General features: G+C 45.1%; 1 long non-coding RNA gene across 1 annotated transcript; it reads right to left on the bottom strand.

Moving 5' to 3' along the window:
- Window positions 1–22,622: 22,622 nt before the first annotated feature.
- Window positions 22,623–44,754, bottom strand: LOC141088946 (uncharacterized). The gene is made up of 2 exons (XR_012232105.1): window positions 44,697–44,754; window positions 22,623–25,642 (listed from the first exon to the last, which is right to left on the bottom strand). It is a non-coding gene; the product is annotated as an uncharacterized lncRNA (long non-coding RNA).
- Window positions 44,755–72,089: the final 27,335 nt, after the last annotated feature.

The following is a 72,089-nucleotide window of genomic DNA, read 5'->3' as shown; positions in this document are numbered from 1 at the left end:
GGTGGATTTATTTAAGCTATTAACCAGTAAGATGCTGATCATCAGTCTTAACCTCTCCAAGGAGGTGTGCATAGGATTGTCACAGCAGAAGTGATGTCTGGGACAAACCATGAGTTAGGAGGACCAGGAGTGAATCCATAGGTACCGTAATAATTGTTCTAGTAACTTCAGCACTTCTTTGGTGCCTGTTAGAAGTATATCAAAATCCATACTATGTCAATAGCTAGAATCCAGAGAACTCCAGAATATGTCAATGCAAAAAAGATTATTTTAATTTATTATCTCAGAAATAATTTAATAGTTATTTCTGTATTAACAAGATAGGTAATCAATTGCTTTTACTGTGGGTCCCACGGCTTTGATGTGCTCCATTTGAATGAAGCGTTGATGGCAATGTTCAGCTATCTCCCTGTTTTCAGGGTTGGTGGGGGTTAGAACTTGCCTAGCTGGGAATAACAAGGCAATACTTAACAAAAGTGGATGTTCTGGTCTTGGACCGCCTTGGCTGCTACATTGTAATCAGGATCTGCATCCTTAAGATGCCCACACTGTTAGCAGTTATGATGTAACAAGGTGGCACGGGGTGGTAGTCATGACCGAGTCTATTAAAACAACAGACCATAAGCACCCCGGCCCCTTGCACGTGAAAAAGACAGATGCGGTCGAAATCCAACAGCACAATCAGTTACCTTCTTTGCACGCTCACTGTAGCCTCTGGTGGAGATTTCCTGGATCCTCATCCCAGGCACAGTTCTGATCCAACAGGGAAAACTTTACTGTAAATGCTTTACTGTAAATGCTTCCTGCTTTGTCCCTGCTGCTACTTGAGGCCAGTCAGTATCAGTAGCTCCCTTCTGAACTTTAGGGCCACAACAGTCTTTCTGAAGACGGTCCCATGGTCCGTCTACAGTGCCCGGCAGACTGTGGCAGCAGTCTGCGGCAGCTTAATCCCTTCAGCTGGGACACCTTCTGCTCCTGGCTGTGGGGAGCGTCCTGCCACAGGCAAGCCTGCCAGGGCACTGACTGGGAGACAGGAACTTCCTGACTCTTTGAGGCTGCTGATCCAGCCCCCTTAGCTAACCTCTTACTATCCCTAATCTAACATATGCATGTTGTATATTACAATGCACAATAGTAAAACATTAAATCAATATCAGACATACAAGCACAGCACATGAATAACAGTAATACATCATATTAACAGAGTAGTTTATAGCCAAACCGTCAAGGCACCGCATGGGGCACACATGCCTGGCATACAGGAGAGAGGGAGCAACTGAGGGTCCCCACCACCTTCTTACACTGAAACAGCACAAAGTCCCTGGCTTCATCACCTATCTCAGCATTCCACGGGCATCCTTTTTTCTGCGACCTGCCAAAGCCAGTACCAATGGTAACATGAAAAACTGTAAATGTTGCACCATGAATTACCAAGAATGATTACTCTAGAACATTGAAACTGCATTACTGCTATAGAAAATAGGAAAAAAGGAAAAAAAGTGATATATACTTTAGTTTATATATGAAATATTCATCTGCAAAATTGCTATAAAAATACAGTAAAGAAGTTACTTAGCGCATAGATTGGCCAATATATGTGAGCCCAACTGCAATGTCAAGGCGTCCTTCAAAGTTGGGTCCCTGTCCTGATATGTCACCTGGGCAAAAAAGCAAAATCTCTAATGGGGTCCCCAATTATTGCAAGTCTTAAATAGCAATAGTCTTTTTTTTTGGCCAAAAGGACTTTGGGGGTCCCTAGGTTCCAGGGCCTGGGTGCGATTGCAACCCTTGCAACTATTGTAGTTTCGCCCTGATCATTTTACCGCAAGTGTGCGATTTACAGAAATTCGGTCACATGCTGACTAAATATGCATGGCCTCGCTCAGTAAAAATCAAATTAGCAAAGAAATGACGGTCCACTCCCAATGCCAGCACGGAGATTCCTCACAGTGTGCTATGAGGATTCAGAAGTAGAAGTCAGTCTGAAATTACATACATTTTAACCTCAACCCCTTTAAAGGGAATCTGTCACTCCATTTTTGTTATATGAGCTGCAGCCACTGCCATCAGGGGCTTACCTACAGAAATCTGTAAGCCCCCGATGTAACCTGAAAGATAAGAAAAACAAGTTGGATTATACTCACCCGGGGGTCCGGTCCGGTCCGATGGGTGTCGCGGTCCAGTCCAGCGCCTCCCATCTTCATACAATGACGTCCTCCTTCTTACTTCTGCCTCGGCTCCTGCGCAGGCGTACTTTGTCTGCCCTATTGAAGGCAGAGTAAAGTACTGCAGTGTGCAGGCGCCATGATAGGTCAGAGAGGTCCGGCGCCTGCGCACTGCAGTACTTTACTCTGCCCTCAAAGTACGCCTGCGCAGGAGCCGCGGCAGAAGTAGGAAGGAGGATATCATTGTAGGAATATGGGAGGTTCCGGACCGGACCGCAACACCCACTGGACCGGACCGGACACGACACCCAGGCGAGTATAATCTAACTCGTTTTTCTTCTCTTTCAGGTTACATCTGGGGTTTATCTACAGCATTGCAGAATGCTGTACATAAACCCCTGATGGCGGTGGCCGCAGCTCATACAGCAAAAATGGGGTGACAGATTCCCTTTAGCGATCAGTATGGTGATATTATTAACACTGTATATGAAGGTAATATTTGGTTATGGTTTGTTGGTATTTATCTGTAATATTGCAATATTATAATTTTGATATTATACTTATTTAATCTTATATAGCAATATTATTGAGATTATTAGAAATATTGGTCTTGTAATAAATCTTGATTTCCTCCAGGCAGGGTAATATTAGTAATATTTCCCCATCTGGCGTTTTGGGGGCAAGGACAGCATAGGCCTCTGTGATTTCAAATGCCAAGGCTGAATTTCAGTCCTAGTCTGTCCCTGGTTTTGGGCCATCCGGGGTCTTGGCCACCTGTATCATCGAGGCAGTGACAAATATGGCCAGTGCTTCAAGGCCCTATGATGCCAGCCGACAAAGAATAAATCAATTAGAGGAGTTGTCCACTACATACTATCATGCTAAAAAGGAGCATATAGGAGTCTTGAATCAAAATAAAATCAAAACCCTGTGTATCTGATTAGTCTCCTGGATTCCTCTTACAGTTGTGAAAGGTGAAAGTCACGTGGCTACTAATTGGCTGCGGTCTTGATGTTTTGTCTTCGGGGGTAAGAGTCTCCAGTTCACATTTAATGTGACCATGTTACCACTGCAGCGGATCGGTGGCTGCTTATTGACTGCAGCCGAGTCACTAGTCATCCTCTAGTGAAAGGAGAAGCAAGGAGACTGACGAGCGACAAGGTAAGGGGTTCAAGGGAGTGGTGGACGTCTGGTAAATGAGCATCTGCTCTTTTTTGATCTAAGATCCATATGGGCCCATTTTAATTAGTAGACCCTGGGACGTGCCTTGTGCTGCTACATAAGGACTTCGGTCAGAGGTGCCCAGGATGCTGGCAGGTTGGACGTTCACAGTCCTCTGGTCCAGCTGCCACAGAGTACTAACATGGCCGCTGGACTAGGGTCCTACAAATCATTTTTCTCTATTCTCTAGTAACAACGCAAAACGTTGCTGTCTCCACATTATGTGGGATACAATGTAATGGGCGTTTGTTCAGACTGACAGCTGATTAGATTGCAGTATTACACACTGCCAGCGTGTCTGCATCCTATTAGGTGTGTCAGGCTCTTAAGATTGTTCAGGGAGCATCAAGTTCACACCCAGATTTTCCTTTTCATTCCATAAAACCAAGCATCAATCACACTTATCCTCGGGGCTCCACCTAAAGACAAGCACTAGGCATAAACCCTCAAAGGAATTCCCCAAACGGTAATGCAAAAAATGTGACCTAGTCCGCTCTCCGAGCAGCTGGCACTATAGGAGGCTTTCATACAGCTGCCTGGTATATATAGCATCAATGTGTGGGACTTTCTTACAGACCATCCCTGCGCCATCTGCCAGCGAGGCTTCATGACGTCCCAAATGGAACTATGATAGATACACGTGCAAGGATCTGTCTGTTCACTTCTATGCTTGTAAAATGGAGTAGAATCTCCATCTGTCACACACCTATATGTCTATGTTTGCCTGAAGGAGACTGAAGGCCCCTTGACTTAATAAGACAAAATCAGTATTACAACAGTACCTGGAAGAATAGAACGCAGCTTACTTCCCTCACCCTATTGAGAACACATGCACCCTAAGCGTACACGTGTATGGTGAGCAAGTAGGAATCGCTGTCCATACGAGAACAGATCAGTGTTTATATTGGACATATGTTTGGGGGTAAGGTTGTCACCTTCTACCATCTTCATCTTCTAGGTAAAGATTCATACTCGACAATGCAAATTCTTATCAGACCCTATAACTCCTATAGATGTCGACTTTAAACTGCAGAACACACTTAGAAGTCCCGGGCATTAATGAGATGATTTTCCCATAAAGTAAAAGGACACTGCTGACCACTGAGAATAAGACATTCATTCACAGTTTAATTCAACAGCAAAGCAAATAAATGGTAAAGTGCCCACTCTATTTCTGACGTTCAGCATTTTACATGGAACTTGAGCAGGGATATACAGCTCTGGCAAAAATTAAGAGAGCACTTCCAAATGTTCAGTTTGTCTGATTTTTCTCTTTATAGGTATATTTTTGAGTAAAATGTAAATTGTTCTTTTAGTCTGCAAACTTCTGACAACATGTCTCCAAATTTCCAAGCAATAAATGTTGTATTTTTTTTTCTGAAAAGGAGAAATAGTCAAAATTAAAAAACCAACAAACAAACAAACAGTGCTTTCAGACCTCAAATAATCCAAATAAAACAAGTTCATAATCATTTAGAAACAACAATACTAATGTTTTAACTCAGGAAGAGTTCAGAAATCAATATTTTGTGGAATAACCATGATTTTTAAAACAGCTTTCATGCGCCTTGGCATGCTTTCCACCAGTCTTTCACACTGTTTCTGATGCAAAGATTTAAGCAGTTCTTCTTTGTTTGATGGCTTGTGACTATGCATCATCCTCTTGATTACATTCCAGAGGTTTTCAATAGGGTTCAGGTCTGGAGAATGGGCTGCCCATGACAGGGTTTTTGATGTGGTGGTCTCTTAATTTTTGCCAGAGCTGTATATTGTAAGTATTCACATTTAAATGGAACCTGACACATGAAAAAAATGCTTTTAACCTGAAGATATGGGGATAAACTGCAGGGCAACAGCGTCCTAAAGCTGTGTGGCCGAGATATTGGGTCAATATGCCGGTTAACAGCGTTCTAAAGCCATGCGGCCACCACACTGAAAGTCTGGCTGTCAGGAGAAAGTGAACTTTACTGCACCCGGCAGGCTCAGGCTTTCAGTCAAAGAGGCATGGCTTCAATCACCGCCCTGCACATAGTGAGAGGCAGCTGTAACTGTGTATCTGGCACTGACTGACAGCCGGCTAGTCACGATTGCCCTGCTAGAATGCAGATACGGGATTAATCTGCAGGATAATAGCAGTGCAGCAGTGCCGATTGTCAGTCAGTGTCGGGGTGCGGTTACAGCCGTCGCTCACTATGTGCTGAGCAGTGACTGAAGCCACACTGGCCGCGCCTCTATGACTGAAAACCAGAGGCTACCGGGAGGAAAATAATTCATTTTCCCCTGTTAGCTATGCTTTCAGAGCAGTGGCCGTATGGCTTCAGAATCCTGTTAACCTGCAGATTAATCGGCATTGCCACAGGTTGTTATTTTGGAGGCGATAGACTAACTTTAAGGAGAGGGACCTACTAAGAGATCCACTGTGACGCGGTAGTGGGCTTCATACAGTCTGATCAGATTGTTAACAAAGATCCCTGTGTTCAGTTGTGCGATTGGTGTCTCCAGTTATGTTGTATAAAAATAACGATGCTAGGAATCAACCTAAGCATGAAGAAAGATGATCCGGTAATAAATGTGATCTTTCCACCATATGTCATCTGGTTACAATACAGTTGTGGTCAAAAGTATTGACACCCCTGCAATTTTGTCAGATAATACTCAGTTTCTTCCTGCAAATTATTGCAAACACAAATTCTTTGGTATTATCTTCATTTAATTTGTCTGAAATGAAAAAACAAAAAGAATTGTCCTAAAGCCAAATTGGATATAATTCCACACCAAACATAAAAAAGAGGGTGGACAAAAGTATTGGCACTGTTCGAAAAATCATGTGATGCTTCTCTAATTTGTGTAGTTAACAGCACCTGTAACTTACCTATGGCACCTAACAGGTGTTGGCAATAACTAAATCACACTTGCAGCCAGTTGACATGGATTAAAGTTGACTCAACCTCTGTCCTGTGTCCTTGTGTGTACCACATTGAGCATGGAGAAAAGAAAGAAGACCAAAGAACTGTCTGAGGACTTGAGAAACCAAATTGTGAGGAAGCATGAGCAATCTCAAGGCTACAAGTCCATCTCCAAAGACCTGAATGTTCCTGTGTCTACCATGCGCAGTGTCATCAAGAAGTTTAAAGCCCATGGCACTGTGGCTAACCTCCCTAGATGTGGACGGAAAAGAAAAATTGACAAGAGATTTCAACGCAAGATTGTGCGGATGTTGGATAAAGAACCTCGACTAACATCCAAACAAGTTCAAGCTGCCCTGCAGTCCGAGGGTACAACAGTGTCAACCCGTACTATCCGTCAGTGTCTGAATGAAGTGGGATTGTATGGTAGGAGACCCAGGAAGACCCCACTTCTTACCCCGAGACATAAAAAAGCCAGGCTGGAGTTTCCCAAAACTTACCTGAAAAAGCCTAAAATGTTTAGGAAGAATGTTCTCTGGTCAGATGAGACAAAAGTACAGCTTTTTGGGCACAAGCATCAACATAGAGTTTACAGGAGAAAAAAAGAGGCATTCAAAGAAAAAACACAGCCCCTACAGTCAAACATGGCGGAGGTTCCCTAGTGTTTCGGGGTTGCTTTGCTGCCTCTGGCACTGGACTGCTTGACTGTGTGCATGGCATTATGAAGTCTGAAGACTACCTACAAATTTTGCAGCATAATGTAGGGCCCACTGTAAAAAAGCTGGGTCTCCCTCAGAGGTCATAGGTCTTCCAGCAGGACAATGACCCAAAACACACTTCAAAATGCACTAGAAAATGGTTTCAGAGAAAGCACTGGAGACTTCTAAGGTGGCCAGCAATGAGTCCAGACCTGAATCCCATAGAACACCTGTGGAGAGATCTAAAAATGGCAGTTTGGAGAAGGCACCCTTCTAATATTAGGGACCTGGAGCAGTTTGCCAAAGAAGAATGGTCTAAAATTCCAGCAGAGCATTGTAAGAAACTCATTGATGGTTACCGGAAGCGGTTGGTCGCAGTTATTTTGGCTAAAGATTGTGCAACCAAGTATTAGGCTGAGGGTGCCAATACTTTTGTCTGGCCCATTTTTGGAGTTTTGTGTGAAGTGATCAATGTTTTGCTTTTTGCTTCATTCTCTTTTGTGTTTTTTCATTTGAGACAAATTAAATGAAGATAATAATACCAAAGAATTTGTGTTTGCAATCATTTTCAGGAAGAAAGTGCAGGGGTGTCAATACTTTTGGCCACAACTGTAGATGCCAGCTTACGTTATGTTCCATAATAACATTTATGTGTGTAAGAAGTCATGGGACTGAGGCCTTCTACTAGGGGCAGGTATGTGGGTGGATAAACAAAAAAATGGCATTGTTTTTAGATTGTTTTTCCATGTTACATCAACAGAGGGCGCCCGAGGAACCGGTTTCAACAGCTGAGTTGAGTTTGTAGTAAGTAGGGAGGAGCGACCACTGTAACCTCTTAACAATGACTCAACCAGGAAGCCTCTCCTCTTTCTAACTTGGAAATTACATCTCCTTTCCCTTCCCTGATGAATCAATGGCAATACAATTAACCCTTCCTCCTCCCCAATCTGTCTTCTGCATTATGCATCTTGTATGCAGGGAAATCAAAACATGACTTAACAAAACGAGACTGGCTTTATTTCTCTCTGGCCATATAGGAAGAGCTTTTTTTTTTTACTTTTAGCTATATGAAACTTGAAATGCCATTAGGCCCATTACCAATATCTATATTTAATTGCTTTATTTATCCAGAGTCTTAGTTTTCTAATATAAACCGTCGTCAAGAAGGTCCGAAATGTGTAATTTTAATATGATTAAATTGATGTTAATTGATATAATATTAAAACTGTCATTATAATATATATATACTAGCTGAAGAGCCCGGCGCTGCCCGGGCATAGTAACTAACTGTGGTTAGTTATAGCAAATTATAATTATCCTACATCCCATAGTCCCGTGCCTATATACCCATCATAGATATCCTCCATCCCATAGTCGAGTGCCCATATACCCATCATACATATCCACGATCCCATAGTCCAGTGCCCATACTCATCATACATATCCTCCATCCCATAGTCCTGTGCCCATATACCCATCATACATATCCACGATCCCATAGTCCAGTGCCCATACTCATCATACATATCCTCCATCCCATAGTCGAGTGCCCATATACCCATCACACATCCTCCATCCCATAGTCCCGTGCCCATATACCCATCATACATATCCTCCATCCCAAAGTCCCATGCCCATATACCCGTCATACATATCCTCCATCCCATAGTCCCATGCCCATATACCCGTCATACATATCCTCCATCCCATAGGCCCGTGCCCATATACCCAACATACATATCCTCCATTCCATAGTCCCATGCCCATATACCCGTCATACATATCCTCCATCCCATAGTCCCGTGCCCATATACCCATAACACATCCTCCATCCCATAGTCCCGTGCCCATATACCCGTCATACATATCCGCCATCTCATAGTCCCATGCCCATATACCCATCATACATATCCTCCATCCCATAGTCCAGAGCCCATATACCCATAACACATCCTCCATCCCATAGTCCCGTGCCCATATACCATCATACATATCCGCCATCTCATAGTCCCGTGCCCATATACCCATCATACATATCCTCCATCCCATAGACCAGAGCCCATATACCCATAACACATCCTCCATCCCATAGTCCCGTGCCCATATACCCATCATACATATCTGCCATCCCATAGTCTCGTGCCCATATACCTGTCATACACATCCTCCATCCCATAGTCCAGTGCCCATATACCCATCACACATCCTTCATCCCATAGTCAACCATTATGACATCACGAGCGGCGGGGCTTGCAACCTATGATGACATCAGCGTCGCCATAGCAACCATTATGACATCATAATGAGGGGAGGGGCTTGATACACATACACTTTTTCCCCATTATGTAGATAGGGGCAAAATTGTTTGGTGAATTGGAACGCGCAGGGTTAAAATTTCGCCTCACAGCATAGCCTAGGACACTCTCGGGGTCCAGACGTGTGACTGTGCCAAATTTTGTGGCTGTAGCTGCGACGGTGCGGATGCCAATCCCGGACATACATACATACATACATACATACATACATACACACACTTGAGCTTTATATATATATTTTATATAGCAAAACATCACATAGACCAGCTAACCTCCGAACTCTGGATGGTAAATACCTGTTTCCTCTGTGTTGCACGGACCAAGACTGGGAACAAGTTCACAATGTAGAAATCAAGGCAGAAAAGTCCAGCAAGCAGAAACTTCAGGTGGTATAATAAAATCCAAGAATTTTTATTGCAGATAATTTAAAAAATCCAGAGTTCAGTAACAAGATGCAGACATAATGCTGAACAGACTACGCATTTCAGCGGTAACAACTGCCGCCTTCTTCACGGTCTCAAACTGCTTCTGGAATACTCCAACATTCTTAAGTAGAAAAAACATTTCTTAACCTCATAATCAAGAAGTATAACAGGTGTGGATAACATCCTTCAATGTTAACTCTACAGCTTCCAGAAACAAGTAGAGAAAAAAAGCATCAGTGCGAACAGTGCCTGCGCTAACAAAGTTATCTGACCAGGATATAATGTATTGCTAGATCCATTCTATTATTGAATCCATGCGGTAACCTTGTATCTAAAAGAAACATCCATTTGCTCTAGGGACACATAAGGCAGCAGAGGCTCAGTACTGGGGTATCAGGTTCAGTAATAAGGACACATACGGCAGCAGCGGCTCAGCATTGGGATATCAGGTGCAGTAATAGGGACAGATTATCTCACCCATTTTCTTGTCCACTTTGGTCTTCTGGCACACGGTTACTTTGGTTTTATAACTCAATCTCGATGACACTCTCTATACTGTATGGAGATTTATATTGATAACAGATATCGACTATTTGATATACGTTTATCACCTTATGTTTTGTATTTGTCATGAGGACCTGTTATGACTTTATGCTTTTGTTTCATGTTTATTGTGGCAGACTGACGAAGGCCAATTGTAGGCCGAAACGTCTTTTGTAGGACTGCACATAAATAAAAACTTCGCTTAAAAAGGACTATTCAGTTTAGTGCCAAGTTACTTTATTATTTTACTTGGGTCTGGGTAACCTACTTGTGCACCTTGTGGTAGTGCCACGCTATACTTGACACAGTTTATTCCTTTTCGTGAGCACACTGCACGTAATGTCCTCCAATACATTTTCATATAACAATGATGAAACATCTAACATTTTGTCCAAGTTAAATCTCCCCAGCGATTTCCTCAAACTGCCACCGAAGGAGACCAGAGGGAGAGATCTTGAACGTGAACTACGCCGCCAGATCGATTATGAGTTACATTGCGCCACTTTAAGCGAATATCTACGTGTACAGAGGATCCCTAGGGGCTTGAGAGTCCCTTTACGTCCAACCTTGTTTCGGGTATCTACGGAATTTTGTCAAAAAATTGAGTATATACTTAACAAGTGCTCATTTGATTTAATGACTTTGACCATTGAACATTTACAACGGGCTATAACAACATCTAAGGAATCCATCAATAATATTGAGTCCCAATTGAATACTATAGGTACTGCTGAAGAGCTTTCTGAACTAATAACCCGTATAAAAACAGTGACTGATTAACATAGGAGATATACAGAGAGCAGAAAGAGGGTTAAATTCCAGTGTGATATGGACGATTACGAACAGGGCCGAGTATACCGGTGGCAATTCAGCTGTAATCCTCGTCCCTTTCGTAACAGGTTTGTATTTAGGTCTTCAACTGATCAATCATGATCCGGCTCAGAGATAATAATAATAATAATAATCTTTATTTATATAGCGCCAACATATTCCGCAGCGCTTTACAGTTTAACAGTTTCAAAACACAAGCCATAAGTAACAATGTTAACAATACAATAATTAAAGCAAAATAAGACGAAATAAGATGACCCTGCTCGTGAGAGCTTACAATCTACAATGAGGTGAGGGAGATACAAAGTACAGGTGTTTATTTACAATTGTATATTTACAATCAAGGTCCAGCCATCTTGAGGGAGTGAATGATGGATGGATATAGTGAATGGGCTACACACGCACACTTACACATAGAATGACTTTGATTAGTGAACGTGATAAGCCACTCTGAACAAATGTGTTTTGAGGGAGCGCCTAAAATTATGCAAATTGTGGTTAGTCCTAATTTCTTGGGGTAGAGCATTCCAGAGGATAGGAGCAGCACGGGAGAAGTCTTGGAGTCGGGAGTGGGAGGTACGGATTAGTGCAGAGGTTAGTCGAAAGTCGTTTGCAGAGCGCAGCGATCAGCTAGGCCGATAGACAAAAATGAGGGAGGAGATGTAGGGGGGTGCCGCACCATGGAGAGCTTTGTGGGTGAGAACAAGTACTTTGAATTGGATCCTATAATGAATGGGCAGCCAGTGTAATGACTGACGAAGAGAGGACACGTCCGAGTACCGATTAGCCAGATGGACAACCCTGGCTGCTGCATTAAGTATGGACTGGAGAGTGGATAGTCGAGTGACGGGGAGGCCAATTAATAGAGCGTTGCAGTAATCCAAGCGGGAGTGGATCAATGCTACAGTGAGGGTTTTTGTTGTTTCCATGGTGAGAAAAGTGCGGATTCTAGAGATGTTCTTTAGGTGTAAGCGGCAAGAGTGGGCAAGAGATTGTATATGGGATGTGAAGGAGAGATTGGTGTCAAACATAACGCCTAGACAGCGCGCCTGCTGCCAGGGTGTTATTGTGGTACCACCTACGGAGAGGGAAATGTCCGATTTAGGGAGGTTAGTAGATGGCGGGAGCAGAAGAAGTTCAGTTTTGGAGAGGTTGAGTTTCAGATAGAGAGTGGACATGATATTGGAGACTGCGAACAGACAGTCACTGGGGTTCTGTAGTACAGAGGGGGTAAGGTCAGAGAATGATGGGTATAGTTGTGTGTCATCAGCATAAAGATGGTACTGAAAGCCAAATCTGCTGATGGTCTGTCCAATTGGGGCTGTGTAGAGAGAGAAGAGAAGGGGGCCAAGGACTGAGCCCTATGGTACCCCGACAGCAAGAGGAAGAGGAGATGAAGTGGAGCCAGAGAACAAAACACTGAAGGAGCGGTCAGAGAGATAGGAAGAGAACCAGGAGGGAGCAGTGTCCTTAATGCCTAGTGACTGGAGCCTAGAGAGTAGGAGATGGTGGTCAACAGTATCGAAAGCTGCAGATAGGTCAAGAAGGAGCAGAGAGTGGTCACCATTACGTTTTGCTGTCAGAAGGTCATTGGTCACTTTGCTGAGTGCAGTTTCAGTCGAATGTAGGGGGCGGAAGCCGGACTGTGAAGGGTCTAGAAGGGAGTGAGTGGAGAGGTAACGGGTAAGGCGGGAGTAAACTAGGCGCTCCAAAAGTTTAGAAATGAAGGGGAGATTGGAGACTGGTCTGTAGTTGTTTGTGCAGGATGGGTCGAGAGCGGGTTTCTTTAGTAATGGAGTAATGATGGCGTGTTTGAAGGTGGATGGGAAAATGCCCGAGGAGAGGGAGAGATTAAAGATTGTAATTAGGTGTGTTGTGACGACAGGAGAGAGAGACTGGAGGAGATGTGAGGGAATGGGGTCGGTAGAGCATGTAGTCGGACGAGAAGAAGAGAGGAGTCTGGAGACTTCTTCTGTGATGGGATCAAATGTGGAAAGTGAGCCAGGGGAGATGCAGGAAGTGATGGGAGTCACAGCACTTGGTGGTTGGGAGCAGATTTCCTGACAGATATTATCTATTTTTTCTGTAAAGTGGGAGGCCAGGTGATCAGCACAAATGTCTGTGATAGGGGCTTGTGCTTTTGGCCTGAGGAGGGAGTGAAAAGTGTCAAAAAGTTTCTTGGGGTTGTTGGCTAGAGAGGAGATCAGGGTGGTGAAGTAGGTCTGTTTGGCGAGGTGAAGGGCAGCGTTATAGGTTCTTAACATAAATTTGAAGTGGATGAAGTCTTCTGGTGTGTGGGTTTTTCTCCATAGGTGTTCAGCACTCCTAGAGCATCGCTAGAGAAGTTGAGTTTGCGATGTGAGCCAGGGCTGTTTAACTCTGTGCTTGGAGGTTCTGAGGGTGAGGGGAGCTACTTGGTCAAGTGTGCTTCTAAGAGTGTCATTGTAGTGATGAACAGCCAGATTAGGTCAGGAAAAAGAGGAGATTGGGGACAGTGATGAGTGTAGGGAGTCTGAAAGTGTCTGAGGGTTAATGGCTTGTAGATTTCTGACTCTGTGGTAGGTAGGAGTGAGCTGGGGTGGGCGAGGATTTGTGAGTGTGAAGGACAGAATCTTGTGGTCAGAGAGTGGAAGCGGTGAGTTATTTAGGTGGGAGATTGAGCAGAGCCGGACAAAGACCAGATCAAGGGTGTTACCGTACTTGTGTGTCTCAGAGGTTGAAAGCTGCAAGAGGCCTAGAGAGGTGGTTAGTGATAGAAGCTGGGATGCAGATGTGGAAATAGGGCTGTTAATGGGGATGTTGAAGTCTCCCAGGATAAGGGTTGGAAGTTCTGAGGACATGAAGTGCGGCAGCCAGGATGAAAAGTGGTCAAGGAAGTGGGTGGGTGAGCCTGGGGGCCGGTATATGACCGCTACTCTGAGGGAAAGGGGACGAAAGAGCCTGATGGTGTGGACCTCAAAAGAAGGGAATAAGAGTCATGGAACTGGGGGGATGACCTGGAAAGTGCATTGTGGGGACAGGAGTATGCCGACTCCACCACTATGTCTGTTTGTGGGTCTCAGGGAGTGGGAGAATTGTAAGCCACCATAGGAAATGGCAGCAGGAAAGGCAGTGTCAGAATCCTGAATCCAGGTTTCAGTGACTGAACAACAGGAATATCCCAACAACCAAAGTAGTTTTTTAGGACAGAGACGACGAAGACCACGCGGAAGAGGAGCCACAGGGGCAGAGGAAAGAAGAGATCCCGACTCCAACAGAATAACCCGATCACAGGTACTGACCCGCTGGTGATAAACACAAATCAGATTAGCTAAAGCTGAAAATGAATTGAGGCTTGCAAGAGATGTCAAAAGCAATAATAAAGGATTTTGGGGATATGTCAAAAGTAAAAGAAAAGTCAAAGATGCTATAGGATTTTTACAGGATGAAAATGATGAAATGGTAAGACAGGATGTTGAGAAGGCTGAACTTTTAAATTCCTATTTTGCATCTGTTTTCTCTCAGAAAGGAAATGTAACATCAACTGTTATTCACTGTCCTATTAAGGGAATAGAAGAATCCAGGATATCTATAAACAGAAAGATAGTGAGGAAACACTTAGCTAACCTAAATGAATTCAAGTCTCCAGGTCCAGATGAATTACACCCCAGAGTACTGAAGGAGATAGCAGAAGAAATTTTTGAACCCCTCTCCATAATCTTTGAAAATTCTTGGAGAACAGGAGAAGTGCCAGAAGACTGGAGAAGAGCAAATGTAGTTCCTATCTTCAAAAAGGGGAAGAAGGTGGACCCAGGCAACTATAGGCCGGTGAGTCTGACTTCTATACCAGGAAAGATCTTTGAACAAATTATTAAACAACATGTATGTCAATACCTGGATAAGAATGAAGTGATCAAACAGAGTCAGCATGGGTTTGTAACTAATAAGTCATGTCAGACTAACTTAATTTCCTTCTATGATGGTATCACTGATTGGGTGGATCAAGGAAATGCTGTCGATATAGTATATCTTGACTTCAGCAAAGCATTTGACAAAGTCTCTCATACAATCCTTATTGAAAAAATGACTAAGTATGGAATGGACAAGGCAACTGTTAGGTGGATTCATAACTGGCTTAGTGATCGGACCCAAAGAGTGGTCGTAAATGGCTGCACATCCAGTTGGAAGAATGTCTCAAGTGGGGTACCACAGGGCTCTGTCCTGGGCCCTGTATTGTTCAACATCTTTATTAACGATTTAGATGAAGGAATTGAGGGTAAACTGATTAAATTTGCTGATGACACAAAGCTAGGAGGGATAGCTAATACTAGAGAAGAGAGAGAGAGGATTCAAAAAGATTTAAATAAACTGGAGAAGTGGGCAGCAACTAACAGAATGGTTTTTAACAGGGAGAAATGCAAAGTACTACATCTGGGCAATAAAAATGAAAAAAGCATATATAGAATGGGAGGAATAGGGCTAAGTGACAGCACATGTGAAAAAGACTTGGGTATACTAATAGATCACAGACTGAATATGAGTCAACAGTGTGATGCAGCAGCAAAAAAGGCAAATGCAATTCTAGGATGTATTAACAGAAGCATACAGTCTAGATCACGTGAAGTCATTATTTCCCTCTACTCCTCTTTGGTCAGACCTCATCTGGAATATTGTGTCCAGTTTTGGGCACCACATTTTAAAAAAGACATCAACAAACTGGAGCAAGTTCAGAAAAGAGCGACCAGAATGGTGACCGGTCTGCAAACCCTGTCTTATGAGGAAGGTTGCAGGATTTGGGATTGTTTAGTTTGCAAAAGAGAAGACTGAGAGGAGACTTAATAGCTGTCTACAAATATCTAAAGGGCTGTCACATTGTAGAAGGATCAACTTTATTCTCATTTGCACAAGGAAAGACTAGAAGCAATGGGATGAAACTGAATGGGAGGAGACACAGATTAGATATTAGAAAAAACTTTTTGACAGTTAGAGTGATCAATGAGTGGAACAGGCTGCCACGAGAAGTGGTGAGTTCTCCTTCAATGGAAGTCTTCAAACAGAGGCTGGACAGACATCTGACTGGGATGATTTAGCGAATCCTGCTTTGAGCAGGGGGTTGGACCAGATGGCCCAGGAGGTCCCTTCCAACTCTACGATTCTATGATTCTATGATTCTATAAACATTCCCTCCAGAGTTCTAAGTATAGCTGAACATTCTTTATTGCAGAAGGGTCTATCGTTCTGTCCATCATACAAACTTGACACGTTCAAGATGGACATGGAGCTACAAAGATTTTATCGCTCACTCAGATCAAAAGTGCATTTCTCTAAGGGTGACTCATTAAGACCTCCACCCTTACCATCTCGTATAGACCAATGTTTTATATCTGCTGCCAGTTTAGGTTTACGACTGAAGAGCTCATATATCCCCCACATGGGTCGCATGCCTTAGGGTACATTTACACCTAGCGATGCACCAGCGATCCCGACCAGCGATATGATGCGGTCAGGATCGCTGGTGCATCGCTAGGTGGTCGCTAGTGAGCTGCCACACAGGCAGATCTCACCAGCGACATTGCTGGGGACGGGGGTCGCTACTTACCTGTCACACTAGGCGATCCTGCGTCCTCCCGCCCGCGTCCACGCGTCGCTCGTCGGCGCCACAGGAAGCCCAGCAGGAAGTGACCGACGAGGAATGGTCCAGGAGCTTCTCGCGTGATCAGCGATAACCAGAGGGGGAGCCGGTCGGAGGTAAGTATCACATGCAGCGATATCGCTAGCAATATCACTGCAACGTCACAAAATCGGTGACTTTACAGCGATATTGCTAGCGATATCGCAGTGTGTAACGGGGGCTTTAGAGACCTTCATCGATTTTGTTAATAAATCTTTCAACAAATTAAGACAGGACATTACTAACAATAGACTCCATTATCCTTCTAACCTAGACTCCACTGATTTTCAGGCCCTACAGAGCCTATAATCAGATAGGAACATAATAATCAAATCAGCAGATAAAGGTGGGGCTATTGTGGTCATGAATAGATCTGATTACATGAGGGAGGTTTACCGCCAACTTAATGACCCCACAATTTACACAAAACTAGAAAACGATCCCTTACAGGACACAAAGGATTTAATTGGGGAGGTCCTAACTGAATTTTGCCACCGTAAAATTATCGACATAAAAACTGTTGAATTTATCACAAATTCACACCCTATAACCCCTGTGTTCTATGTCCTACCAAAGGTTCACAAAAGTCTGGATAACCCCCCTGGGCGCCCTATATTGCATCCACTGATTCCGTCCTGTCTCCCCTATCTGTTTTCATCGAGAAAATACATACTCCTCTAATTAAGGATACATCCTCCTTCCTTTTAGATACGGGTGATTTCCTTAAAAAGATCAATGAATTGGGCCCCATACCAACTGGAGCAATATTGGCCTCCTTTGACGTCAAGGACTTATACACCTCTATTTCACATGACAAGGGCATGCACTGTGTTTACAGTTTACACACATGGGCCAACGATACACAAAGATGTAATCGATTTAACTTTGCGTCTCCTCAAGATAGTTCTGACACGCAACTATTTTATGTTTGAGAATTTCTTCCTTCAAACCAGGGGTACTGCCATGGGATCGAACATGGCGCCTCCGTACGCCAATAGCTACATGGCCATATTTGAGGAGGAGGTGGTATACACGAACGTTCTTTTCCAAACCCACTGCTCTGTGTGGAAACGCTACATAGATGACGTGTTTTGCGTCTGGACGGGTTCTCCTGAATCCTTAGAGATGTTCTTTAATAGTCTGAACACTGCCTGGACAGGCCTCTCTTTTACCATCACTAGTAATGAGTCACAGGTCAGCTTCCTGGATACCATGATTATAAAAGACGAACAGAGCAACTTGAGCTCTGATCTCTACACAAAACCAACGGATAGGAATAGCCTCCTTCATTATTCTAGTTTACATCCTCCTGCAGTGAAAAAGGCAATTCCCAAATCTCAGTTTAAGAGAGTGCAGAGGATAGTTTCAGATCCTGAGACACATGAAACGCATCTACAACAAATGAATTCCAATTTTATGGAGCGGGGCTATCCCCAGAACGTCTTAACAGAAGCCTTAGACTCAAACATGACCACTCGTACGGAAATAACCTCCCGGTTACCGTTTGTCCACACCTACCATCCATATGTCAACATCCTACACAAAACCATAAGGAAGCATTGGAACCTCTTGTCTACCGCTCACCCAGATGTTCCAGAATTTCATAACCCCTTTCTCCCATGTTATAAAAGACCTAATAACATTCGTGATTCGCTTATCAGGGCAGACATTGGCCCCAGACAAAGAATCTCGACACAAAGATTTATACAAAATCCCCGCACTGGCACGTACCCTTGCTTACATTGTCATCAATGCAACAACGTACAAAAAGGAGATGCAGTTTTTCATCCATACTCAGGCAAGAAATATCCCATCAAGGATTTTTGAACCTTTGACACCAATTATGTAATTTATCTCATTATATGCCCTTATGGGCTCCTCTACGTAGGCGAGACAACTCAGGCCATAAGAGACAGGATTAGCAAAAACACAAATCTACTATCAGGTGTAAGAACTTGCTTCTCCCTTTGCCCCACCATTTTCACACAAAAGGACATAGTGTTGCACAATTGAAGTTCCAGGTCATCGAACATGTCCCAAACCCCAGACGTGGGGGTGACAGGATTAGGATATTGAAACGAAGGGAATTCTACTGGATTCATGAATTACAAACTTTGACCCCCAAGGGACTAAACAGGGATTATGATTTACTAGATTATGGCCCGATGCTATCGCATCGAGAGGATGCGATATCATCACACCTCTTGCCATGTTAACCCTCAGCACACACACTCCTCTCACCTTTCACCATCTCCACTCACTCTTTCACTCCACATACGACCCCTTCTCTCACTCCGTCTCTCATACTCACGCCGTCATCGCCGCTGCTCCACGATCCCCGACATCTTCCGCCGGCGCCATCCTGGATCCAGACGTTGTCCACGCCGGCGACATGTTCTTGCGGCGACGCCATCTTGAGTATCTTGAAATCCCGCGATAGTCAAGATGGCGTCGCCAGAAGAACATGTCGCCGGCGTGGACGACGTTGGGATCCAAAATGGCGTCGGCGAAATCTTGCGAGTTTTCACCGACGCCATTTTGGATCCCGACGTCGTCCTCGCCGGCGACATGTTTTTGCGGCGACGCCAACTTGAGTATCGCGGGATTTCGAGGATCCAAAATAGCGTCGCCGCAGGAACATGTCGCCGACGTGGATGCCGTTTGGATCCAAAATGGCGTCGGCGAAATAGCGCGAGATTTCGCCGACGCCATTTTGGATCCCGACGTCCTCCACACCGGCGACATGTTCTTGCGGCGACGCCATCTTGACTATCGCGGGATTTCGCCGATCCAAAATGGCGTCACCGCAAGAACATGTCGCCGGCATGGAGGACGTCTGCATCCAGGATGGCGCCGGTGGAAGAAGATGTCGGGGATCGTGGATCAGCGGCGATGACGGCGTGAGTATGAGAGACGGAGTGAGAGAAAGGGTCGTATGTGGAGTGAAAGAGTGACTGGAGATGGTGAAAGGTGAGAGGAGTGTGTGTGTTGAGGGTTAACATGGAAAGAGGTGTGCGGTGACGTCACCGGTTACAACTGGACGGAAGTTGTTACAACCGGAAGTTGCTTAGGGCATTTATTATTATAGATTATCCATTATGTGATACTACTATATAATGATGATTATGATGCCCTATAACACTATTCCACTTCCTTTTTTCTAGAGGGCTATAAGTTGGAGTATATCGAGATATAGAAACATTATGTTTCCTGTCATTATATGGCAGACATTTTACATTTTGTATATTAATACTGTTTCGCTTTTCATTTTAGAGTCGTCTCTACTGATATCAAATCGGCTTACTTCACGTACCACGTCCGTCTGGACCTCACTGTATCACTGTTTTCACCCGACTGCAAAAATTAGTATTGGTATTGAGATTTGGATTCACTTTTATATACACAATTATGCATTTTCTTTTGGACATTGATATCACATATTCTTTAGAGACAATATTCCTCACTCCACCATCTGTAAGCTCCTCTTTCACAATAATTCCATATTCCTGGTAAATCAATAATTAATAAAAAATGAAAAATAATATGAACATTTTTCATGTTTCTCTTGTAGCAGAAACATAATATATAGAGTGAAATCCAAGGATGGCATTATTAGGACTCTTTTTGGAGCGTATAAGTTTCTATGTTTTGGGCACGAATTACAGCACAAGAGCCCTATAAGCGTTTCTGGTAATGCTGCGTTTTCCTTTTGCTCATTTAATGGTTAACAGCCAGCTCTGCCATGTAACCCATTAGCTCCTCCCATTCACACATATGACACTTATCCATGCACTCCATTGGAGCAGTGCAAATCCTATTGGCCTCTATAATATAGAGCAGAGCGCAGGTTGATTGACACTTCTGACCGGGCACGTCCGGTTTTCCATTTCCGGTTGGCACGGAAATTGACACTATTTAGATCTGTCAGTGACAGCACACAGGGCTTACAAACGGCGGCGGATACCGCGTTCAGTCCCATACACCTGCAACCTACTTCTATATGTTAAGTGCTCTCACTTCAGCTCGCTCTGTATTACCGGGCACCGCCACCACTACTCCATGGCTCACAAGATTTTCTTCATTTACAGCCTCATATGAGCCTTAGGCTGCCGGTCTCAATACAGATATCTGCACACTTGCAATCTACTTGTATATGGTAAGCGTTCTCAGTACAGCCCGCTCTGTGTTACCGGGCATCGCCACCATTACTTTAGGACTTATGGGATTATTTTCTTCATTTACAGCCCCATATGGGCCTTTGGCTACCGGTCTCAGTACAGACATTTCCTGCAGGTATATTTTCACACAACATACTATATATACCCTGCTTACAGCAGTCAATTGATCCCTCCCTTTTTTTAAATATAACGTTTCAGGTATACTGCTTTAGCAATCCAGTGTGAACCTCTTCTTATTTTCCCATAGAATATATTGTCTCCAATTCAATTACCAGGTATATGATCAATACCTTCTGATTTTTCTTGTTTCTTTTTTGCTCTTTATGCTGCACTATTCATGATCTCATGTCCCTTGTTCCACTGTAGCACAGCACACCTCAAGGGTAGCTGAAAGCCCGCTACATACCTGCACGATATTTTGAAGCAGGTATAATTATGGCACTACTCCTCCTAAATATAATAATAAAAATATCACTATTATATGATACAATATTCTGATATTACTCCACTTACTTTGTTATAGGAATTCACAAAAAATACTTTGCTCGTGGTCATACGTTTGTTCATTGTATTGTGACAGCAGTCGGGTATGTCCTTTTTTTCACAGATTATCTCACCCATTTTCTCGTCCACTTTGGTCTTCTGGCACACGGTTACTTTGGTTTTATAACTCAATCTCGATGACACTGTCTATACTGTATGGAGATTTATATTGATAACAGATATCGACTATTTGATATAAGTTTGTCACCTTATGTTTTGTATTTGTCATGAGGACCTGTTATGACTTTATGCTTTTGTTTCATGTTTATTTTGGCAGACTGACGAAGGCCAATTGTAGGCCGAAACGTCTTTTGCAGGACTGCACATGAATAAAAACTTCGCTTAAAAGGACTATTCAGTTGAGTGCCAAGTTACTTTATTATTCTTCTGTTGTATTTGTCCCTAGTACTGCACCTGATACCCCAATGCTGAGCCGCTGCTGCCGTATGTGTCCCTATTACTACACCTGATTCCCCAATACTGAGCCACTGCTGCTGTATGTGTCCCTATTACTACACCTGATACCCCAATACTGAGCCTCTGCCATATGTGTCCTTATTACTGCACCTGATACCCCAATGCTGAGCCGCTGCTGCCGTATGTGTCCCTATTACTGCACCTGACACCCCAATACTGAACCGCTGCTGCCGTATGTGTCCCTATTACTGCACCTGATACCCCAATACTGAGCCGCTGCTTCCGTATGTGTCCCTATTACTGCACCTGCGGGTGACAGGAAGCCAAAGCCCGCTGCTAAAGAGAAATGAATATTCACGCTTCCTCACGCTCCCATGGGTGTGGAGAGGAGTGAATATTAAGCGGGCAGTGTTTGCCGAAGGCTGCGGCTAACACTGCCCATTATAAGGGCCCGCAGACCAGGGCCCCCGCACCCCCCAGGGGCCCCCAGCCCATGGGGCTGAAAGACAGGGCGACGCAGCATCAGCGCGGTCCCCCAGTGCGCGACGCAATAATGGAAGAGAGAGCGTCACATGACGCTCCCTCTCCCATTATTACCCTCTTTCTCTGACACACAGCGGGTGCGCGATGACGTCACTTCATCGCGTCCCCGCTGTGTGCAGGTCTGACTGCAGCGCAGCTCCTGACATAGGAGCAGAACCGTCGCCAAAATCAGCGTGGGAGCAAGGAGGAGAGGTAAGTATAGTTTTTTTTATTATTATTTATACAGTGAGTCCTGGTTGCATGATTATGATACCCCATATGGGGGGAGGCGGCACCATGATACCCATATGAGGTGGGGCAACAAGATACCCATATGAGGGGGGTAGTATGATACCCCACATGAGGGGGGCAGCATGATACTCCATGAGGGGGGCAGCATGAAACCATATGAGGGGGGGCCACATTATATTCTGAAGGGGCTACATTATATTCTTTGGGGGGCTGTATTATACCTTTTGAAGGGGGCTACATTGGAGAAAGAAAGAAAGAAAGATACTATAGCAGCCTGGCTCCCATTGTAGTGCTCACCTGAGCCTCGCGGTGCAGGACATATCATGATCCGCTCACATGGTCGACATCCCCAAGTCCAAAGTGATCCCCCGCTGGCTCCGCTCCATACACCTCGTAAACAAACGGCTCTGCTCCGTACACCTCGTACACATGCGGCTCTGCTCCGTACACATCTCCGCTCTGTACACCTCAAACACATGTGGCTCTGCTCCGTACACCTCGTACACATGCGCTCTGCTCCGTACACATCTCCGCTCCGTACACCTCGTACATGTGCGGCTCTGCTCCGTACACATCTCCGGTCCGTACACCTCGTACACCCACGGCTCCGCTCCGTACATCTCGTACACCCACGGCTCCACTCCATACACCAAGTACACACGCGGCTCCGCTCCGTACACCTGGCTCCTCTCCGTACACACGGCTCTGCTCCGTACATCAAGTACACACGCGGCTTCGCTCGGAACACACGGCTCTGCTCCGTACACATGTGGCTCTGCTCCGTACACATCCCCACTCCGTACACCTCATACACACGCGGCTCCGCTCCGTACACCTTGTACACACGAGGCTCTGTACACCTTGTACACATACATCTCCGCTCTATACACTCTATACACCTTTTACACACACAGCTCTGCTACATCCACCCTGTAAACCCCTCCTGAGTCCTGACCCCACACATATGAAAATGAAAAGGTAGGGCGCACTGCTTATATTTAGACACATATAAGATGGCGGGGGTGCAAATCTATGGTCACAGAGAAAAAGCAGGACCAGAAGGAGAAATGCACACCACCAATATATGTAATACAAGGAAAAAAGCTTTTATTAACAACAATGTCAATTTAAAAACAAGTAAAAACAAGAACAATCATATTCCACACTGTTAACCCTGATCCGTGCAAAAATATTGGTGGTGTGCATTTCTCCTTCTGGTCCTGCTTTTTCTCTTCAGTCTGACCCCACACATAAACTTCCCATCATTCAGCAACATGACAACCAGCACAGACAGCAACGAACCGACATGGATGGGATCGCTGGGACTGGGTCGCCCTTGCCAGGGCCGTGGAGTACTCGGAGCCGGGCCCGGTGGATTTCAATGGGAGATGTCACGGTAGCTGCGGTCCGTGGCCCTGGGCGTCCATTGTAAATCCATTGGGGTTTAAAGGTGATGGAATAAAGTTTATGAGTGAATGATTCGTGACGCCACCTGTGGTGTTCGGCAATGAAGATGTTAAGCCGACGCTGCAGACAGATCCTCTGGGACAGATGGTGTGGTGCAGCGATGATGGTGTAGCCCTCCACAGGCAGGGCTGTAGTCCCAGGGCAGTGTAGATGAAGAAGATAGATGTTAAGGGAGAGAGCGTAATGTCCAGCACCGAGATGTAGCAGTGCTGAGTGGGTTGGCGCAGTAATTAGCGGAGGACACCAGGGCATGTAGTTTCAAAGCTTTACTCACAGTCTGTTGAGCATACAGGTGCCCGCCTCGGTACCGTGTCCTCCAGGTCAGGGGCTCAGTCAACTTCCAGGCAAGATGAAGTACTCCCTTCCAACACTCCACCAACATATGTGCCGTTTCTGAACGTCTCCCATTTGCGCCTATAGTGAAGTACTCACAGTACTGAGTTACACTGGAGTTCCTCCTGTCAGATGTTCTTATGAACTCTACTTGTACGGCAGACAGCTGTAGCCTACTTCAGGGACTCCTTGCTACCTTGTCCCGGCTCACTCTGTTGTGCCCCCAAGTCTTGTGTGGGAATAAAGTGGTGACAACTTCAATTCCTCCGGTGTCTCCTGCAGGACCATTAGTATCCATACAACCTCGGGGACCGGACCCCGGCCTTGCGCTGTGAACTTGGGAAGGGTTCTGCTCTAACCCTAATCCTTAGTCCTCCTCTCCTTACATTCTGTACTAATCCTTCCTTCTTATGGAGAGAGTCAGGCTTTCTATCAATGTCTCTTTCCTGTGCCATCGGACCCAGGTCACTGAGGTCGGCTGCAGCACGTCCTTCATCCATCCCACTCAGGGGATCTTCACTCTTCCACTGACTCTGTCAGACTCCCCCAAATCCTAAACTCTTCCCGCTCTTTTAGTGCCAACTAACTCCACCCACCTCCCAGCACGCTTCGTGTTCCAAGCAGGGAGCCACCAAAGGGTGCTTTGCTACACTACTATGTTGTGTGAGATGCAGGTGTTGGAGCGTGGTCAGGTGTCTCCACCTTACCTGGATGGTGGGGTATCACACCTCAGGAGGAGGTGCAGTACCTCTGTGGCGACTCCCCCTTCAGCGATGAGGACCAGCGAGCACGCTGGTTTCTAATGTAAAACATCGGGTATCTAAGAGCCGCGCGGCTCCTGGATACCCGCTGTTTACTGTTAGGTACTCCTGGGGTGGACCCGCTAGACCGTGGCATTGAACCTCCCGGGGGCGAGCTGACCAGGTGGACCACCCCCTATACAGGGAGTGTTTGGGGCAGGCCCGTGGGTAACTATTACCACGGCAGCTGGTACCCAGGGAGTGTATAGAGGGGCCGGCCACAGGCCGGGGATGCTGGTGGGAACCTCCTCCGGAGCAGGAAGACGGATGGCGGTCAGGTCAGGGACACATGCGAGATGGGGACAGCAGGCACGATCAGAGCGGTCTCAGGTGCGGGAACAGGACAGGACGGAACACGACCACGGACCTCCCGATCCTAGGAGAGAGGACAGTGGAGAAGGCAGGTGAGCTACAAACAGACTGGACACAGGAGCGTACATAGACGAACGGGCCAGAATCACAATCAAAGCAAAAGTGATAATCAGGCGCCGCTAGCAGGGAGAGGCGGCCTGATATAGGAGTAGTATCAGGGGTTTCCGGGTCGTTACCTCTCCAGTGCAAGAGAGGAAGGCGCGCGACCTCAGGAGGAACAGGAGGCACTCCACCCCCCCTGCCCCCCGAGGCTAGCGTCATAGCTGCATCTGGGGCTTTGTAATAAAGTTCAGGTTCCATTACAAAACTAAATTTGCTTTGAACATACGTCTCAATGTGGCACAACAATTTAGCATCCTTTGGTGGTTTCAATGGGCAAAGCTTGGACAGACGAGCCATGGCGAAGCCCTAACTGGAGTAACATTCCCACTGGAGTCACTTTACTCGTGGAAGCTCACGTAATGACTGGGTGTGCACCTATTTATGAATTAGGCGAATCTTACTCCAGCAGTCCCCCCAGAGATGAAAGCTTGCGTCTTTGGCCAAACTATCCACCAATACCTCATGCATTTTATACATAATTCTTCATCCTTTTATTGCACGTTTTATTCATTTTCATGCAGGATGTAGTCAGGCACTTTGGTGATGGTTAGGTGAATTGAGGTATTTGCCCTGTGGGGTGCACTCATATATTGCTGGACAGCTCGCCTGATCTAATAGTATGGGCGTCATCAATAGGCTGTAAGCCAGACGCTGTGTGTCACATGTACTTGTGTGACTGGTGCCCTAATCAAGCCTCATCTGTGTGCATTTTTAATACGAGGCAGCTACCTCCTACATGAATTGGTAGGTTGTGAGTGGTGGCTTCATCAGTACTTTGCACCTGTGCCGCCCCTGCATTTATCATGGGGGTCTACTGCATCCTGCTAGCGGATTGGTAATCTGACCTGGTGTTGGTAAGGCTGGTTCTTTTTTGTGTTTTCCCAATTAGGTTACTAATAAATGTGGTTTTGGACTAAACCTGAGAGTAAAGTCTAAGGGTGTGTGCAGACGCTGCGGAATCCGCTGCAGATTAAGCCGCACGGATTTTGCAAAAACCGCAGATAATCCGCAGGTCAAAAGACCTGCGGATTATCTGCGGTTTTGCCTGCGGTTTGGTCCTGCGGATTCACCATCTCCACAACGGTGGAGATAGGAAACCGCTGCGGATTCCGCAGAAAGAATTGACATGTCAATTCTTTCTGCGGTTTCAAAACCGCAGCAAATCCGCGCAGATTTTTCCGCAACGTCTACACAGCATTTTTTTTGTACCATTCATTTGAATGGTACTGTACACTGCAGCTAAAACTGCTGCGGGTCCGCAGCGGCCAAAACCGCTGCGGAACTGCAGCAGAATCCGCAGCGTGTGCACACACCCTTAGGCTAAATGCACACTAGGTGTTTTTGCAACTTTTTTTATGCTTTTTTATGCTAATTTTCAGCTGCATTTTACAGAACCAGTTATATCTATGAGATTTCAGAAATCTCATGTATACAGCTTGCTTTTTTGTCATCAGGATTTTGTGCTTTGCTTCATGGACGTACCCGGGCTCAAAACTGGGGGGAGGGGGGCAAGCCATGGTCGTTCAAGTTGTAAAATTTTAGAACGGAAAAGGTGAATGAAACTGCTCCATACAGTATAATGAGCCCCATACCTGTATATACATCATCACCAGCCCCAGCCCACTAAGGCCAGCACCTGTATATACATCATCACCAGCCCCAGCCCACTAAGCCCAGCACCTGTATATACTTCTTCACCAGCCCACTGAGCCCAGCACCACCTGTGTGTATATATATATATATATATATATATATATATATATCTCACCAGGTCCAGCCCACTGAGCCCAGCACCACCTGTATATACATCATCACCAGGTCCAGCCTCAGCCTACTGAGCCCAGCACCACCTGTATATATCATCACCAGGGCCAGCCCACTAAGCCCAGCACCACCTGTGTATACATCATCACCAGGTCCAGCCCCAGCCCACTGAGCCCAGCACCACCTGTATATACATCAGCCCAGCCACAGCCAGCCCTCAGCCCCTGTATATACATCAGCCCAGCCAGCCCCTGTATATACATCAGCCCAGCCAGCCCCAGTATATACATCAGTCCAGCCAGCCCCCCGCCACTGTATATACATCAGCCCAGCCACAGCCAGGCCCAGTATATACATCAGCCCAGCCACAGCCAGCCCCAGTATATACATCAGCCCAGCCACAGCCAGCCCCAGTATATACATCAGCCCAGCCACAGCCAGCCCCAGTATATACATCAGCCCAGCCACAGCCAGCCCCTGTATATACATCAGCCCAGTCACAGCCAGCCCCAGTATATACATCAGCCCAGCCACAGCCAGACCCTGTATATACATCAGCCCCCAGCCCCTGTATATACATCAGCCCAGCCACAACCAGCCCCAGCCCCTGGATATACACATCAGCCACAGCCAGGCCCTGTATATACATCAGCCCAGCCAGGCCCTGTGTATACATCAGCCCAGCCAGCCCCTGCATATACACATCAGCCACAGCCAGCCCCCTGCCCCTGTATATACATCATAACAGCCAGCACTCAATCACCCAGACCCAGCATGACGTCATTGACTGAATAGAATAACAGCGATTACCTCAGGAGCGCGCGAGTACTACGAACTCCTCCGGATGCCTGACCTGATACGTTCATCGGCGCGCTGCAGCCAGGGGCGGGAGATGGGGAGAGCAGAGCCCTCTCTCTCCGCCCACAAAGAACATCCTGACGTTCAACGTCAGGCGTTCTTAACCCCTATGTGCAGGGCACCTGGCACTGACTCACTGATGCTTGCTTGCTGTAAAGCCGCTGTACCCGAAGATTTAAAGGGCCGGCTGCTGGAAAAACAGGTGACCTCTTCATGATAGGTGCGCGCCTCTGCTTCTGGGGGGGCAGCTGCCCCCCCCCCGCCCCACGGTGGGTACGCCCATGCTTTGCTTGTTTTTTTTGCACAATGGCGCATATCACTTCTGTCAGCGCTTTTGGTACTTTTTGTCAGCGTTTCTTACCTATTGAAATGAATAGGTGGTAGGAAAATGCTGAAAATCCACACGAAAAATGCAGGTATCAGGTTTTACTGTGGTTTTTTTTGTGCCAAACCTGTGATTCTATGGAATAGGATGTTGTTTTTTCGACATTAAACTTTATCAGCATGCACAAGAGACAAATCTAGCGTGCCAAAACCGCACAAAAAAGGCATAAAAACCTCAAGCAAAACATGCTTTTTTCTGCAGCTTTTTTACAGCCAAGATATCAGGTTTTGCTGCAGAAAAAAAAAACCGCTGAAAAAACGCCTAGTGTGAACTCACTCTAAGGGATTATCATTTCGTAACACTTTCCCACAGGGAGTCCCCAAGTTGCTACCCTACCAATAGTCTTTGTTTCCAATAACTGATTTGTAGCTGAGAAGATACCAGCAAGTCACAGTACAAAGTGGGCTGTTCAGATAGAGCAAAAGTCCTGGCAATGGTGGACCTGCAGTGGTGGACAGGCGGAGGACAGGGAGCAGACAAGAGGATGTGGTCAAGTGTACAAGCTGAGAGAATAACAAAATGATACCTTGTCAAACTACTATTTGTACATGGTCCTTGTTGCCTAGAATAATAGGTGAGTCACTTACAAACCCTGATAACTGATTTATGGCTGCCATTGTTAGCACCTGCTGTTTTGAAGAATAGGAAATCTGTGCATGGAAGTGACCCCAGATACCATGGCGAAATCCTGGAGCGCAACCACAAGCAGTAAAAGGATGTCAAACCTCAGAGAAAGAAAACTACACCAGACCCATAGCAAGGAAACTTGCATAAAGAAAGAAGGGGGTAATGTGAATTCAGCTAGGGGGTTTGCTAGATTACTATATGCAGGAATGCCCAATAAGACCTGAATACATCGAGAAAAAACTTCCCAAAATTGTAATCAATGTCTTAAATAATTTGCAATTCGTATATGAAAGTTACCTTAAATCTGGATGTGCCAATATGAATTTTCTACTATTTTCCACATTAGACATGGAAGTTTCTAGTACAGATAAAGTTCCTGTCCACCTGTAAGGCTATGTTCACATGTTGCGTTTTTACAGCGGGTTTTTTTTTGCTTCTTTTTTTAATGCAAATTTTAAGCTACGTTTTACAGTACCGGCAAAGTCTGAGATTTGAGAAATCTCATGCACACACATTGGTTTATTTTCTGGACTGATTTGGAAAACTGCTGCATTTTTGCAAACTACAGCATGTCACTTCTTTCAGTGTTTTTTCACCGGTAGGAAACCATGGGTAAATGCAAAAACTCAGCAAAAAAAAATGCAGGTATCAGATTTGCTGCATTTTTGGTGCAAACCAAAACCTTTTATGGGCCACTAAACTTTATCAACATGCACAAGAGACAACAAGAATGCAGCAAAAACTCAGCAATACCTGCTTTTTGTAAGCAGCGCCTTTACTGCCAGGTTAACAGGTTGTGCATGCAGAAAAATAATGCAGAAAAAATGCAACGTGAGAACATGGTCTAAGAGATCATGTTAATAAATGATGTTTACAGAGAGGTATTTTTCAGCTAGAGGATCTACTTGAAAGCCAGCAGATGTGAACTTTAGGCATTCTATAGCTGAGATGCTCAGATTTTGAAGTACTGAATTGTTGGTTACATTGATGTACACTACCGTTCAAAAGTTTGGGGTCACCCAGACAATTTCGTGTTTTCCATGGAAACTCATACTTTTATTAATCAAATGAGTTGCCAAATGAATTGAGAAGTATAGATTTTTAATGGTAGTGATCTGAGTAAGTACAGTATTTTTGGAAATATATATGATTTTACTACCATGATTCTTCCCCACCAAGAGAGTCCCCCCCGTCTCCAGAAATGAGGAATTTATTAATGATTGTTTTAAGACCCTGGAATTTATATCAATGTATTGTAGCAGTAAAATTAGTTTACGAAGGTCCTAAAAACTGTCTTAGGACGCTTGGCATTTATTTAACAAACAGATGAGTAATTTTCTGAACCAGTTACTGACATTTAAGACTCTTTTGTATTGTGACTTCCAGAAGGAACGCAACTTGTTAGTCACAGCGGTGAATGCCTGAAGACAAAATTCTGTTTTATATAAGTGGAAAACATGTATTACAGGTCAGTGCAGGCCTACAGCTTCTTTTATAGTCTATAGTGTTAAAGACATTCATCATGAGTCATAATTCAGAAGAATTTCAGTATACATAATACCAAATCAATCTAAGGGCCATTTTTGATATGAGTTCTCCAATATCTAATACTATATTGTAACAAAGGGGACAATTCTAAGTTGACTCTGAGACTGTAGTGTGTAGGTGGACACACAATCCCACCCAAATTGCATTTCATTACTTCCCTTCCTGTTGGATCTACTCCTATTTTCCTCTAATAAAGAAATTGGAATTAGTTCCCAACACAACAATCTGAAAGCTTAGGGCCACATTCAGACGTTCAGTATTTGGTCAGTATTTTCCATGAGTATTTATTTGTAAGCCAAAACCAGGAGTGGAGCAATAAGAGGAAAAGTCTAATAGAAACATGTCACCGCTTCTGCATTTATCACCCACTCCTGGTTTTGGCTTACAAATACTGATGTAAAATACTGACCAAATACTGAATGTGTGAATGTAGCGTAAAGAGTAACCATTCATAAATCCATAGTACACATCAAAATAAGCAACTTTGTAATATACCTCATTAGAGAAATCTGCCTCTCTTATCCTGGACAGATCATTAATATTAAAAATTCTCAGTTCATGAGTAATATTATTATTATTATCAATATTATTTATTTATATAGCACCATTGATTCCATGGTGCTGTACATGAGAAGGGGTTACATACAAGTTACAGATATCACTTACAGTAAACAAACTAACAATGAAAGACTGGTACAGAGGGGAGAGGACCCTGCCCTTTCGGGCTTACATTCTACAGGATGGTGGGGAAGGAGACAGTAGGTCGGGGGTTGCAGTAGCTCCGATGATGTTGAGTTGGCCGCGTGGTCATTACAGGTTGAAAGCTTTTTTGAAGAGATGGGTTTTCAGGTTTCGTCTGGGCCAGAGAAGTAGATCTGAGTGTCATCAGCATATAGATGGTACTGGAAGCCATAGGACTTTATGAGTTGTCCCAGGCCAAAGGTATAGATTGAGAAGAGAAGGGGTCTTAGGACAGAGCCTTGAGGGACACCAACAGAGAGAGGGCGAGATGAGGAGGTAGTGTGGGAGTAGGAAACGCTAAACATGCAGTTAGAAAGGTATGAGGAGATCCAGGATAACGCAAGGTCATTGACAACAAATGAGTAAAATCTGTATTCGGTGAAGACAGATTATTACAGTAACAAGATAGGAGAGGCCCCTCTATATAGAATCTTATCAGTAGCAAAAATTTGGTGACAGTTTCCCCTTAAATCCACACCTTCTGCTCACCATGTCCTAGTCAATGTAGAAACGATTACAAGTGAGCTGCAGAAAAACTAGAATTGTCATCCTTTTGTATATGCTCAGGATAGCTGTGAAAACTGGAATATTTTTTTTTGTGAATAGTGAAAATAAAACAGCAGTTTTTATGTTGTAATAAAAGCTGATTTAAAACAAACCAGTTAGCAGTTTGGGGTTGATTTAAGATATTAGTATTATGCCCAACTTGCTTTCTCAGGCCTAGAACAGTCTAGTTTGGTTCAGAATATCAATATGTGGAGTCGGGAAGGAATTTTTTTCCCAAATGTGAAGCTTACTTTTTGCCACATGGGTTTTTTTTTTTGCCTTCCTCTGGATCAACATGTTAGGGCAGGTTAGGATAGGATATGGGTTGAACTAGATGGACTTAAAGTCTTCCTTCAACCTTAATAACTATGTTAATATTAAGACTAGGCATAGCACTCAGAGATTGACGATACAGTGTAAACTCTAATATGGACAATTTTGAAGAGAATTACGACCTAAAATGAATGAAAAAAAAAAAATATATATATATATATATATATATATATGAATGTAAGAAAATTGGGATCCAGCAAAAAGATGAAAGTTCACCAGAATTATAAAATCTTCTTCTTTATTTATCCATCAAATCATATAAAAAATATGTGAGGAACTCAACATTCCAGCAAGGGACTACATGTTTCAGCCATTATGGTTTCACCTTTATGGTGAGCTGGCTATATGTTTTTTACATTGTTTATATATATATATATATATATATATATATATATATATATATATATATATATATACACACACACACACACACAAGTGCTTCTCACAAAATTAGATCATCAAAATGTTAATTTATTTCAGTTATACAATACAAAAAGTGAAACTCATATATTATATAGAGCCATTACAGAGTAATTTATTTCAAGTGTTTATTGATGATTGGCCATGCCACTGGACCGAACCGACAATTTTAAGGAGCAAGATGCCCCTAGTCAAAGTCCTGACCTTAATCCAATTGAGATGCTGTGGCATGACCTCACAAAGGCTGTCCATGCTCGGAAATACTGCATTGGGGCTGAATTACAACAATTCTGTAAAGAAGAGTAGGCCAAAATTCGTCCAGAGCGTTGTAAAAGACTCATTGCCAGATATCACAAATGATTCATTGTTAAGTGTGGCCCAATCAGTTATTAGGTTTAGGGGGTAATCACTTTTTCACACAGGGCCCTGTAGGTTTGGATTTCTTTTTCCATTAATAAAGACTTTCATGTAAAAACTGCATTTTCTAATTACTTGTGTTATCTTTAGCTAATATATAAATTTGTTTCGTGCTCTGAAACAACTAAGAGACAGAAACATGGAAAAGTATAGAAAATCAGAAAGGGTGCTAACAGATTCCTTTTAATAAAGATAAGACAGACAATTTAAAAAAAAACACTAGAAAAAACAAGTTTTATATTCCAAAATTGTTACAAGATGAAAGAAACCTTATGAAAAAATTGTGATCATGAAGCCATTCTAAATTTGCACTGTTTTTTTGAGCCGAACACAAGAAAAAGCAAAACAAAGGAAGGCAAACTATTTCTTACACTTCTCCTTGGATACATTCATTTAGAGGAGGAAAAAAAGCAGCAAAACTGCTCATGTGAATTACTCCTACATGTCAACTATGTAATTAAGAAAAGTGCTGAATAGAATTGTTAACAACCTGTTAGTAGAGGACAACCCAATTACCTACATACACCGATGTTTGGTGGTGGCGCTATTTACGTACACCGTCTTTAATGAAATTACATTTTTAATTCAAGATTACAAATTCCTAAAGCATCTCAAATCTTTGGATACAAGAAAATATAATTGAGAGTCTGCTGCTGTACGACTGCCAAGAACTGAGTGAAAGACTCGCTGACATGGCACATCAATGAAAAGCTTCCAATAAGTTCCTACAGCTGCCTGCTTCTCGAGCCATCTTGCCTTGTCACCTTACACTCCCTTCACTCCCATACATCTGCACATCTCATATGTTACCATAAAGCTCATTGATGCTATTAATGTCCAGCCGTTAACTCATCTGATGTAAGTAATTGAGCCCACTCCTGCTTCCTTGGCATTGGAAATGCTTTCAAGTTCAGCCTCCCGTCCTCCCACACTAACATGCTATCGGTATGTGTCCACCCACTCATCCAAGCCAGTGCATATATGTCCAATGAAGATGGAGACTCTCAGAATAGATGTCTTGGAAGAATGCCCAAGTGCACCTATATTACATTATATTAATCTTGATCCAAAAAAAAAGAATATTAATGATTCTTTTGATACTCATTCTAGCTCTCCTGCTGCCTTAGGCAAAATTTTAAATGGCACCCCTTACCACAATGCAATATGATGCTGATTGAAGAAATGGAATTTCCACCTCTTTTTATATTTTGGAGGGGGTTTGATTTTACGCTTGTGTGATAAACAGGACCTATCAACATGATTTCCCAGATCAGAGTGATTATGATGATACTAAACTTGCACAGTTTAGCGCTGAAAAACAAAACAGAATTTTCTTGAAAAACAAAACAGAATTTTCTTAAAAAACATTTGTTTTGTGTCGCCATTTTCTGAGACTTGTAATATTATATCTTTTTCCCATCAACAGAGCTGGGTGATGACTTGTTTTTGTGTAACCAAAATTTGGAGTACTTACAACATTTTGATTACATTTTATTGAATTTTTTTTTTTTTGGGAGGGGGCAATAAAAAAATTAAATTTAGTCATTTTGATTTTTATTTCTCTTAGGTATTTACCATGCGAGTTAAATAATTTTACATTTTGATAACATGATAGAGAGACTTTTACTGATCCGGCAATACTAAATATGTTTATTTTTTAATTTCTTTATTTTTAATGAGAAAAGGGAGGTAATTTGAATTTTTGCATATATTTTTATAACTTTTTGTTATTTTGTTCCTTTTTTTTTTAGTTCCCCTAGAATGGATTTCTTATACTACATACTACAATACAGCAGCATTTCAGCATATAGGATAAATCATGATCACCAATGATGCTAAGCCAATGGGAGTCTGTTATGAATGGGAAACCGAGGAGGAAAAGCAAGACAACAAGCTAAGTCTCAGAAAACCAGAGAAGTTGGTAACTATGCAGATTGCAGATCCCTGATCTTAACCGCACAACTAGCAGCAGTCGTGGATCGTTCCTACGTTGGTCCTAGACGCCTCGTCACAACCGGAGAACTACATAAGCCTAAAGCAGGAAAAGAGGAAAGCTAACTGCCCCTGAGCAGACCCCAAAGGAAAGACAGCCCCCCACATGTATTGACGGTGAAACAAGATAAAAATACAAACAAAGGCAGGAAAATAGGCTGAGCAAACGATGGGGCCCAGCTAACTAAAAAGGACAGAAAAGGAAAGACACTGTCTGCAATCTGCCTAAAACAAACTACAAAAATATTGTCCAGCACTTCTGATAGCAAAATTAACCCTGAAGTCACTAGACTTCTAAACCTATATCAGCACTCTGAAATATTCTGAGACAGAGCAAAAAAGAGGCCAATCTAATAAGGGACAAAAAGCAGATTGGCAAATACTGATTAATAGGAGTGGAATTTCAGCATAACCCCAGCAGGGGCAGGCTGATTACACAACAAACTGAATTGACCAACAAGCACAAGTGTGAACATTAGCAAAAAACAAACTTAACTTGAGAAGACTGGAAGAGAGCTGAAGTCCAGGACCTGAGAAGCAGACTGAATCACCAGCACCCGGATAGGGTGTCGGCCGTCTTATATCCAGTCTGATACTCCAGAGATCCAATCGTTATCTTCCTCATCAGGTGGCAGATCACTACCACTTAAACCAACCGCACTACCTCCTGTCACCACCAGAGGGAGAATGGAAGGGGAACTCTCAACTGGTGGAGCAGAAAATGAGTTCATGACAGGAGTCAATATGGTAGCAAGAGGTGCCTTCTGTAGGCCTCTGACTGCCATGATAACTTACTGGTACCTAGCGATTTTGTCACGGGTACTGATGGGATCCAGTGTTCACAAGCACAGGAGGCCTCTTCATTTAAATGATGCTGTCAAAGTGACATCTAAATGTTTAGCAGCAGTAATAGGTGCTTAGCTCTGGTTGCTGATTTTAGAGAAAGATACTAGGTATGTAATATAGCCACCAACTACCCTATGTGGAGCTCCTGGGCCAGCTCTATACACAATAAACCACTTTAAGGAGGAGGTTTTAAGAGGAAAGAAGCTCATCTCATCTCATGGCACAAGATGCCCTGATCATATCACTTTATGATTAAGAAAATGGCTTAAAATCTTATAGTAGATTACTCTATCTAAAAGGTTATCAACTGATCATATCTTTTCCTCTTGCTACTTTACAGAAACATGTCTTAAGGAACTGTCGCACTTAGCGATGCACCAGCGATCCCGACCAGCGATATGATGCGGTCAGGATTGCTGGTGCATCGCTAAGTGGTCGCTAGTGAGCTGCCACACAGGCAGATCTCACCAGCGACATCGCAGGGGTTGGGGGTCGCTACTTACCTGTCAGACGAGGCGATCCTGACATCCTCCCACCCGCGTCCACGCGTTGCTCGTCTCCACAGCAGGAAGCCGACGACGAGAAACGGTCCAGTACGTTCTCGCGCGATCAGCGATAACCAGCGGGGAGCGGTAGGAGGTAAGTATCAAACATAGCGATATCGCTAGCAATATTGCTAAAACGTCACAAAAACCAGTGACGCTATAGCGATATTGCTAGTGATATCTCTTAGTGTGACAGGCCCTTAACATGAAAAATCAGCACTGTCAATGTCTACAGAATAAAGTTATAAAGGTGAATTAATGATTCAATTAGTGTTACGAAGACCACTTACACACGTGGTCAAAATTGTTGGTACCCTTCGTTTAATGACAGAAAAACCTACAATGGTGACAGACATAACTTGAATCTGACAAAAGTAGTAATAAATCAAATATCTATAAAAATGAACAAATGAAAGTCAGACATTGCTTTTCAACCATGCTTCCACAGAACTTAAAAAAATAAATAAAACTCATGAAATAGGCCTGGACAGAAATGATGGTACCCTTAACTTAATATTTTGCACAACCTTTTGAGGCAATTACTGCAATCAAACGATTCCTGTAACTGTCAATGAGACTTCTGCACCTCTCGACAGGTATTTTTCGCCCACTCCTCAAGAGCAAACTGCTCCAGTTATCTCGTGTTCGAAGGTCGCCTTTTCCAGACAGCATGTTTCAGCTCTTTCCAAAGATGATCAATAGGAGTTAGGTCAGGGTTCATAGAAGGCCACTTCAGAATAGACCACTGTTTTCCTCTTAGCCATTTTGGGTGTTTTTAGCTGTGTGTTTTGGGTCATTATCCTGTTGCAAGAGCCATGACCTGCAACTGAGACCAAGTTTTCTGACACTGGGCAGCACATTTCTCTCTAGAATCACTTGATAGTTTTGAGATTTTATTTACTTTGCATAGATTATATACACCCTGTGCCAGATGCAGCAAAGCAGCCCCAGAACATAACAGAGCCTCCTCCATGTTTCACAGTAGGGACAGTGTGCTTTTCTTGATATGCTTCATTTTTCCATCTGTGAACATAGAGCTGATGTGCCTTGCCAAAAGGTTCCATTCTTGTCTGTAGTTCATGATCAAGTTTGTACAGACTGCAGCTGGGATATTGGCCCACTCCTTCGTACAAGGCTTGAAAAAGATTCTCAGTTGAACCGAAATGCCGCTAAGCCCTAATGTGCTATTAATTCACATTTTTACAAAATAGTTGGCTGCCTTCATTTATTTGCAATATGTGTTGGCATCCTTGAAATTGTTCCAGAAAATAAAGTATTTCTCCCAGAAAATTACTGCAGTTACACATATTTTTATACATGTTTATTTCCTTTGTGTGTATTGGAACAACACAAAAAAACAGAGGAAAAAAAAAGGTGAATTGGACATAATTTCACACAAATCCCCCAAATGGTCAGAGAAAATTGTAGGCACACTGAACTGAATATTTGGTTGCACACCCTTTAGAATAAATAACTGCAATTAATTGCTTCCTATAATCATCAACAAGCTTCTTACACCTCTCAATTGGAATTCTGGACCACTCTTCTTTTGCAAACTGCTCCAGGTCTCTCATGTTTGAAGGGTGCCTTCTCCCAACAACAATTTTAAGATTTCTCCACAGGTTTTCAATATGATTTAGACCTGGACTCATTGCTGGCCACTTCAGAACTCTCCAGCGCTTTGTTTTCATCCATGTCTGGGTGCTTCTTGAAGTATTATTATTATTATTATTATTTATTGTTATAGCGCCATTTATTCCATGGCGCTTTACATGTGAGGGGGGTATACATAAAAACAAGTACAATAATCTTAAATAATACAAGTCATAACTGGTACAGGAGGAGAGAGGACCCTGCCCGCGAGGGCTCACAATCTTCAAGGGATGGGTGATAATACAGTAGGCGAGGGTAGAGCTGGTCGTGCAGCGGTTTGGTCGATCGGTGGTTACTGCAGGTTATAGGCTTGTCGGCAGAGGTGGGTCTTCAGGCTCTTTTTGAAGGTTTCGATGGTAGGTGAGAGTCTGATATGTTGTGGTAGAGAGTTCCAGAGTAGGGGTGATGCGCGAGAGAAATCTTGTATGCGATTGTGGGAAGAGGAGATAAGAGGGGAGTAGAGAAGGAGATCTTGTGAGGATCGGAGGTTGCGTGCAGGAAAGTACCGGGAGACGAGGTCACAGATGTATGGAGGAGACAAGTTGTGGATGGCTTTGTATGTCATGGTTAGGGTTTTGTAATGGAGTCTCTGGGCAATTGGGAGCCAGTGAAGGGATTGACAGAGGGGAGAAGCTGGGGAATAGCGGGGGGACAGGTGGATTAGTCGGGCAGCAGAGTTTAGAATAGATTGGAGGGGTGCGAGAGTGTTTGAGGGGAGGCCGCAGAGCATGAGGTTGCAGTAGTCAAGGCGAGAGATGATGAGGGCATGGACTAGGGTTTTTGCAGATTCTTGGGTGAGGAATGAACGGATGCGTGAAATATTTTTGAGTTGAAGTCGGCAGGAAGTGGAAAGGGTTTGGATATGTGGTTTGAAGGAGAGATCAGCATCAAGGATTACTCCGAGACAGCGAGCTTGTGGGACTGGGGAGAGTGGGCAGTCATTTACTGTAATTGATAGGTTCGTAGGGGGGGTCACATGAGATGGGGGAAAGATGATGAATTCTGTTTTGTCCATGTTGAGTTTCAGATATCTAGTGGAGAAGAAGGATGAAATAGTGGACAGACATTGAGGGATTCTGGTTAGTAGGGAGGTGATATCTGGTCCAGAGATGTAGATCTGTGTGTCATCAGCATAAAGATGATACTGAAAGCCATGAGATTCTATGAGCTGTCCCAGGCCAAAGGTGTAAATAGAGAACAGCAGGGGCCCTAGGACTGAACCTTGTGGGACTCCGACAGATAGGGGGCGAGGTGAGGAGGTGGTGTGTGAGTGGGAGACGCTGAATATCCGGTCTGTTAGGTATGATGAGATCCAGGAGAGGGCCAAGTCTGTGATGCCGAGGGATGAGAGGGTCTGTAATAATAGGGAATGGTCCACTGTGTCAAAGGCAGCCGACAGGTCCAGGAGGAGGAGGACAGAGTAGTGTCGCTTGCTCTTGGCAGTTAAGAGGTCATTGGTGACCTTAGTAAGGGCAGTTTCAGTGGAGTGGTGTGACCGGAAGCCAGATTGTAAGCGGTCGAAGAGGGAGCAAGAAGAGAGATGGGAGGACAGTTCAAGGTAGACGTGTTGTTCCAGTAGCTTGGAGGCGTATGGGAGAAGTGATATAGGGCGATAGCTAGATACAGAGGATGGGTCAAGAGAGGGCTTTTTGAGGATAGGTGTGATGGAGGCATGTTTAAAGCTTGAGGGGAAAACACCAGTTGTTAGTGATAGGTTGAAGAGATGGGTTAGGGTTGGGATGAAGACTGTGGTGAGGTTTGGGATGAAGTGGGATGGGATCGGGTCGAGTGCACAGGTGGTGAGATGTGATCTTGAGAGTAGAGTGGAGAGTCGATCTTCTGTAATGGTGGAGAAGTTGGTTTTGAAGGTGGAGGGCTGGGAAGTCGGGAGGAAGGGCTCTGGGGGTTGTTGACCAAAACTGTCCCTGATGTTATCAATTTTCTGCTTGAAAAATGAGGCAAAGTCTTCAGCTGAGATGAGTGGGGAGGGAGGAGGTGCTGGGGGGCGGAGGAGAGAATTGAAGGTGTTGAATAACTGTTTAGGGTTGTGAGACAGGGAGGATATGAGAGATGAGAAGTAGGTTTGTTTAGCTGTGGCGAGTGTGGTCTTGAAAGTAGTGAGGGACTGTTTGAATGCGATGAAATGCTCGTTGGAGTGGGATCTTTTCCATCTGCGCTCAGCAGCCCTGGAAGCTCGCCTCAGCTCTTTGGTCAGGCTGGTGTGCCAGGGCTGTCTGTTGATTTTGCGAGTTTTGGTATGTGTAAGTGGGGCAGCGGATTCCAAAGCTACAGCTATTGTGGTGTTATATAGAGCGGCAGCGTCATCCGCATTGTGTAAGGAACTTATATCTGTAAGAGGGAGGAGGGATTCGGAGAATGAGTGTAGGTCAAGGTGTTTAAGATTCCTGTGAGGGTGTGAAAGTTTGTGGGGTGGGGATTGTAGACATGGAGTGAAGAGGGAAGAGAATGTGAGCAGGTTGTGGTCAGAGAGAGGAAGAGGTGAGTTAGAGAGGTTAGATAGGGAGCAGAGGCGGGTGAAGATGAGGTCCAGTGTGTGGCCATCTTTGTGGGTGGCTGTAGAAGACCATTGAGTGAGGCCGAAGGATGAAGTGAGAGATAGAAGTTTAGTGGCAGCTGAGAGGGAAGTGTCAATGGGGATGTTGAAGTCGCCCATGATGATAGTAGGGATGTCCGCGGAAAGGAAATGAAGTAACCAGGTGGTGAAGTGGTCAAAGAAGGTGGTGGCTGGCCCTGGGGGGCGGTAGATGACAGCCAGTTGGAGGTTGGAGGGGGAGTAGATGCGCACAGAGTGCACCTCAAAGGAAGGGAGGGTAACAGAGGGTGGCAGTGGGATTGGGGTGAAGGAGCAGGTATCTGACAGGAGAAAACCAACTCCTCCACCATGTTTGCTGCTGGGGCGGGGGGTGTGAGAAAGGTGGAAGCCGCCATACGAAAGTGCAGCAGGAGAGGCTGTGTCAGAAGGGGTGAGCCAGGTTTCGGTGATGGCGAGGAAGGAGAGTTTGGTAGTAACAAAAAGATCATGGATGTAGGAAAGCTTGTTGCAGACAGAGCGAGCGTTCCACAGAGCTCCTGTTAGTGGGACTGGGGAAGCGGGGGCTGGGTGAATGGGTATAAGGTTGGAGAGGTTACGGAAGGTTGTGATAGAGCGTGGATGGGAGGTAGAAATGACTGTGGGAATGTGGTGAGGAGGACCAGGATTTGGAGAGATATCACCAGCAGTGAGAAGGAGCAGAGAAAGTGTTAGCAGGTGGGAGCAGGAGAGGGCATGAGGGGGCTGTCTGTGTTTGGAGACAGAGGATTGTATGTTAAGGAACAGTTTTGAGGCGGAGGTGAGGTGGATGGGGAGGATTGAAGAAGAGATGAACAGTTCCTTAAGTATGTTTGGGGTCATTGTCTTGCTGGTAGACCCATGACCTAGGATGCAAACTCAGCTTTCTAGGCACTGCAATACAACCCAAAATCTTCAGATTTACTGATGCCTTGCAGTAAGGCATGGCCCCCAGAGCCAGAGGCAGCAAGACAACGCCAAAACAGCTTTGAACCTCTACCATATTTGACTGTATATTCTGTGTTCTTTTCATTGTAGGTTTCATTCCATTTTCGGTAAACAGTAGAATAATGTGATTTATCAAAAATATTTTATATTTGTCTCACCTATCCACAATATGCTTTCCCAGAAGGATTTTGGCTTACTCAAGTACATTTTGCAGTCTAGCTTTTTTTATGTCTGTGTCAGCGGTGAGGTCCTCCTGAGTCTCCTGCCATAGCATTTTGTTTCAGTCAGATGTCAATGGATAATTCGCTCTGACACTGATGCACGCTGAGCCTGCAGAACAGCTTGAATTTCTTTGGAACTTTTTGGAACTTAATTGAGGCTGTTTATCTGTAAGGCAGAGGACCGGGCTGTGGGTTACCTCTGAGACACCGGGTCCGGAACTGCCTGGGCCACGTCCAATGTTGCAGGGGGAAGGAAAGAGGAGATGGAAAGAACCGATGACCTGAAAGGAGGGGGCATGGTAAGTAAGGGGAGAAGGCAGGGTTTAGCGCTGGAAAAGGCAGAAAGTTCCTGCCGAAGGACAGAGAGAGCAGGGACCCTCTTCATGCTGCAGAGCAAGTTGAAGTGCAGAGCAGAGACCCAGGACATGGTCAGTGAGGACTCCTGGGTACCGTTGGGCACAGAGAGATGGGCGCCGAGTGAAGCAGCGCGGTGCAGGTGTTCAGGTACCGGCGGGTGTACCGAGGGACAAGCACCAAGTGAGACATCGTGGTGCATGCATCCAGTTGTTGGTGGGGCGCAGGGGTGCACACGCTGAGGAGAGACTTGTGCTCAGCGGGCAAAACCGGAGACGGCCCGCTGCCGCCAGAAGCATGACCGTGTGTTGGGTGGGAAAGCCTGAAGACGCAATGTTGGCCTCTGCTGGCATTACATCATCTATTGGACTACAGGCAACTAAAAGACAGTGGAGTCACAATAACCTAAAGTTGATAGACTGTTGCGTTTATACTGTTTAACCTGTCTTCCCCTTCCTGTTATCTCTCTGCGAGGAGTTCATTATTGTTAATTAAACCGCACTCCTGTTAACCCTTGCTCTGCACCTTTATGTTACTGCATCCGTTTACCTGCTTTACATATCCACTATCCGGACTATCCTGCATTGCAATCTTTCATCAATTTTTCTCTGTCATCCACATCCAGGGAGATTAGCTACAGTGCCATGGGTTGTAAACTTCTTGATTATGTTGTGCACCATGGACAAAGATTTCTGGCGATGGACTTGTAACCTTGAGATTATTGATATTTTTCTTCAGACAGTTTTCTCATCTAACTTTCTGTTCTCCAAGCTTAATGTGGCATAGACACACACAATTCAAAGATTGAATCAACTTCTCACCTCTTATCTTGTTTCAGGTGTGATTTTCATATTGCCCACAACTGTTACTTGCTATAGGTGAGTTTGAACAAACATCACAGGCTTGAAATAAAATTGTTTACCCACAATTTTGGAAGGTGCCAACAATTTTGTCTTACCCATTTTGAATGTTGGTGTGGAATTTGCCTTTTTTCCTGTTGTGTTGTTCCAATACATACAAAGGAAATAAACAAACATACAGGTGCATCTCACAAAATTAGAATATCATCAAAAAGTTAATTTATTTTAGTTCTTCAGTACAAAAAGTGAAACTCATATTATATAGAGTCATTACAAATAGAGTGATCTATTTCAAGTGTTTATTTCTGTTAATGTCGATGATTATGGCTTACAGCCAATAAAAACTCAAAGGTCATTATCTCAGTAAATGAGAATACTTTATAACACCAGCTTGAAAAAATGATTTTAAAATCCGAAATGTTGGCCTACTGAAATGTATGTTCAGTAAATGGACTCAATACTTGGTCAGGGCTCCTTTGGCACCAATTACTGCATCAGTGCGGCATGGCACAGAGGAGATTAGCCTGTGGCACTGCTGAGGTGTTATGGAAGTGCAGGTTGCTTTGATAGCAGCCTTCAGCTCATCTGCATTGTTGGGTCTGGTGTCTCTCATCTTCCTCTTGACAATACCCCATAGATTCTCTATGGGGCTAAGGTCAGGTGAGTTTGCTGGCCAATCAAGCACAGTGATACTGTTGTTTTGTAAACCAGACATTGCTACTTTTGGCAGTGTGGACAGGTGCCAAGTTCTGATGGAGAATTAAATTTCCATGTCCAAAAAGCTTGTCGGCAGAGGTAAGCATGAAATGCTCTAACATTTCCTGGTAAATGGCTGTGCTTACTTTGATCTTGATAAAACACAGTGGACCTACACCAGCAGATCACATGGCTCCCCAAACCATCATGGCTTCCATAAAACCTCAGAAGTGCCACATATATAATATACGATTTTCACTTTTTGTACTGAAGAACTGAAATAAATTAACTTTTTGATCATATTCTAATTTTGTGAGAAGCACCTGTATGTACAACAAAACTTGTGTAATTGAAATAATTTTCAAGGAAAAATACTTCATTTTCTGGAACAATTTCAAGGGTGCCAACACTTTTGTCCATGACTGTATGTATAATATATATATTGCTATTTGCTTTTCACGTTAAAATGTAAGAAGCCTTTGTCATTACATGAAATTCATTGCGCGACACTAGTAAAAGAAGCATTCTGCAGGGTTACGCTGAGTGTAGTGAAGTACAGGTTTGTATCAAGCACATAAGCTTACAAAGGTTCCTATTAGCCTATACACTGAAGGAATTAATTCCCAAGCTTACATAGTCCACGATTCATCGCATCGTTCACAAGCTTCCTGCTCATTCATCATAGCACGCCTTGCTGTTTGCACGCCTTGGGTGTGACTTAATGAAATGCTTCTCACGTGTGTCACGTGGCGTAGGTACATGTGCATACTTTCAAAATTCATTGGCACAGATTTCCCTAACGTTAATTTTAATGATTGGTTAGACTTATTACTTTTAATGGCTGAGTTCCAGTGAAGTGACACCTGAAACATAGAATGGGATGAACCTACCCATAGGTAAAAAGAGATAGAAAACATTGAGTTCTGCCTTGTACATCAATAGCAATGTTACAGATCCTGCATAAAATACTCAATGGCGTTATATACAGTAGTTCTCATGTGTCCCCTCATTATGCTGCAAATATCTATGTATTTATCCAACTCTCTTATGTATGTATCTATCTATAAATCCCATATCTACAGTATCTATCTATCTTGTCACTTACTGAATAAGGGGTAGTCAGTGGGTAACATCCATATGATAGATCAGAGCTGCACACTATCAGACTTTGAGACACAGAAATACACGTCCATTGATTAAACAGCCCAAGCTTTTGAGGCCAAACACATCCTGACTCACTGGTGCTTGCATGAATAATTGAAGTATATGCAATTTATAGCAGATGAATATTGAGCTGTTAAATAAAAATATTTCAGTTACTGTGAAAACAAATGCAAAAAATAGATCCTGAAAACACACATTAAAATGTGTCGTCCGAATATTTCCTGGCATCTATAATTACATTAGTCCTAATTGGAGACTATTATTGTACGTCTGAACTGGCTCCTTCTGAAGCTTACCAGACGGTCCCGCATCTTGGAGTGAGCAACAAGATCTGTCTAGACTGTTATGTTGTTCATATGGCGGGGGGCTACATACTCAGATATTGGACATCTTCTCTTACAGTGTCTGATAAAGGGGTTATTACAACATAAATGCAAGTTATCACTGATAGTGATTATTTATATGAATAGGAAATAGGAAAATGAGCGTTCATGAGAACAATCGTTGCCGCTTACATTCCTGTGTAAACATGCCGGTGATCACCCAATAAACGAGCAAAACACTAATTCATCGGGTGCTTGGATCGTCTATACCTGCAAAACATCATTGTTATCAGCAGCACATTATCGATAATATGATATTGTATGGGGAAAAAACGATCTTGGTAGCAATTAGTGATGAGCGAGTATATTCGTTGCTCACGTTATTCCGAGCACACTCGGGTGATCTCCGAGTATTTTGGCGTGCTTGAAGATTTAGTTTTCGTCGTCTCAGCTGCAAGATTTAAGGCTCCTGGACAGGCTGAATACATGTGGCAATTCCCTAACAAACAGGCATTCCCCACATGTATTCAGCATGTCTACAAGTCACAAATCATGCAGCTAAGATGATGAAACGGGCGTAACTACCGGGGTAGCAGCCGAAGGGGCCCGGGTCCCCGGCTCCGATCGGCACTACCCGGTAGTGCAATTTAAATACCCCAACCACCGGTCCGCGGCCCAGCACTGGGCCGTTGCAGTGCTCTTGCCGGTCCGCGGACACAAGGGGAGCCGGCGACTGTGTAGCAGCTGATACTCACCCTGCATAGCGGTCCCTGTCGGCGCGGCGGCTTCATCCAGATTCCAGCACTGAGCTGTCAAGTGTACCGCTCATTTAAGGTCATGAATATGGATGCCACTCCTCTCCCATAGGTGTGGCGTCCATATTCATTCACCTTAATGAGCTGTAGCACGTGACCGCTCCGCACAGGAAGAAGCTGAAGCGCCGCGAGATGCAGGGAGGGAAGTTCAGTGACGGGAGGGAAGATCAGCGACATGAGGGTAAGTATGATGGGTGAGGATGGGGGAGCCGAGCGGAGCCATATATACAAGGGAGGGAGAGTGGGAGCGGAGCCATATATACAAGGGAGGCCGGGAAAGTGGAAGCAGAGCCATATATACAAGGTAGGCCGGGAGAGTGGAAGCAGAGCCATATATACAAGGGAGGAAGAGTGGGAGCAGAACCATATATACAAGGGAGGCCGGGAGAGTGGAAGCAGAGCCATATATACAAGGAAGGCTGGGAGAGTGGAAGCAGAGCCATATATACAAGGGAGGGAGAGTGGGAGTGGAGCCATATATACAAGGGAGGGAGAGTGGAAGCAGAGCCATATATACAAGGGAGGGAGAGTGGAAGCAGAGCCATATATACAAGGGAGGGAGAGTGGGAGCGGAGCCATATATACAAGGGAGGGAGAGTGGAAGCAGAGCCATATATTCAAGGGAGGGAGAGTGGGAGCAGAGCCATATATACAAGGGAGAGAGAGTGGGAGCAGAGCCATATATACAAGGGAGGGAGAGTGGGAGCGGAGCCAAATATACAAGGGAGGGAGAGTGGAAGCAGAGCCATATATACAAGGGAGGGAGGGTGGGAGCAGAGCCATATATACAAGGGAGGGAGAGTGGAAGCAGAGCCATATATACAAGGGAGGGAGAGTGGGAGCGGAGCCATATATACAAGGGAGGGAGAGTGGGAGAGGAGCCATACATACAAGGGAGGGAGAGTGGAAGCAGAGCCATATATACAAGGGAGGGAGAGTGGGAGCGGAGCCATATATACAAGGGAGGCCGGGAGAGTGGGAGCGGAGCCATATATACAAGGGAGGGAGAGTGAGAGTGGAGCCATATATACAAGTGAGGGAGAGTGGAAGCAGAGCCATATATACAAGGAAGGGAGAGTGGAAGCAGAGCCATATATACAAGGGAGGGAGAGTGGGAGCAGAGCCATATATACAAGGGAGGGAGAGTGGGAGCAGAGCCATATATACAAGGGAGGGAGAGTGGAAGCAGAGCCATATATACAAGGGAGGGAGAGTGGGAGCGGAGACAAATATACAAGGGAGGGAGAGTGGAAGCAGAGCCATATATACAAGGGAGGGAGAGTGGAAGCAGAGCCATATATACAAGGGAGGGAGGGTGGAAGCGGAGCCATGCATACAGGTTGGGACAGGGGAGCCATGCATACAGGATGGGACAGGGGAGCCATGCATACAGGATGGGTCAGGGGAGCCATGTATACAGGATGGGAGGGTGGGAGCAGAGCCATGTATACTGGATGGGAGGGTGGGAGCACAGCCATGTATACAGGATGGGAGGGTGGGAGCGGAGCCATGTATACAGGATGGGAGGTTGGGAGCAGAGCCATGTATACAGGATGGGAGAGTAGGAGCAGAGCCATGTATACAGGATGGGAGAGTGGGAGCAGAGCCATGTATACAGGATGGGAGAGTGGGAGCAGAGCCATGTATACAGGATGGGAGAGTGGGAGCAGAGCCATGTATACAGGATGGGAGAGTGGGAGCAGAGCCATGTATACAGGATGGGAGAGTGGGAGCAGAGCCATGTATACAGAATGGGAGGGTGGGAACGGAGCCATGTATACAAGGATGGGAGCAGAGACATGTATACAGGATGGGAGAGTGGGAGCAGAGCCATGTATACAGGATGGGAGGGTGGGAGCAGAGCCATGTATACAGGATGGGACAGGGGAGCCATGTATACAGGATGGAAGAGTGGGAGCAGAGCCATGTATACAGGATGGGAGAGTGAGAGCGGAGCCATGTATACAGGATGGGAGGGTGGGAGCGGAGCCATGTATACAGGATGGGAGGGTGGGAGCGGAGCCATGTATACAGGATGGGAGCAGAGCCATGTATACAGGATGGGAGAGTGGGAGCAGAGCCATGTATACAAGGATGGGACAGGGGAGCCATGCATACAACAGGGGAAGCCACACAGAGCTGGACAGGATGGGGGGAACCACACATACATTTTCTGATGATTAGAAAATAATCAGCATGTACAGTACTCCAGTACAATTTTTCTGGAGTGCTCAATGCTCCATTTTCTTGTAGGTTCCAATCATCATTAGCAGTGACAGTCATCAGTAGAAGTAGCCCAGTGTTCCCACTGAAACAGAGAAACAAACAAGCCAGGTGCTCCCACTTATTCAAAACCTATGGTGAGTTGAGTCTCATTATAAATGTTATAATTAAATGATAAGTATGCACTGCTAAACTACCGCGTCCATAGCCCCGCCCTCTTATGACCAAAACCCAGCCCCTGTCACACCTCCATCCCCACCCTGCCGGGCCATGGAAGAATGGTCTTGCTTGAAGCCGGTCCCTGGTGCAAAAAAGGTTGGGGACCACTGGTGTAGGGGATCCGGGGCCCCGGCGGAAAAAAATGTACACTATGATTTTGCAGCCTACGCTGCATTTCTGTGCCTGCTGTGCGGAGCGAAGCACATTTTGGGCCCGCCTCCCTGCCTGCAGCCAGTCACAGAGTGTATTGCTTCAGACTAGTTCAGTCCTGCCCCTTCCCTGAGCCCTCACTGTCTATTAGTTCTCTGCAGAGCTGCCTGCCGCATGGACCTCTGGGAAATGTAGTTCCTGGAGGGGTGTGTCTTTGAGGGGGCCCCGTTTAAAAGTTTGCTATGGAGCCCAATCAGTTCTAGTTACGCCCCTGCGATGAAAACTAAATCTCCAAGCACGCCAAAATACTCGGAGGGGAAAACCCAAGCAACAATGCTATTCGCTTAAACGAATTTAAAAAAAAAAACAATGCGAGAAAGAGAGAGAGAGAAAGAGAGAGGGGGAGAGAGAGAGAGTTTTTTTTCCAGCCGCCAGAACAGAGTTTAGGGTTAAATTTCAGGCTGAGTGAAGTCTTTCCGCCATGCGCAGTGAGAAGTGCGGATCCTGCCGCCCAAAAAAACGTTACATGCTCCGTTCGGGCATGTCGGCGGACGTCAAAATTTTGGCGGATCCGCAAAAAAACGGATCCAACGGATGGCCATCCTTCAAGATCCGCCGGTAATGCAACTCAATGGGAAAAAAAACAGATCCGCCAAGCAAAATGGCGGATCCGTTTTTTTTGCAAAATGGCGGATCTTGACTGATGGTCAAAAACTGATGTGTGAAACAGGCCTAAGGCTGCCAAAATTTGTGCTCCAATATCTCTTGAAGTCCCATAGACTGTGGAACGTTTTTTCGGGGTGTGGTGTTCCTTTTTAAACATTGTATCCCCTAGGTGTGGCTTTGCTTATAGTGCCTATATGCTAATTTATGGCTGGTGAAAAAAACCATGAAAACAAGGATGTAGTAGTGTGAAAAATGGAAAGCATGTAAAAAAAAATATAAAAATTATGATTAAAAAGCTAGGAGAAATAGCACAAAAAACTGTATAAATAGTAATTAGCCTAATGAAGTGCGGTGATATTTTTTGAGTAAATTTCTGCTTAGGCAATTGCTATTTTTTCATCTAAAGATGGAGCTATAAAAATTCTTGTTAATAATTTACCAGCGCTAAGATATTTCCTTGTTCCCAAAGTTTTCTACAAGTAATGTGACATCTGTATAATAGGATATCTTTCAAATAAACACGTTTCTATGATAAATGTTTAAGTGCATCAAAATATTTTGCCCCTGTCCGGAGATTTTTTAGATTTGTGATCATTATTTATTTTATGGCACCTTTAATTCCAAGGCGAGGTACATGTGAAGAGGGGTTACATATGTATAAAATATACACGCAAACAAACTAAGGCCATGTTCAGATGCTCAGTATTTCCCACAAGGGGGGACCTAGTTAATGACCTGCATAGAGCTGGGACCACCATAACAAAGGTTACCATCAGTAACACACTATACCACCAGGGATCAGATCCTGCAGTACCTGACATTTCCCCCTGCTTAAGCCTGTGCATGTCTGGGCCCTTCTAAAGTTTGCTAGAGAGCATTTGGATTATCCAGAAGACTATTAGGAGAATGTCATATGATCTAATGAAACCAAAGTAGAACTGTTTGGTAGAAACAAAACTTGTTGTGTTTAGAGGAGACAGAAAGCTGAGTTGCATTCAAAGAACACCATACCTACTGTGAAGCATAGGGGTGGCACCATCATGCTTTGGGCCTGTTTCTCTGCAAGGGGACCAGGACGACTGATCCATGTACATGAAAGAATGAATGGGGCCATGTATCGTGAGATTTTGAGTGCAAACCTCCTTCCATCAGCAAAGGCATTGATAATGAAATGTGGAAGGGTCTTTCAGCATGATAATGATCCCAAGCACACCGCCAGGGCAACAAAGCAGTGGCTTCGTAAGAAGCATATGAAGGTCCTGGAGTCACCTAGCCAGTCTCCAGATCTCAACCCCATAGAAAACCTTTTGAGGGATTTGAAAATCTGTGTTGCCCAGCAACAGGCCCAAAACATCTCTGCTCTAGAGGAGATCTTCATGGAGGAATGGGCCAACATAGCAACAACAGTGTGTGCCAACCTTGTGAAGACTTACAGAAAACGTTTGACCTCTGTCATTGCCAAGAAAGGATATATAACAAAATATTGAAATGAACTTTTGGTAATGACCAAATACTTATTTTCCACCATAATTTGCAAAATAAATCTTGCCAAATCAGACAAGGTGATTTTCTGGATTTGTTTTCTCATTTTGACTCTCATAGTTGTGGTCTACCTATCATGTCAATTACAGGCCTCTCTCATCTTTTTAAGTGGGAGAACTTGCACAATTGGTGGCTGACTAAATACTTTTTTCCCCATTGTAGATAGCTAAAAATATCAAAGTAACACTCTATCAAGATTTTAGGAAAAACTGTGATTTGCCCCCTTCATGACATCCGCCATACTTAGTGCGGCGCATGTCATGTACCTCCCTTTGATGTGGGCTCTGGCGCAGAGCTCACATCTTTCCCGGTTTATGTCAGCTGTTTTGAACAGCTGACATGTGCCTCTAACAGCCATGGGTGGAATTGCGATCCACCCTCGGCTGTTAACCCGTTAAATGCAGCTATCAATCTCTGACAGCGGCATTCAATGTGATCGTGCCGGAATCGTGTCACTAATCCTGCCCATCAGTGCCCGTATCACATAACTGCCGGTCGCCGATGGATTGGCGTGATAACCCGGGGTCTGCAGGAGACCTCTATGGTTGTTATTGATGGATTAATATAAGCGCCGCCCAGCGGTCAGACAACTGCAGCTTCTAGACTATTGGAGACTATTGAAGCATGCAAAAAGTAAAAAAAAAAAAAAGTTCTTCAAAATATAAAAAAATAGAAAAATATAAAAGTCAAATCATCCCTATTTGCCACATTGAAAAAAAAAAAAACAATTAAAAATAGACATATTTGGTACCGCCGCATTCAGAATCGCCCAATCTATCAAGAATGAATACAATCTGTAAACGGCGTAGTGGAAAAAAAGTCAAAACGCCAGAATTAGGTTTTTTTGATTGCCACGACATGGCATTAAAAAGCAATAATGAGTGATCAAAAGATTGTATCCATACCAAAGTAGTATCATTAAAAACATTAGCTCGGCATTCAAAAAACGGAGACGCTATGGGTATCGGAAAATAACGCAATTTTTTATTTTTTTTATTTTTTTTTTTTTTACAAACTTTGGATTTTTTTCACCATTTAAATAAAAAACAACCTAGACATATTTGGTGTCCACGAACTCGTAACGACCTGGAGAATCATAACGGCAGGTCTGTTTTAGCATCTGATGAATATGGTAAAAAAAAAAACGTGGAATTGCACTTTTTTTTTGCAATTTCACTGCACTTGGATTTTTTTTCCTGTTTTGAGTACACAGTATGGTAAAACCAATGGTGTTCAAAAGTACAACGCGTCCTGCAAAAAACAAGCCCTCACATGGCCATATTGACAAAAAAATAAAAAAAAGTTATGGCTCTGGGAACAAGGGGAGCGAAAATTGAAAATGCAAAAACGAAAAAGGGCTGCGGTGTGAGGGGGTTAATAGCCCGTTTGGGCTAGAAACGTTTTGGTTCTGTCGAGAATCTTTTTCAACAGAACTGACACGCTGCTGATCCCTGATGCTGATGGGCTATTAAATCATAGTTTTTCCTAAATTCTTGTGTTGAAAGTGCTGCTTTCATTTTTTTTAAGGTTTGGTAATTGCCTGAAAGATTTTGTAGCCGTATTGACTTTATCTAGAAAAGGAAAAAAAGAAGCAGCACTAGCAGGATAGAAAAATAGATAGATATGGGATAGATAGATAGATAGATAGATAGATATAAGATAGATAGATAGATAGATAGATATATATAAGATAGATAGATATAAGATAGATAGATAGATAGATAGATATAGGATAGATAGATAGATAGATAGATAGATATTTGGATATGGGATAGATAGATATGGGATAGATAGATATGAGATAGATATGGGATAGATAGATAGATAGACAGACAGACAGATATACAGTAGGATAGATAGATATGGGATAGATAGATATGGGATAGACAGATATGGGATAGATAGATAGATAGATAAAAATGGACCAGCACTGTTTTGATGAATTTAGGGTGCAAAGCCCTCCAAACAAATATCCACTCTGGGGGCCCACTGTTCAAGCCTTAAGAAAGTCTGGCCACAGCTGAAACATTGCCACACCATATGGGCTAATAAAGAGCATTTTTTTAATCAATTATTGGAGTGATGCCTCCTTTTTTTTCTTCTAGATAGATAGAGGCTTGGACTGGCCCACAGGAGAAAAGGTAAATCAACTGGTGGGCCCCTCTACAGGAATGGACCTCTACTTCTTTATATGAGCAGTAGTTGGCACAATACCCTTGATTTACTATGTACAGTACAGACAAAGGAAGTACCGTATCTCATCATTCATTTCATTGCCCAGTTTATGATCACATAGAAGCATAGGTCCGTTTATAATTGAGGGTAATGTAATATTTGCTTGTAGCTGAACAGTGGGCTCCCAGAGTGGATATTTGGCACCCTAGTCCCACACTGGATAGATTCCCATAACTCTTATTGATTTCATAATTGAGATCAGCAGAGTCCACAATTTAAGATTTAACATATCTGAAAAACATGATTAATGGAATAGTTGGCTACAGCTATCTAGTTATTATACACAATTGTGGTGTTGTTTGTAATAGACGTGGCAAATAAAGAGTGTGGTGACAGGTGGAAGAATGAAATATTGCTGAGCAAATATACTCCCAGCTGCTGTACATCCCTGAACAGTTTGCTCTATGTACTCTCACTACTATGTAAAAACAAAGCAGATTAAATACATATAACCTGGGCCGGGAAGCTTTACTAGAGTTGTAACTGTGGAAATGCAGCAATAAATGTATTCTGACCCTGCGATCGCAGTGTGCATACAAGATTTTCTATCTGTAAAAAGAAATTACAGGAGATACCAGGTCATTGATTCTGTCTGAGTCATTTCTCAATGTGACTGCGGTCAGGTGCTTTATATTCTTTGTGACTACACAGCCTAGGGAATGGAAATTTCCTTCTCTCCATTGCTGTAGATATACCACGAGGGGCGAAAATTCTTTAAAATAAGAATATTGTTTTTGTTTGATCTGGAAACAGTGTCATTTTTTTTTTTTAACAGAGGTGAGTTTATTGTAGACCTTAAAAGTCTCCATAGACCCTATATGAAAGCTGGCCAAGTCCAGCAATTTTTGGGAGACCAGCCGATCATCTGATGTGTTGGAAGCCTCCCGACTCTGTACAGATGTCAACCACGATTCTTTTGCTTTTCGGGTACGTGTGTTTGACAGTAGTTCCCCCCCCAGTTGCAAACACATGAATGTGCGCTCCTGTATATGGGGAAGCCAAGAGAAGTCGCTATCAGCCAAACAAATATCTGCCCAACAGATATCTCAGATGTGTGGCCACCATAAGGCCTTACAGAACAGTAAGGTTGCTGGAGATTTGAAGTACACTGGGTACTATGAAATGTATGTTTTTAGAGTTTTTATTAAATACAGTGAAAAATACTTTTGGGTTGATTGTCATACTTACTGTATTAAGTTCCTGCACCTCTTTTCTGACATATGCAAATGTATCAGGAAAACTAGGGGTAGCTTCAAATTTGCGCCAAGTGCAGCTCATTGCATAAAGATTTCTAAAAGATTTCATAACTATTTGACCAAGCATTGGCATTCCATTTATGGAATTCATTAACTCTGCACCCTTGTTAATGACACATACTGTCTTGCAAGAGACTGTGTGGAAAATCCATAGGTAGATCTACAAATGAATGTGGATGGTTGACTTACACTTTATGACTAAAACAGTCGTGGCCCATTATCCAACTTATACCGCCCACAGCCATAGTGCCCCATAACGACACTGTATCCAATGATGTCAACTATAGTGCTTACAGTCAGCATATCAATAGGCTCGATATAATCATAACCATGGTACCCACAACTCCAAGGCGCTCTATTGACACATATAGTCTTCAAAGCCATAGTGTCCCATAATGCATACCATTGTAAGAAGATGGAAATATTGCCCACATTTCCCCTTGATGAAACAAGTGTTATTGTACTGTGTAATGTGAATTATGACTTGTGTTGATAATGTGTGTTGTGCAACAGCAGGGACAATGAGAATTAACGGTTGGGAATAGCCAAGTGACAATTTCCGGATAGAATGGCAGAAATGGCCCAGAGTGCATAGATAAGAGATCTAATGTCTGCTGTGAACAGTTCCTCATTTCATGGGTGTCCCTAGTAGTGAGAGGAGATTGGAAAAAGGAGATAGCTTCATCCGAAGTGGAATCAAGGAGAAGTGACCTAGAGGCAGAGTGATTGACCGGGAGAGGACACCTAGCAGTATGGCCCAGAGTATATAATTCCAAAAGGTAACAGACCGGAGTATGCGAGACGAAGACAGTGCTCCGGGCAGGAAATCCAGAGCATCAGTAGAAGAGAAGATAGGTATCGGCCATTTATTATTATTATTTATATTATAGTGCCATTTATTCCATGGCGCTTTACATGTGAGGAGGGGTATCTATAATAATAAATGCCCTAAGCAACTTCCGGTTGTAACAACTTCCGTCCAGTTGTAACCGGTGACGTCACCGCACACCTCTTTCCATGTTAACCCTCAACACACACAGTCCTCTCGCCTTTCACCATCTCCACTCACGTCCACTCACTCTTTCACTCCACATACGACCCTTTCTCTCACTCTGTCTCTCATACTCACGCCGTCATCGCCGCTGATCCACGATCCCCGACATCTTCTTCCGCCGGCGCCATCCTGGATGCAGACGTCCTCCACGCCGGCGACATGTTCTTGAGGTGACGCCATTTTGGATCGGCGAAATCCCGCGATAGTCAAGATGGCGTCGCCGCAAGAACATGTCGCCTGTGTGAAGGACGTCGGGATCCAAAATGGCGTCGGCGAAATCTCGCGAGATTTCGCCGACGCCATTTTGGATCCCGACGTCGTCCACGCCGGCGACATGTTCTTCCGGCGACGCCATGTTGACTATCGCGGGATTTCACGATACTCAAGATGGCGTCGCCGCAAGAACATGTCGCCAGCGTGGACAACGTCTGGATCCAGGATGGCGCCGGCGGAAGAAGATGTCGGGGATCGTGGAGCAGCGGCGATGACGGCGTGAGTATGAGAGACGGAGTGAGAGAAGGGGTCGTATGTGGAGTGAGTGAGTGGAGATGGTGAAAGGTGAGAGGAGTGTGTGTGTTGAGGGTTAACATGGCAAGAGGTGTGATGCCATCGCATCCTCTCGATGCGATAGCATCGGGCCATAATCTAGTGCATAATAAATGCAAGTACAGTAATCTTAAACAATACAAGTCACGACTGGTACAGGATGAGAAAGGATCCTGCCCGCGAGGGCTCACAATCTACAAGGGATGGGTGAGGATACAGTAGGCGAGGGTAGAGCTGGTCAAGCAGCGGTTTGGTAGATCGGTGGTTACTGCAGATTGTAGGCTTGTCGAAAGAGGTAGGTCTTCAGGTTCTTTTTGAAAGTTTCCATGGTAGGCGAGAGTCTGATATGTTGTGGTAGACAAGTTCCAGTGTAGGGGGGATGCACAGGAGAAATCTTGTATGCGACTGTGGGAAAAAGAGATAAGAGGGGAGTAGAGAAGGAGATCTTGTGAGGATCGGAGGATGCGTGCAGGTAAGTACCGGGAGATGAGGTCACAGATGTATGGAGGACTCAGGTTGTAGATGGCTTTGTATGTCATTTTTAGGGTTTTGAACTGGAGTCTTTGGGTAATGGAGAGCCAGCGCAGGGATTGACAGAGGGGAGAGGCCGGGGAATAGTGGGGGGACAGGTGGATTAGTCGGGCAGCAGAGTTTAGAATAGATTGGAGGGGTGCGAGAGTGTTAGAGAGGAGGCCACAGAGCAGGAGGTTGCAGTATTCAAGGCGGGAGATGATGAGGGCATGGACTAGGGTTTTTGCAGATTCTTGGTTGGGGAATGTACGGATCCGTGAAATGTTTTTGAGTTGAAGTCGGCAGGAAGTGGAAAGGGCTTGGATATGTGGTTTGAAAGAGAGATCAGTGTCATGGATAACCCCGAGGCAGCGAGCTTGTGGGACTGGAAAGAGTAGGCAGCCATTTACTTTAATGGATAGGTCCATTGGGGGGGGTCGCGTGAGATGGGGGAAAGATGATGAATTCTGCTTTGTCCATAATAAGTTTTAGAAATCTAGCGGAGAAGAAGGATGAAATAGTAGACAGACATTGAGGGATTCTGTTTAGTAGAGAGGTGATATCTGGTCCAGAGATGTAGATCTGTGTGACATCAGCATAGAGGTGATACTGAAAGCCGTGAGATTCAATGAGCTGTCCGAGGCTAAAGGTGTAAATGGAGAAGAGTAGGGGCCCCAGGACTGAACCTTGCGGGACTCCGACAGATAGGGGGCACGGTGAGGAGGTGGTGTGCGAGTGGGAGACACTGAATGTCTGGTCTGTTAGGTATGACGTGATCCAAGATAGGGCCAAGTCTGTGATACCAAGAGATGAGAGGGTCTGTAGTAATAGGGAATGGCCCACTGTGTCAAAGGCAGAGGACAGGTCCAGGAGGAGGAGGACAGAGTAGTGTCGCTTGGCCTTACTGGCAAAGTAGCACTCCTAAGAGGACAATGACGCAATACCGCAGGTTGAGTAAAGGACTCTTGCCAGCTGAAATGTATTAATGAAGTAGTGAGGAGTAGACAGAGAACAAGTAAAGAGAAGAGAAAGGGATTGATTTATTTTGAATTGGTGGTCTCCCTCCTTGAACTGTCAAGCATCTGGTCCTGGCCAAACAGCAATGTCGGTTACATGCAGTCTATACAGGTGTAGCGCCTACACAGCACAAGTCCACATATCCAGCCAGGACACCCACCTTCATGAAATGTGACGGGGAAAAAGGGACAAGTGCATTATACTATATGGAGTACTATGGGGAGTGTGTAATATTATATAGAGAACTGTGGGGTGCATTATACTGTACAGAAGACTATAGGGTGCATTATTCTATATAGAGGACTATGAGGAATGCATTATACATTATATTATATGGAGGACTATTGGATGCATTATACTATATCTAGGACTATGGGGTGCACTATACTGTATGAAGGACTATGAGGTGCATTGTATTATATCTAGGACTATGGGGAGTGCATTATACTTTATGGGGTGCATTGCACTATATGGAGGAATATGGAGAGTGCATTATCCTATATGGAGGACTGTTGGGAATGCAGTATACTGTGTGGAGGATTATGAGGAGTAGATTATACTATATGGAGAACTTATAATATTTGGAGGGCTATGTGACAGCCTTTCTACTGTATGCAAGCAATTATACTGTTTTAAGGTTTGTGTGTGATCCATCATACTGTGTGCAGGACTGTGTGTGGGCCATTATACAGTGTGGAGAGAAGTAGGCTTTCTATACTGCATGGAGGGCTGGTTCACAGTTGGGGGCTCATACTGTGTTTGGTCACCATACATTTGTGGGGGGGTTGAGGGGTGGGGTACAGTAGGGTTATCCTACTGTGCGTGTGGAGGAACTCACTGTGGGGGTATCTTATAGTGTTTGTGGGGCACTTTTGTTGACATCATATTTTATGAGTGCAATGAAAGGGGAATCTAGGGCTCCAGAAGTAGAAAAATTACTTTGTAAAGGCTGCAAAGTTGTGAGATATGCTCTTCTGTGACCTCACCCAACATTTTTTTTTGAGGGGGAAGGGCCCAATTAGAATGACTTCTATGGGACTATCATGTGTGTTCCCTTTATATAATATACTAGCTGAAGAGACCGGCATTGCCTGGGCATAGTAACTAACTACGGTTAGTTCTAACAAATTATAATGATTATATATATATATATATATATATATATATATATTTATATATATATATACACATATATATATATATACATACATACATATATATATATATATATATATATATATATATATATATATTCAAACAATGTAAAGAACATATAGCCAGCTCACCATAAAGGAGTTCCTCTTAATGCAATAGTCGGTGTTCACCTTATATTCTGCACGGATCCAGGCAGGGAGTGTGCCCCAACAAATAGAAAATATAAGAGAATTGGGATCCAGCAAAAACATGAAAGTTCACCAGAATTATAAAATCTTCTTCTTTATTTATCCATTAATTCATATAAAAAATGTATGAGGAACTCCAAACAATTGGTAACATTCCAGCAAGGGACGACATGTTTCAGCTCTATGTGCCTTCTTCACTGTCCTGGACTGTTTGGAGTTCCTCATACATTTTTTATATGAATTAATGGATAAATAAAGAAGAAGATTTTATAATTCTGGTGAACTTTCATGTTTTTGCTGGATCCCAATTCTCTTATATTTTCTATATTATATATATATATATATATATATATATATATATAGCTGAGTGTATAGCCCCGCCCACTCCACATAGCCACATTCACTATAATATCCCACATCATCCAGTCAGCCAGAGTTACCGGACTACTACCCCTAATATCCCACATCGTCCCGTCAGCCAGAGCCACCGGACTACTACCCCTAATATCCCACATCATCCCGTCAGCCAGAGCCACCTGAACGCTTCCACCAATATCCCACATCATCCCTTCAGCCTGGGGTCAGAACCAGAGCGCTGAGTGGAACGGTCCTAACTTCCATACCGGGGATCCCTTTAAGAGAGGCCTGGAGTCAGAACCAGAGTGCTGAGTGGATTTGCCCTGACTTCCATACCAATGATCCCTTTATTAGAAGCCTGAGGTGAGAATCAGAGTGCTGAAGGATTTACCCTAGCTTCCATACTGGAGATCCCTTTAAGAGAGGCCTGGGGTCAGTACCAAAGTGCAGAGTGGATTTGCCCTCACTTCCATACTGGGGATCCCTTTAAGAGGGGCCTGGAGTCAGAACCAGAGTGCTGAGTGGTAATGCCCTAACTTCCATGCCAATGATCGCTTTAAGAGAGACTGGGGTCAGAACCAGAGCGCTGAGTGGAATTGCCGTAACTTCCATACCAGGAATCCCTTTAAGAGAGCCTGGGATCAGAATCAGAGTGCTGAGTGGATTTGCCCTGACTTGCATATCAATGATCCCTTTAATAGAATCCTGGCATCAGAATCAGAGCGCTGAGGGATTTGCCCTAACTTCCATACAGGAGATCCCTTTAAGAGAGCCTGGGGTCAGTACCAGAGCATTTGAAGGCAATTGCCCTGACTTCCATACCGGGGATCCCTTTAAGAGAGGCCTTGGGTCAGTGTGGTAATTGCAGGTACGCAGGATGCAGTGACGAGTCGCAAGACAATTTGGTGCTTTCTATAATAACGTTTATAAGACTAGAGGGAACTTTCCTCAGTCACGGCTTGATCACCAAAAGGGGTAACACGGGTTGCCCTCGCAGGGGCTCTAAAACAAGCAAACACAAACGGGTAGAACACGACTACTTCCGGCAATAGCCGGTCACTATAGGGCTGCGGTATGGCCAAATACGGGTCCGTAAATATATAGCCAACTTAGCCGTCCAGACGTCCCTCACCGTTCGGGATGGTGGTCTTTCGGCGTAGTAGTCGCTGGGCCCAGTTGCTGAGGCGTTGGCGAAGTCTTCGCGCACTCCGGCGCACTGATGACACTGAAGCCCCACGGGCCCCGGCGGAGTCCTTGGACGGGTGTGCCGCAGTCCCCGGACTGGGGCAAGCGGCAGCAATGTAGGGTGGCGAATCACAGACCACCTGTGCAGCTCACGGCTGCGACGGGGAGTCCGCGGCTAGCAGAGGCTCGGCCCCTGCTGCGGACCGGAGCGGGACAGTGGTGGCCGCCGGCGGCACTGTACTTGCCACAGCCACTGGTGAGAGTGGGGCGGCTGCGGGTGGCAGGGAACAGGCCGCAGCCGCGGGCTGGAGCGAGATGGCAGCGGCTGTGGGTGACCGCGGGTAGGCCGCAGCCGCGGGCTGAGGGGAGGAAGCAGCGGCCGCGGGTTGAACTGGGGCCGCAGTGGCCGTGGGCTGGAGCGGGGCAGCAAGTCCCGGATGACTGTCTCGGTACCGTCCATCTGGAGTCCTCGGTGAGCGTCCTCCCTGGCACTGGTGAGTCGCTCTCACTTTCAGCTGCTCCCACGGTCTCCTGCTGTCTCTGTGTCGGTCTGCTGACTCATCGTCCTGGGGATTCCCAGCCTCCTTTATACTGGTCCCTCCCCCAGCCCATCTGTCTTTCACAATGGTCCGTCCTCGAACTCTGTCCCCCGGGGACAGTTTCCCCCGGAACCCAGATGACGGCTCCCTTGGTTCCGGCCCAGACACTCGACGGGGGCCGTTCCTCCCACATCAGAAGCAAAGCGCTGGATGGATTTGCCCTGACTTCCATACCAATGATCCCTTTAATAGAAGCCTGGGGTCAGAATCAGAGCGCTGAGGGATTTGCCCTAACTTCCATACTGGAGATCCATTTAAGAGAGTCCTGAGGTCAGTACCAAAGCGCAGAGTGGATTTGCCCTCACTTCCGTACCGGGGATCCCTTTAAGAGGGGCCTGGGGTCAGAACCAGAGTTCTTAGTGGAATTGCCCTAACTTCCATACCAATGATCCCTTTAAGAGACCCTGGGGTCAGAACCACAGAGCTGAGTGGAACGGTCCTAACTTCCTTACCGGGGATCCCTTTAAGAGAGGCCTGGGTCAAAACCAAAGTGCTGGATGGATTTTCCCTAACTTCCATTCCAATGATCCCTTTAATAGAAGCCTGGGGTCAGAATCAGAGCGCTGAGGGATTTGCCCTCACTTCCATACCGGAGATCCCTTTAAGAGGGAAGATGGGCCTATGGGATGGAGGATGTGTGATGGGTATATGGGCAGGGAGGGGGGGATTCATTTCTGTCATGTGCTCTCTGCTCCTTTCAAGGGGGCAGACAATGGCTGGGAGCTTATGTTCCGGGGATGCTACATTTCTCCCACCCTGTCACTGTCTGCTGAGATGTTGTGGAGTGGGAAAACTGTTGCTCATAGCAACCAATCACAGCTCAGCTTCTTTTAAACAGCTCTGGTGAAAATAAAGATGCTTCATGATTGGTTGGTGATATACACACACATACAATTTTATGTATATAGATAGTAGTAACAATGGATCATAAGAAACAAAAATCACATAATATATATAATATAGTTGGGATTTTATTTAGCAATTGCCCTTCAAGCTGATTAGACCCAGTAGTGCAGTATGGTTTGTGATGTTTGCACAATTAATACATTTTCATATATTGTAGTCAATTCAAACTAGACTTTGGGCTACCATGAAGAAAACGGAAAGTTTTACCAAATGCTTTTTTGTTTTTTTTCATAAAATTATTTGATCCTGTATTCATTAGGATATCCATATGGTTACATTACAGATGACTGAATTTAGCCACATAAAGTACATACTAGAAATGGAAGCCAAAACATAGATAAAGACATAGAAGACGGCGCCCCACAATAGATAAAAAGATTATCTGCTGAGGGTCATCTTTTACATAAATGGATAGGATGGAATGGAACAGAGATTTCTAAACACAGAAGTACTGAAGATGAGGGCCGCAACATAAACCCTTTATAGAGAAGCTTGAAATCAGCAGGATTCTATTTTTTGTTGTTTCTGCACTTTGGCAACAAAAAGAAAGGGATGTTTAATAGGCCTGAGGTCTCAACCAAAAGTTTCTACAAAAATAAAATAAAACAAGTCATAAAAAAATACACTTTGATTTCTAAGATGACTTAGACTCACATTTAAAGAAGTCAAGGACAAAATAAAAGTCATTTGTGTTTTTTCTTTCAGAAAATATACCTTGTTCCCATTTTGTGTTTTTGGATAGTTTTTACAGATTGATCCCATAATGATTTTTTTTTCTAATTATTTTTAAAACATGGTAATTGGAAATTTTATTTGCGTTGCTTGCCTTTGTTACTTTTTATTTCTATTGACTACGGTGAAAATATTGTGCCATGAAAATACATATAAATTACTCTGTATATGCAACACTAGGAACATTTCCTACAGCAGATTCATCCAAGAAAAAATTCTATGGGAAATTCACTTTTCTGCTCATATAAAGAGGTTTTTTTTTTCTTGAAGAGGCTTTGAAAAACACTTGGGAAAAAAGTGAATATTCCTTCTTTGAAGCAGCTCCTTAACCAAATTAGGCACTGTCCAATCAAAAGGCTGCAACTAATGCTTAAGGAAAAAAAAAACTATTTCAAACCTCTTTAAATATTCTTCAAGAAACATTTTAGAAGAAAAACTCCTCTAAAAGACAAGAATGCCTCCAAAAACTCTATGCAGAGGCATATCTAAAGGGGGAGGGGCAAGTGGTGAATTTGCTTCCGATGCAGCCAGCTGGGAGTTGTCTCCCAGGCGCCTGCACTTTGCCACCCTGCCGAGCGAGCTGGCCCCCCGTTCTCTGAGCTGACTATCAGCATGATGAGGTCATCTGCTCTCACTGCTAACATGACTCTCTGGTGCATCAAAGGCACAGTGAATGAATGTCAGTATGGTAAGCACTTCAATGGAGCTGAAGAGACCGAAGATTTACAGTCAAGGCCAAAAGTGTTCTCAAACGTCTCCTTCCCCCATCCTAGGCAAATTACACATAATTTCACACAAAACCCCAAAAGTGGGTTGGACAAAATTGTTCGCACCCCCAGCTTAATACTTAGCTGCACACCCTTTGGAATAAATAACTGCAATCAATCACTTCTTATAACCATCAACAAGCTTCTTACACCTCTCAACTGGAATTTTGGATCACTCATCTTTTGCAAACTGCTCCAGGTCTCTCGTATTTCAAGGGTACCTTCTCCCAACAGCAATTTTAAGGTTTCTCCACAAGTGTTCAATGGGATTTAGATCCGTACTCATTCCTGGTCACTTCAGAACTCTCTATCGCTTTAGTTACATCAATTTCTGGGTGCTTCTTGAAGTTTGATTTGGGTTATTGTCCTGCTGGAAGACACATGACCTAGGACGAAACCAAATATTATGACACTGGGCACTACACTGCAACCCAAAATCCTTTAGTATTGTGTTCTTTTCTTTGTAGGCCTCATTCTGTTTTTTGGTAAACAGTAGAATGACGTGCTTTATTAAAAATCTGTCTTGGTCTCATCTATCCACAAGATGCTTGCCCAGAAGAATTTTGGCTTACTCACGTACATTTTGGCAAACTGCAGTGTAGCTTTTTTATGTCTCTGTGTCAGCAGTGAGGTCTTCCTGGGTCTCCTGCCATAGCATTTTGTTTCATTCAAATGTCAATGGATAGTACACGCTGACACGAATGCACACTAAGCCTGCAGGACAGGTTGAATTTCTTTGGAACTTTATTGGAGCTGTTTATTCACCATTCAGACTATCCTGTTGCAATCTTTCATCCATTTTTCTCTGCCATCCACATCCAAGGAGATTAGCTACAGTGCCATGGGTTGTAAACTTCTTGATTATGTTGCACACCGTGGACAAAGAAACATCAAGATCTCTGGTGATGAACTTGTAATCTTGAGATTGTTGATATTTTGGTTCTCAAGTCCTCAGACAGTTATCTTCTTTTTGTTTTCTCCATGTTTAGTGTGGCACACAGACACACAATGCAAACATTGAATCAACTTCTCACCTATTTATCTTGTTTCAGGTGTAGTTTTCATATTGCCGACACGTTACTTGCCACAGGTGAGTTTAAACGAACATAGAATCATAGAATGGTAGAGTTTGAAGATACCTCCTGGGTCATCTGGTCCAACACCCTGCTCAAAGCAGAATTCACTAAATCATCCCAGACAGATGTCTCTCCAGCCTCTGTTTGAAGACTTCCATTGAAAGAGAACTCACCACCTCTTGTGGCAGCCTGTTCCACTCATTGATCACCCTAACTGTCAAAAAGTTTTTTCTAATATCTAATCTGTGTCTCCTCTCATTCAGTTTCATCCCATTGCTTCTAGTCTTTCCTTGTGCAAATGAGAATAAAGATGATCCTTCTACAATGTGACAGCCCTTGAGATATTTGCAGACAGCTATTAAGTCTCCTCTCAGTTATCTGTTTTCATGCTTGAAACAAAGTTGTTTACCCACAATTTTGGAAAGGTGCCAACAATTTTATCTGGACCATTTTGGGGTTTTTCGTGAGATTATGTCCAATTTACTTTTTTTTCTCTGTTGTTTTTTTTGTGTTGTTCCAATACACACAAAGGAAATAAATATGTGTATAGCAAAATATGTGTAATTGCAATTATTTTCTGTGAGAAATACTTCATTTCCTGCAACAATTTCATGGGTGACAACTAGAGATGAGCGACTTTGCCTTTTTTCGGGTCGAGTCGGGTTTCATGAAACCCGACTTTCTTAAAAGTCGGGTCAAACGAAATCGGCTGACTATAGGGAAAAGTCGGGGTCCGACTGAAACATGAAACCCAATGCAAGTCAATGGGAAGCAAAGTCGGCAGGGAGTGGAGGACAGTAAACACACCTACAGTGCCCATTTCAATGCCAACGACATCAATTCTTATTACTTAAGCTTGGCAACCTTAATTTACTTAATAATAATAGTTACGCACTGAAAACTGGGGGTTATTTGGCTAAAGTTGTGGGGGGGTAGGGCTGGCACCAGGTTTTCGTGTGCCCTGTGCCAAAGAGTGTCAGTGCGCCCTTTTAACACATACCACAATTCATAATGCTCCGATACGGCACAGAAATATAGGTATAGTACAATGAAAAATACTTCACTGATTACATGATATGACTGATATCTATTGTAAATTCTACAATAGCTCAAAAAACGGACATAATATTACTCCATACAGTATTATGGCCACCACCTAGCGCGCCATACAGAATAATGAGCCCTATATATTTCTCCATACAGAATAATTGGTCCCATATAATGTTCCATACAGTATATGATGAGCTCCACATAATGCTACAGTCTATGTTGGTCCCCATGGATGATGCTCCACTGTCTTATGGGCCCAAATAATGCTCCATAGAGTCCATATATAATGGGCCCCATTTCTAATGCTCCAGTGTATAATGGGCCACGAAAATGCTGATCCAGTGTCTGATGTCCCCCATTTGGAATGCTCCAGTATATGTTGGTCCCCATGGACGATGCTCCAGTGTGCTATGGGCCCAAATTATGCTCCATGTATGATGGGCCCCATTTCTAATGCTCCAGTGTATAATGGGCCCCGTAAATGCTGCTCCAGTGTCTGATGTCCCCCATTTGGAATGCTCCAGTATATGATGGGCCAAATGGATGATGCTCCAGTGTATGATGGGCCCCATATATCATTCTCCAGTGTATATTGCTCCCCAAAAAATGCTCCCAACATTTAAAAAAATTAAATACCTCTCCTCGCTGGGCACTGCTCTACTCTGGACTCCTCAGCATTGCCATCTTCAAGCTCTCTGCACTTGTACTGTTTCGGTAGAGGGCATACAGATGTGATGTCATCGCGCTCTGTAACCTGAATGTCACTGTCAGGAAAGGAGTAAGACGTCACGGCGGTGGAGCAGGGAGAGGTAAGTATTGCAAGTGCTGTGGCCCTGAGCAAGCATGGGGGGCCCACTCGTGGGCGACGGCACTGGCACAGGCCCCCTCATAGTACGACGGTATGTCTGACGGCGAGTGGGCCCTCCCACTGCCAGAGACACTTTTGCGTACTATGAGGGGCCCTGTGCCACTGCCGTCGCCCACGAGTAGGACAACCCCACCTGCTCAGGGAACCGGCACTTTCATCTGCACCTTCCTCTGTGTCACCGTGTAAGGTGGTATAGTATGCGGGAAGGGGCACCTGAGTTTCATCAGTGTCACATTCTGACTCTGTAGAGTGTGAGAGGAATGTAGTGCTGTGGGTCATTGTACCAGCAGAATCATCTAGCAGTGGCTGTGCATCAGTGCACTCCATCTCCGATTCATGTTGGACTGGGGATTTCTGAATTTCTCTTGATAACACAGGCATGGCATGTGAAAAGAGCTCCATGGAGTAATTTGAAGTGTGGGCTGCCGCATCCTTCACTTTTAGTGGAGGTGAAGGAGACAAGGAAAGGGGTGGTTCCTGACCAGAAGCCTGCACTGATGACTCGGTGGTTGCATTTTTCTAAACTTCAGAAGAGGAGGCGATAGAGCTGGAGGCTGTTTCGGCAATGTAAGCCAAAACCTGTTCCTGATGCTCCGGCTTTAAAAGCGGTTTACCTACTCCCAGAAAAGGGAACCTTAAAGGCCTTCTTGTGCCAGATGATGACGCAGGCTCAACACCTCCTGCCTTAGCTGCTATTGCGCTTTTGCCAGAACCAGCCGATGCACCACCACCATCAGTACCAGCTGCGCCCCCCCGCCCACATCCGCGGTCTCTTCCACCAGACTTCCTCATGTTTTGGAAAAAGTACCAAAAAAAGCAACAGAGAAATGGTACTGTATGTGTGGGAGGAACGGCCCCCGTCGAGTGCCCGGGCCGGAACCATGGGAGCCGTCATTTAGGTTCCGGGGGAAACTGTCCCCGGGGGACAGGATTCAGGGATGGTCCACTGTGACAGACAGATGGGCTGGGGGAGGGACCAATATAAAGAAGGCGGGGAATTCCAGGGGTGATGAGTCAGCAGACAGACACAGAGAGAGCAGGAGACAGTGGGAGCGGCTGCAAGGGAGAGCGACTCACCAGTGCCAGGGAGGACGCTCACCGAGGACTCCAGAAGGACGGTACCGGGGTGACTATCCGGGACTTGTTGCCCCGCTCCAGCCCGCGGCCACTGCGGCTCCTGTTCAACCCGCAGCCGCTGCCGCTTCCCCTCAGCCCATGGCTGCTGCCTGCTCGTGGTCACCCGTGGCCGCTGCTGTCCCGCCGCCAGCAGCTGCCCTGTTCTCACGAGTGGCCGCAGCAAGTACAGCACCGCCGGCGGCAACCCAAACGGCGAGGGACATCTGGATGGCTAAGTTGACTTTATAATTAAGGACCCGTAGTCAGCCATACCGCGGCCCTATAGTGACCGACTGTTCCTGGAAGTAGTCGTGTTCTACCGTTTTGTGTGTGCCTGTATAGAGCCCCTGCGAGGGCAACCCTTGTTACCCCTGTTTTTGGTGATCAGGCCGGGACTGAGGAAATTTCCCTCTGGCCCTATAAACGTTAATACAGAAAGCACCTACTTGTCTCGCGACTCGTCACTGCATCCTGCGCACCTGCGAGTACCACATTTGGCGTAGTCGGCAGGATGCAGTCTCCGAGCGCGGACAACGAGGGCCCCCGGCCCAGCATTTCTTTGGGGGCCATGCTAAGCAATCTACCCGGGTTCTCCGGCAGCAATACTATGCTGTGGAACTGGACGGAGCGAATGCGTGGGTTATTCCGGATGCATCCGCTTACCCCTGACCTAGAGGCAGAAGTGGCCCTATGGCGTTGGACGGGGAAGCCCGGGATACCGTAATGCTGAGGCCCCGGGGGCAGTGAAACACCTTCATCAGGGTGTTACAGATCTTAGAAGAGGCCTATGGGGACCCGACCGATGTGGGGAACTGAGAACCCAGATGTTTAGACACATGCAGAAAGAGGGGGAAACAGTAACCCAGTATATGAATGTTTTGCAGGAACTGTTTTTAGCCATTGAAAGGAAGGATGGAGTCGGCGTGGGGACCGTGGACGTAACATTACGTGATCTGCTAGTGACCGGGTTACGAGACACCCTGACAAGACAGGCTTTGTGAGAGCGGGTGCGAGTGGATCTACATCTGACCTTTTCAGAGATAGGGAAGGAGGCACGGGTTCGGGAGCAGGAGCAAGAGATGACGGTCCCAGTGGGGATGGCTCGGAGTATCGAAGCATCCGTAAGCGCCCTGAGCGAACCCCACTGGGTACAAGAGGTGAAGCGAGAGATACAGAGTATTAAAGGTAAACTGGCCAAAGCCAAAAAAGCGGCCACAAGGAGTCGGCCAGGGCTGGGTTAAGGGGGCATGAACCATCGCGGCCCCCACCCAAGTCGGTTCCCACGACCATTCGCCGGTTACGATTGTGGAGAATTGGGACGCTCTGCCCGAGAGTGCCCACGTTCCAGGGGAAACTCGCCCCGCTGGTCAAGAAGAGCAGAGGACCCTGAGCCGTGGAGATACCGCCCGGAGCTGGAGCCCATCACACGGGGTGGAGGAAGTCACGAAGACCTGGTCACGCGGTGCCCTGTGGTACAGGCAGAGATCGAAGGCAATGCCGTGCGATGCCTAGTAGATACAGGATCGCAAGTTACGACCATGCCAGAGACTTATTTTCGGCAGCATTTTCCCGAAGCAGTGAGACCTCAGTGGGGGACAGTGATAAAGTTGGTAGCCACCAACCAGCTACCAGTTCCTGTCGGCGGAGTAGCCTGGATGCAGATTTCAATAAGCGGCAAATCACTCGGCCGCCGGGGAGTGGTCCTGACCCAGGGAGACACAAACAGCTAACATCCAGTTATTCTGGGTATGAACATACTACGAGAGTTCGGCAACCTCCTCCTCAATGAACTCACACAAGAGACTCTGAGCCACTGGGGTTCTCGCACGGCCCAAGGGCAGGTCTTCCAGCGGTTGGTGCGGGAGGCGCGAGTGCTCCAGGAGTGTCAGGAGGGTGAGGTGCTGGGCAAGGTCATTGCGCCGGCGGGCCCCCCGCTCGGGCTTCCTCCGGGGCAGACGGCGGTAGCTCTGCTGATCCGTGCTCAGATACCACTGGAGGGCGTGGAGGTGCAGGTGGAACCATGTTACGCGGAGCACCTGCACCCTGGCATCCTGGTGGCCCGCTCCCTGGCCACAGTGCGGGAGGGGACTGTCTTGGTACATTGTGTCAACCTGGAAGATCAGGATATCGCCCTGAAGCCCCGGGCTGAAATGGCCAAACTAGTAAGACAATTGGAGGAGATGCTGCCGGACCCCACGGTCCACTTGAAGGTGCAGCCCGAAAATCCTTGGGCAGTAACGGTACGAAGCCAACAGACTGCCGTATCCTCGACCCTGGAGAAAGGTCGAGCCACCCTGGAGAGAATGCGGGCCGAACTTTGCGGCCTAGCACCAGCCCAACTTCTCCAGGTAGAGACACTTCTCGGACAATTTTACAGTGTCTTCGCCAGCCACGAGGACGACTTTGGATGTACCACGGCCATCACGCATGGGATCCCCATGGCAGGAGCGGCCCCCATCCGGGAGCGATATTGGCAAATACCACCGCAGCTATACCAGGAAGTGAAGACTCTATTAGCCCAAATGCTCTGGAAGGGGGTCATACAAGAAAGCCAGTGCCCTTGGGCGGCCCCTATTGTCCTGGTTCGGAAAAAAGATGGCACTCTGCGTTTTTGCGTGGATTATCGGAATTTGAATGCCTGCACCATCAAGGATTCGTATCCATTGCCCCGCATAGAAGAGTCTCTGTCCGCCCTGGGGAACGCGACGTACTTCTCAACCCTAGACCTGGTCAGTGGGTACTGGCAGGTGCCGATGTCGGAGGAAGACAGAGCCAAGACGGCATTCATCCTTCCCATGGGACTGTTCGAGTTCAATCGGATGCCGTTTGTGCTGGCCAACGCCCCAGGAACTTTTTAGCGGTTGATGGAGCAGTGTCTAGGAGACCTCAATTTGAAGCCACGTTGATATACCTGGACGATATTATCTTCTATTCCGCCACGTTCGAGGACCACCTGAGGCGGTTGGGGCAGGTGCTCAGCCGGCTGCAGAAATATGGGTTAAAAGTAAAGCCCCAGAAATGCCACCTGTTCCGCACCAAGATCGAATACCTGGGGCACACCGTCTCGGCAGAGGGCCTCCGACCATCCCTGGAAAAGGTCGCTGCCGTCCAGGGGTGGTCTACCCCCGAAACGGTAAAGGACGTGCGGGCCTTCTTGGGGTTGGCCGGCTACTACCGTCGATTCGTGAAGAATTTTGCACGCCGAGCTCGAGCCCTGAAAGACCTGCTGAAGGGGGCTCCCGCTGGGGCGAATGGACGGAAGATCCAGTGGCAGCAACCGCAAGAGGATGCGTTTCAAGATCTCAAAGCTGCTCTCTCGGATGCCCCGGTATTGGCGTATGCGGATTTCTCGCAACCGTTCATCCTGCATACCGACAGGAGCCTCCAGGGACTAGGAGCTGGGTTGTCACAGGTGCAGGACAGCTGGGAGAAAGTGATCGCCTATGGTAGCCGGTCGATGCACGACTCAGAACATAACCCGGACAATTACAGCTCCCTTAAGCTCGAGCTCCTCGCGGTAGTGTGAGCAATGACGGAGCGATTCGCAGAGTACCTGGCGGGCTCCGAAGTAGTAGTGCGGACCGATAACAACCCGTTAGCCAATTTGGAGAATGCCAAACTGTGGGCCCTGGAGCAGCGGTGGGTGGCTCGGATGGCCAAATTCAAGTATAAGATCATCTGCAAGTGGGGTGCTGAAAACGTGCACGCCGACGCGCTCTCCAGAATCCGACACACCACCCCAGGGAGAAATCGAGATGATGAATTAGAAGAAGATGAGACACCGTTCTTCCTCACCACCGCCGCGCCTACAGTCAACACGCAGGAAGTGCCTCATCCCTCATCCTAGGAGGGATGCTGGAACAGCCCCGTGACAAATGGATTCAGCAGCAACAGGAAGATACAGAAGTTGGATTCCTGCGCCGATGGGTGGCCACCGGTAAATTGCCCACGGGCTCACAGAGACAGGCTTTAACCCAAGGTATGTTGCTAATGTTGCGCCAGTGGGAAAGACTAATCATCAAAAAGGGGGAGTTAAAAAGCTTCTTTATTATCCACAACGCGTTTCAACAGAATAATCCGTCTTCATCAGGTGGCAGTACAAATCACAGGGGAAAGGGGAAGTATTTAAAGGAACAATAGCCAATGAGAATGGCTATTAATTAAAAACCACAATCACATTATAAATAAAATAAAAGTTATAAAAACCAAGTATAAATAAAAATCAAACACAACAATTACAATAGACAATCAATAATATTATCAAAAGCAGTAAAAAAGCAATAAAAAGGGCAGCATAGGCGGTTCCT

Source organism: Dendrobates tinctorius, unplaced genomic scaffold (genome assembly GCF_039654945.1).
Source record: "Dendrobates tinctorius isolate UK_male_01 unplaced genomic scaffold, ASM3965494v1 ptg000043l, whole genome shotgun sequence".
NCBI lineage: Eukaryota > Metazoa > Chordata > Amphibia > Anura > Dendrobatidae > Dendrobates > Dendrobates tinctorius.
Note: the sequence above shows the minus strand (reverse complement) of the source record. Positions and strands in the feature narration are given on the sequence as shown.